This window comes from Eumetopias jubatus, unplaced genomic scaffold (assembly GCF_037043125.1).
Source record: "Eumetopias jubatus isolate StellerSeaLion01/CBP00866 unplaced genomic scaffold, mEumJub1_p1.0 scaffold_54, whole genome shotgun sequence".
Taxonomy (NCBI): domain Eukaryota; kingdom Metazoa; phylum Chordata; class Mammalia; order Carnivora; family Otariidae; genus Eumetopias; species Eumetopias jubatus.
The window spans coordinates 845,935-917,812 of NW_028274860.1; the positions used below are offsets into that span (position 1 = coordinate 845,935).

General features: G+C 46.5%; 3 non-coding genes across 3 annotated transcripts; 2 read left to right on the forward strand and 1 right to left on the reverse strand.

Annotated features, from left to right (window-relative positions):
• The first annotated feature begins 25,931 nt into the window (after positions 1–25,931).
• On the forward strand, positions 25,932–26,144 carry LOC148161827 (small nucleolar RNA U3). Its single transcript, XR_015767340.1, has one exon. It is a non-coding gene; the product is annotated as a small nucleolar RNA U3 (small nucleolar RNA).
• Positions 26,145–38,377: 12,233 nt separating this feature from the next.
• Positions 38,378–38,546, reverse strand: LOC148161828 (U1 spliceosomal RNA). Its single transcript, XR_015767333.1, has one exon. It is a non-coding gene; the product is annotated as a U1 spliceosomal RNA (small nuclear RNA).
• Positions 38,547–63,895: 25,349 nt separating this feature from the next.
• On the forward strand, positions 63,896–64,058 carry LOC148161829 (U1 spliceosomal RNA). Its single transcript, XR_015767330.1, has one exon. It is a non-coding gene; the product is annotated as a U1 spliceosomal RNA (small nuclear RNA).
• The last annotated feature ends 7,820 nt before the right edge of the window (positions 64,059–71,878 follow it).

Below are 71,878 nucleotides of genomic sequence, written 5' to 3' on the forward strand. Positions count from 1 at the left end.
AATAATTCAGCATCTGACGTGTTTTGCTTGCCTAATAAATCAGGCATCACTAGCTTATGTATATAATCATCAGAGCTCATTTTTATTAAACCAATAATGTTAAGTCAGGAATTTTTTTTTTTAAGATTTTAAGTTAAACAGACGGTAAAAGACTCTTCCTTGTGCTGATTCATCTAATAAGAAACTCAGGGTAAATTCATCTAATTTCATAAGATCAAGGCAAATAGAATAACTGCTCTGTGTATGTACACGTCTAAGCCTGTTTATTATATACATATATGCAGAGTGTATCACATTAGGTGCATTCAGAACAGTGTGCAGCCGTCACCACCTCCATCTCCAGAATTTTTCATCATCCCAAACAGAAGTTGTGTCTCATTAAACAGCAACTCCCTTTCCCTCCCTCGCCCAGCCCTGGAAACCCTCCTGCTCCTTTCTGTGTGGAGCTGACTGCTGCCTACACCTCCTGTAAGAGGGACCATGCATACAGTGTCTTTCTGTGTCTCACCTACTCCACTTAGCTTGTCCTCAAGGGCCATCCCTGTTGTAGCATGTTCTCAATTTCATTCCTTTAGAGGGCTAAGTGATAGTCCAGTGTATGCATAGCCCTTATTTTGCTTATCCCTTCATCTGTGGATGGACATTGCGTTGTTTCTACTGTCAGGCCATCGTCACTCAAGCAGCCATGCACCGTGGTGTGCAGGTGTCTGCCTGAGCCCCTGCTTTTCCCTCTTTGGACTACACACCTAGGAGTCGACTTCCTGGATCATATGGTAATGCTGTGTTTAACTGTTTAAGGAATGCTTTTGCCATATTTTCGTGCCAAATGAATTACCTGGGAATTGAATCTGCCTATCTGTTGTGAGAGTGTCCCTTACTTATTTCATTAAATAGCAGTGTTCTTTCCTCCTTCACTTACTCATTTTCATGGAGTGCCTCCTGATCGTCATCAGGCTTCTAGACAGGGCCCATAGCAGAGAGCAAGATGCAGCCCTTGTTCTCCTGGAACATGCATTCTAATGTGCAAACACGAAGCAGGCAAAGAAGAAGTAGATGATATCAGAGAGTGAGAAGGCCCTGGGAGGAAAAGCAGACCAGGAAGGGGGCTGGAGAGTGCACAGAGTTCCTGTGACCGCTGTGGGGTTTTGGGGAGGGCCCCTGTGGGGATGACATTTGAGCAGAAACCAGCAGTCATGCTGGGTGAAGCTGCAGGAAAAGGTGACGGAGCAGTGAGTGTGGATGCTTGGAAGTGATCCTGGGAGGGTGTCCAAGAAGCATTAGGAAGGCCGGTGTGGTGGCAGCCACGTGGGGACAAGATGGGCTGGGGCACAGAGGGCCTTGTCAACCACGTTGAGAACTTTGGGTATCATCTTAAGAATGATGGGAAGCTCTCAACAGGTTTTGCGTTGGGAATGACAAGATCTGGCTCATGTTTTGAGAGGGTCTTTCTGCTTGTGGAGGGGGTTGGGGGATGGCCACAAGAGTGACCAAGAGTGGAAAGAAGGAGACTGACTTACTATGTGTGCTGAGTACCAGTGACAGGGCGTTTCTTCCAGGCTTCTAGCGAATTCCTGAAGCGCATGTTGGAAATGGGACTTTGATTTGACATTGAGGTTGCTTTCAAAGAAATTACACTCTTTCCATGTCTGTGTCAGAAGGGTTGTTTGGACTGTTCACCTTGCATTTTCAATTGCTTGTCAGGATCATTGCCCAGTGTATTCTCGAGATTATGCACAAATGACCAGATAAAGAGCAAATGGCATCAATGGCTTCTTTATCATCTCAACAGCTGATGTCTGCTTCTTGCCCAAAGACACCGAAGACAGAAGGCTAGGTCGGGATGCTCCTTCCTAAGCTATGACCCAGGAAAAACAGCCTGTGAAATGAATGCTTGCCTTTTTTTTTTTTTTTAATAATGCTTTTCTTCTGTGAGCTTCTCTTGTGCTGTCTGGAGAACACTGAATGTGAACAAGGAATTCAATAAGAAATCTGAAAGTCTCACCATGCAGAACTCTATGGCACGGCAACCAAACCCAACTTTTGGGTTTAACATGAAGATTACCTTGGGTTGTAATACAAAAGAAAAAACTTAGGCTTTGAAATACTTTGTTTATTTAGCAAGGTTTTATAAACTTAGGCTTCAGATGTTCTTTACTACAATTTATTGCTGAAGGAGGGGGAGGAAATAAAGGAGGAAAAAGATTAATTGGTTCATTTTGAGTATATGTTTCTTTTGACAAGTGAAGAGTTATTGCCAAATTTGATATAAAATAAGTTGTTATGACCTGCCATTTATCATTTGGATTTATTTGAGTAACTTACTTCTCCAAATTCAATAATGCTAGGAAGCAGAATTAAGCTAGGTGACTCCATGAAGTGCCCTTTAACCCCATTGGGGGATGTCGACGAGAGACTCCACACTTGGAGGTCAGTGATGATGATCTTGTGCATTTTCTTGCCTTCTTCACATTGAGGAAGCTATATAACCACGGGGATATTATTTTTTTTTACATATTAAATCCCATTCTGTATCATATGGAAAACCCAAAAAGATATTTTAAAAACCCAAACAAGATAAAGAGACAGCAAAGGGCCAGAAAGTATTGAAAGATAGAAAGCAAATAGAATCAGACATTCAGAGAAATAAGACTAGAGCCGGCACAGAGGGAGGCAGCTGAGAAGGTAAGAAATGAGCTGAAGGTCCTGGAGATGCAGGGGGGGGTGGTTCCTGGGATTGACTGAGGGTCTTAATTAGTTAATAAATTAGGTGGGGTGACCCTTCCCCTTCTCCGTGTGTTAGGTGGGAGTGGGCATTCCCTGAGGCCAGGGCAGTTGGTGAGGGCTCAAGGTCAGGGAGCTCCAGGCCTGGGGAGGGCCAGGGAGCCCCACACCCTGGCAGTAAGATCTTCAGCCTGCCACGCATCAATGAATGGGATAGACAACAATCCAGGGATTGACAGAAAGATAAGCAGATAATTCACACATTAGCACACACTCAGGGGAATGAACTCTAGGCACGTGTGGCTCCAAGGCACCAGGTAGAAAAGCTAAAACTAACAAAACAGGGGTCACACGGCAGAGGAGAACCCAGAATGAACCTGACTAGACTCACGGAGGGGTTCCCAGAGATGCAGCGTCTCTGATGTGAACGCCAACCAGAGCTGCACAAGTTACCAGTGAAGCTCTGAAATTGGAAGCTCCGTTGTGGGCAGCAGAGCCTGGGGGGATTCCAGCACGCAGCAGAGGTGTGGGACCAGGAGAGGAGGGGCCGGGGGTCCGCAAGTGTGGCCTCCAGCCAGAGAATTCTGGCAGCCCAGACCGGGGCCCAAGTCGAGGACAAGATGGAAATAGACGAATCCGTGGAAATCCCCGAGGTGAGAGCCCTGCCTGGACGACGCACCGCCCCCCTCCCCACCCCAGGATGTGCGCTGGACCTTTAGAAAACCAAGGAGGCGCAGAATGCCTGAAAGCCTGGACACAAAAATGATGTTTCCTGCTAAGGAGCAAAAATCAGACTGGCCTTCATCCTCTCACTTCCAGAGTGCTGTGCGGAGAGACCTGAGTAGCAGCCTCCCGGCTCCCAGCAAAGCAGACCACATGTGGAATCTTCAGCACGGGGGCAGTAGCATGGGGTGCGGGTGGAACGAAGGCATTTCAGATACGCAAGGATGAAGGTTTGCCTTCCAGAGATACTCAGAGGATCGCCTGGGTATGTCCTCGAGCAACACATAGAATAAATCCAAAATGAGCCTATGTTTGCAACACAGTCAGATAATGATAGAAACATGTCAAGTGGGAAAGTGAAATGTCTTCATTGTCCCCTTCTTCTAGGACACAGTCACTAGAAAGGGTATATTCTTCCACATACTTCCTGTGTATGCGCCAACAGTTCACTCATAGGTGTTATGTTCATGAACATGTAGCTTTACAAAAAGGCTGCGTTCCACATAATATTGGCAAAATTGTTTCCGTAACTTGACATTTTGCTGTGGAAATCTGTCCTGCTTTACCTGCGAAGTTCCCTTGTTCTTTGTAAAGATTGCTTGGCTTCTGTGCATTGGAGGGCCCTAGTTTATTTGAACAGTCCCCTTAGCAAGTGTTTAGATTGCCTTTACATTTCACTATGAAAGGAGTATTGCCGCGGATATCCCTTGGACTTTGAGTCCAAGTCAGAGTATTTGCTGGACCACAGGGAGTGGGCAGCTAACTCTGCTGGACCTTGGTGCCCTCCGCCCAGCACCCTCCTCACCATTTGTCCTGTAGGTGAGGGAGCCCTGCATTTGCCCTTGGGGCAGGGAGGTGGGAGGGGAGGGGTGCTGCTACTGAAGCTGACCAGGGCTGTGATGTTTGTCCTGCAGGTGGGGCTGCCTTCTGGTGCTCTTGCCACTCGTGCCCACAGGGAAGCATCCTAATTATAGAACAAAAAGAAATTAAACTGCTCGCAGAAGCGGACTGCGGCGTTTTTAATGTTTATGACGAGACAGCCCAGATCTACGTTGCCTTACCTTCCAGACTGTAAAACTCAGATAACTTTGTGATCCACTATTCTTCAGAAGAAAAAAGCAAAGATTCTATTTGACCATCTTTTTTGAAATCTTTAGAATTTCATCCTTTGAAAATAAGTCTTTGAGAATTTCCAACAATGTGCATCCAGTCAGTGTATTTCAGGAGAGAAGAAATAATTTAGGTTTCAACTTTTAGTTTTGTTTTTCCATCTCTTCCTTCAAAAAAAAAGGGGGAAAAAAGGGGGGGGATCGCTCTTGATCCAAAGAGAACAAATGGAGAACTGTATGATGATTTTGCAGAATTAATGAGCATTTCAGATGGCATTGGCCCCTATGGTCCTGTGCACACTGGTGCTTAATCTCCAGGGCTAAAGCCCAGTGATGATGGGAGTGAGGGGTATTCAGTCTGTTGGGCAAGGGAGGGAGGGTCACTCCTGGGCTTTTGGCTGTGTCTCCTCCAGTGTGCGGGGTGACAGATCCCGGTTGGTAGTGAATCAGAGTGCCTCTCTCCCCAGGCAGAAACTGGGGTGGCGTTGGGGAGTAAAGTGGGTAGGTTTGCACAGTCAGGCTCCTGAGCTGGGGACGGCTCCAACATGCTTGGTGGGAGTGGCCAACCCAGAGCAAAGGCGATCAGCACAAGGCACAGACAAGGCACAGCAGACCCGCTATGGCCCAGATTGCCCTCCCTTTCAGCTCAAAGCAAAGCACTAGGCCCTGTAGCAGGTTCCGTCTTCAGAGCACTGGTAAGCTGGGACTTGCTCTGGAAGGGGAGCGAACACCGGCAGGGAGGGATCAGCAGATGACGCTCTGCCTTCAGAGATTTTTATTTCATGCATCCTTTTAGAGGTGAAGTGCACTCACACGTTCCTCTCAGCACAGAGGGTTCGGGGATGCAGCAACCTTAATGGTCACACAGGGGTAATGAAACCCAGACGGAGAGCAAGCCCCTGTCTGGTTGCCATCCTTTGGGGATCTCTAAGTGGGCTGTCTCAACTTCTTCCTACGGAGGCTCCCCTGGTCTACAAGTACAGATGTGCGGTTGATTGGTGGTCCAGTGTACATCAGCCAGAGCTTTGCTTTGTCGGCATTATTAAAAGTTAATTTGTTTCTTTGTGTAAATGCTTATTCTACTGGAAGGGAGCTTCTTGGTTGTTACTATAGTCTTACATAAGCAGAGGAAGCACTCTCAATACCTTCAAAACGTGATGCTTGATACTTCTGCTTGATACTAAACCTGTCAGAAAATCAGAGGGATTTTAAAGGGTGGGTGTTCCCAGAACTGACAGTGGCTGCAAGGTGCTGAGCAGGCCCTGTGTGTGTGTGTCCAGGGTGGTACTGTGTCTCATTTCAGACCCCCTTTCAGCCCAAGGTCATAGATGGCAAAGGTGGACTGATCTCAGAGTATCACCTAGAATGTGAGGTGCAGGAGGCAGGGTTGGCCCCATCTGAGGACCCTGGGCTGGTGTCCGGGAGTGGACAGCTTGAGGTCATGTCTGAGTTTGGCCAGAGGTCAGGAGTAAAGAAGTGTTTTAGGAGCCTAGATTTCAAGACCAAGGACAGCAAACTCCAGGTCTGGGAGGCAGGAGGTCAGCAAAGCAGGAAGGAAGGGGGTGTAGCCAGGTGATCCTGGCCAAGATCCTGGAGGCAGCCTGGTGACAAGGCCGGAGGAATGAAAGGGTAGGGTGATGCCACACCAGCCCTCACTGCTCCTGGGCCATGTGGCATGGGGCATCCCTCCCAGCTTCCCACGGTTTCCTTATTTACTGCTCCAGCATTGGCTGGAGTCCGAGCTCAGTGCTGAGGAGTCAGGCAGCCTTGACAAGGGTTCACAGCCAGGCCCGAGTTGGAACCCAGGTGCCCCGACTCCGGACAGGACTCCCATCCCAGCCGCCAGACCCCGAGGTGCCCAGGCTCCCAGCCTTGGCCGTGCTGCTCTGCCCTTAAGCCTGGCACCCAGGCAGGTTCTCGTGTTCTCCTGCTCCAAGTTCCCAGTCCCAGGTAAGGCCTTTCCCGACTTCTGAATCTCCACCTTCAGTCACACCAGATCCTTCCCTTTCTGCCTCCAAAGTGTTCCCCGGCCTCAGCCTCCATCCCTGCAGTGTCTGGCGGCTCCTGGGGCGATCTCGCTCATAGGAGCTGCTCTCTGTCTGCCTTCCCTGTCCTTCCTCTGCCCTACTTTCCCCTCTGCTGCTTGCTCTAACCCAGTCTCTCCATTGGCCAGATTTTCCAAAGCACTGACAAGCTAAATGCTCCTCTAAGAAGCAGCAGTGATGTCCCCTTTGCCCCAACTCTCCAATGTAGCCTTCCTGTCCTTGTTCCGGCTCTTGTTGGGTAGGCTGCTGGAGCCCCCAGAGGAGGAATCCCAAGCTGGGTCAGAGCTCCCTGGAGCCAGGCCATGGTTGACTGGTAATGCCTGCCAGGGACACAGACATGGCGAGTGGGGGTGGGCCAGTCTATCCTTGTCTCTCTCGGACTACTTGTGGTCACTTGAATGTCCTGTGTGCTGTTGTGTGAGTTTTGCAAATGTTCCTTTCATTTCGTGGGCTGCTCTTCCCTTATTGGATCGCCTTGCAAACTCTTACTTGCCCTTCAAGACTCTGTTCTGCAAAGTCACTCCTTTGAGACTTCAACTGACCCCACTAAATGTTTTATCCCGGTTGCTGCCATAAGCCTTTGTATATCTATCTCTTGGCCCTCCCTTCCTGTCTTATAACTGTCCCCCACCCCTCCCTGTAGTTTCTGTGAGTCTCAGAGAGCAGAGGAGGTTTTAGAAATTGCATATCCCCAGTACCTGGCACATAATCAATTTTCAAAATGAGTGTTGAATTTTAGAAATCTATGTCATTTATATCTCCTTTAAAATCAGCACAGGTTGGCACAGTTACACAGAGTTCATACCTCATTGTATAATTGCATCTTTTACCCGGCTCAACTCTTAGGAAAGACTAAGGGGAAAGAAATTAAAATAAAAGGAGAGCAGGAATTTGACTAAGGAGAAGTGAACTTCCAGGTAGGTTCTGCCCTTCCCTTGGCTTCAGCTCATCTGCGATAAGCAAGCACCTGCTGTGTGCCCACCCTGTGATGGTGGCTTCTGTTCTTCTGTGACACAGTGTCTTGGGCGACGAGCACTGATGCCTTGTCCTGGTCTCAGGGTTCCGGGGGTGTGGTGCTGTGGGAACAGGAGTGGGCTGGACCCCAGGTGACATGGGCATGAGCACCAGGCACCCCTAAACAGGTGGAGCTTGCTCATGCACAGAGTGAAGGAGGCGATGCAGGCACAGCTAATCCAGACTGGGCACTCACTGTTTTCACCCCTTTTGTCGCACACTTTCTATGGATTAGCCCATTTAATCCTCAGGACGGCTCCACCAGGGAGGCCTATTACTCTCCCCATTTTATGGATGCAGACTGAGGCTCAGGTTGATGGAACTGCTCTGTCTTCTTTCTGAAATGCAGCATGTAGAATGGTTTTGGCAACCACGTGGAGGTCACTGTCATTCATTCATTCGGCAAGTCGTTACCAGTCAGCTTTCTTTGGTTGGGGGTCAGGTGCACAGGTCTCAGAGTCCAAGGGGGACAGGCGCTCAGGAAGTGGCCTCAGCCCTGGGCAGTTACTCCTATCTGTGCTCTCACACCTCCTCACAACCCCTCTAAGTGTTTGCTCCAGGATTTTCCCCATTCTGCCTTAACACACACTTAATGCTGTGCACATCTGTCCTCATCATAGGGGAGAAAGTTTTTTGAAAACAAGGACTATATGCTTTTCATCTGTGTCTGGCATGATGCAGAATAGACCACATGTAGTTTCAGAATCAGATGACAAATTTAACTCTATCACTGCAGGTGTGATTTTGAGGGCATTTGGGGGAATACTGTCTTCTCCAGGAAGTAAATCAGTATCACATACATTTATTGAGCACCGGCCGTGGGCCGGACCCTGGGGTATACAAGGAGGTGAATACCACATCATCCCCACCCCTCAGAAGGTCACAGCTAGAAAGGAAAACAAGTGGTTCTTTCTAGTCTGTGTTGAAGGATCTCTGTTTCTGAGGTGTTGGATGAATATGCATACCAGGCATCCAGGCAAAAGCTTCTACCGATTTTTCACGTAGCAAAGACCAAGTACCAATAGCTGGATCCTGGTCAGTAGATTTTGTAGCTGCTAAGGGGAGACTGTCTGGGGGAAGTTGCCGTGGGTGGGTAGGTGATGTGGGAGAGAAGGAAAGAGCTCGGATTATGATGGGTGGGGAGGATCCTGGGTGACCAGACCCTGATCTTGCTTCAAGTGCTCAGGAGAATTTGCCATGCTGCGGGGCTGCTGGGTGGGGCTGCATACCATGCTGACCAAAGTGAAGTGTGATTTTGAGTCCAGACCACAGGTGAAGCCTGTCTGTGCGACATTGGGTACGTGACTTAATCTCTCTGTGCCACAACATCCTCATCTGTAAAATGGGATTGGATCACGCTCCTACCTTCGGGGCTTAAGGAGATGGTCATGTGCGTGAATCCGTGGCTGGTGCTGGCTCAGTGGCTGACCCGTATCCAGACAGCTGTCCTTACTGATAGGCTACGGTGTCACTAGTGCCTGGCAGCCCATCATTCCCACAGCCGGCTGATCCTCAGTTACCTGGGGAACTGGGACAAGGTACTGATCGTCCACTCTGCAGCCGTGGTGGAAGTAGATCTCTGTATGCTAACATGGCGCGATTTCTGGAATGTGTAACTGGATGAGGAAGCAAAGTGCCGTTGAGTGTGTAGGGGTTTCTACTTGTGCAGAATAGTGGCCAGATACAGGTACATGCTTGTTCATACATGTTCACACTGTTTCCGGAAGGATCCACATGGAACTGTCACAAAGGAGCCCACAGGAATAGGGGACTGGGATTGGGTTGGAGGGGCGGCTTTAACGACTTTACATTATAACTGAAGAGCTCATCTAAATACAGTTTCCTGGATCCTGTTTCCAGAATTCTGACCCTATCGTTTTCAAGTGGAATCTGGGAATGTGTTTTTTTACAAAGTTCCTTCCCTAAGTGGAGTGTATGACCCACTGGCCTCTGGAGCCCCTGCTTTAGGGGTAAGGGTTGCCGGATAGTGGTTTGGAATCAGCAGCTGCTCTTGCAGGTAGCAGTTTGCATTCTTGTGTTTGTAGAAAGGAAACTGAGGCTGCTGCTTTAACAAACCTGACATCATTCCCAAGCCCCTTCTCCCTTCTCTGTCTGCCTCAGAGGCTGAAAAGTGAATGTCCACTTTCTCAGAATCCTAAGCATTTAGAAGTGGCCATATATAAGAAACACAAGTGTTTTGGGCAATTGCTGCAAAACTTTGGCTTTTGGGAGAGAAAGGACTTATTTAGATACTTCCCTTTCCTTTTCTTTCTGGCCTTGACCATCTACATGATGGCTGGAGTTGTGGCAGCCATTTTGTACTCATGAAGGAAGGCAAAGGAAATTGCAGAGACCCCAGCCCTGATATCCTTAGACCTGTGGAATGATGTCAGCAGTCACTTTTGTAGACTTCTTGTCGCGCAGGTAAAATTAGCCTTTACTGAAGTTGAGTAGGTTTTCTGCTATTTCTAGCAGATAGGGGCCTAAGATGTGGGCACTGAATTAGGGAAGCAGTAGATTTGGGTCCTCGCCCTGGTTATTTTGGATTTGCTGAGTGGCCTCAGGCAGGTGTTTTCCTCTCAACCTCTAAAGTGTGGCGGTGGGGACTTGAAGACACCACCCATCCTTCATGACTTAGGCTGTTTGTAAAATAACTCAGGGGTGATGCTGCCCTTCTTCATCTGAGAAGCACCTTCTAGATCCATTAGGTTCACTTGGTGGCAAACAAGAGAAAGCTGCTTTGCCAGGTTAGGCAGGAAGATAGTTTATTTGAAGAATAGCAGGGACTACACTGAATTAATCGAGCCACCGTTGGAGGACTGACCTGGGGAAGGACAGACTCAGCACAGATGCGACGGTCCAGGGCAGGGGTTCCGGACCGACGGCCAGCTGTCTGTGTTGTAAATACACTGGAAGAGAGCCGCCCCCATTTGTCCATGTGTGGCCAGTAGCTGCCTTCACGAGGGCAGAGTTCTGACAGGGGCACACCCTGCGAAGCTGGAAACAGCTAATCATCTGACCCTTTACTGACAAAGGTTTGCTACCCCTGACCTAGGGGGTTGAACCCACCCCTGAGTCTCAACAGGAAATGCAAAGGAGGAAGGAAGATCAGGCCCCACTCCAGTGCCCCCTGTGCATGCGGGGCCTGGGGGGGGTCCACCCTGGGGCTCCCGCATGGCGCCCCCTCAGTCCCTGCCCCTTCTTACATCTGCTGCTGCTTTGTTGTCATAAGCCGACTGCTACCTGAGGAGACATGGTGTGTCCTTCTGTTTGTTCCCTGCCGCCCACTTGGAAGTGGCAAGGGCACCCGCCTGGCCCCTTCCCCCCTGTGCACCCTCAGCCCCTGGAATGGGTCTGGCATGGAGCAGGTGTCAGTGAGTACAGTGAATATTTGTTGAACAAATAACTAAGTTCTAGCTGTTCTTTAGCTACACTGCCCCATTTCCCACGACCAGGAGAGAGTCTGTCTGGTCTCATTCGGATCATGTTTGGTTTGCAAACCATCACTTTGGTTTACAAAGATGAGCACATCAGGAGAGAGACAAGTCCCCCGAGGAAGCTAAGTTGCTGTTATAAAGGAGGGAGCAGTAGGTGATGGATGCGGAGAGTCTGTAAAACGACAAAGATCGACGATAGAGGAACTTGGTCTTTGGGAATTGCTTGCACATGGCTGCCCTGTGACAATTTCTTATTGTGTTCTTAGGTAACCGGCCGTGAGGTGGTGTCTTCCTTCCTTCTAAGGGCAGGGAGGCTGGGTACCTACCTAACACTTCTTGGTCTCCCATGGTGGGGAGAACCCTCCGTGCCTAGCACACTGCCTAGCAGAGATGAGGGACTAAGCCAATAGTTTGGGCAGAGATGAGGGGCTCAGCCAATAGTTTGGGCTTGGTGCATTTTAATAGTGACAGGATTGTGCATGCATTTATGTGTCAGCCTTTTGAGCTGAGAAGGCAGAGTTCTGGGGAAAACAACAGGTTGGAACCTCATTATAATCCAAGACATGTCTAGCTGGTGTATGACTCCATCTGCAATGACTGTTTGGATAAAAGTATTCCATACTGGAGGCTCCATTCTTTTTGAATGTACAGATTAATCAATACCATGATTATTTCCAGAAAGCTCCTTGCTGAAGTTTTGTAATGGTGTGTGTAGGCTTTACAGCTACAAAACGTGATCTTCTCGGTGAAAGAAGATGAATAGCTTCAGAGAGAAAGGTATTTCTCCATTCCTGCCCCTGGAAAACATGACCAGATGATGAAGGAAAATGACTCGTGACCTGTCTCTACCTCCTGCGAAATAGTCCACTTCTTGAGCATTTTATTCAGCCAGAGTCAACCTGGCACAGTGCATTAACACCACAAGCTTCTTGTGATGTTTTGTGGCTGATCATACTTTCCTCCTAAGTTCTCTGTAGAACTAAAGCAGTAACAAGGAAAACAGGGCATTTCTTTGCTCCTAAAAATGCTCTCACTGTCTGATTTCTTGAACTGGGCAGAATCTTCTTAGTTTACATGATGATCTCCAGGGAAGGGTGGGATGGGGCATCTTAAAGCTCATGATTTAGACAGCCGGACTCGGAAAATTGGGTCGAGACTACGGGCCCAGCAATAGGCCAGAAGTCAGGAAACCTGGCTGCTCATCAGCCACAGGGCCTTGGGCACCAGCGTCCTGTCAGTTTTCTGTCAGCGGAGCAGGGGTAGCATGGTTCCTTGTGTGTTGGGGAGCCGCGTCCCTGGCCTCTACCCACTGGCCAGTAGCAACCCCCGGTTGTGACTCCAGGCATCTGCCGATGTCCCTGGAGCCAGAGGGCAGTGTTGGCCCTGCCGCTGACCTTGCAGTCGAGATGGCGTGGTGATAGGTGTAGAGGAGGGAGTTCAGGGTCTGTCATGCCCTCCATGTCCTGCAGCTCCTACTTATTTCCAGGGCCCCTTCGTCTCCACCTGAGAAGCCATCCTGTGTTCCTTCTGAAAGAGGCCACAGACGGAACATGTCCTTACCCAGCTTTGTGATGTCTACGTTTTCACTGAGGAGTGACACACAGACAGAAGTGCACACATTGGAGGTTCACAGCGTGGTGAATTTTCACGGGGCAAACAACCCCTGTGAATGTAACTAGCACCCCAATCAAGCAGCAGGTTTGGAACAGGAGCAGCACCCCTCCACACCCCAAATTCACCACTGTCCTGACTTCAAACATCACAGATTGGTTTTGCCTGCTTTGTTGATCTTCATAACACGGGCTCATAAAGAAGAATATGTTGTTTTTCCACCTGGCTCCTTTCCCTCTACGGTACTTGTGTCAAGTTCACTTGTGTTATCGTGTGTACGTCTAGCTTGTTTGTTTTCATCAGCTAGCATTCCGTCACCTGAAAACACAGCAACTTATTGATTGATTCCATTGGCCGGGGGCTTTTGGGCAGCCTCCAGCTTGGGGATCATAAGTTGCGCTGTGAACATTTTATCCGTGTCTTTTGGCGAATGTGTGTAATTATTTCTGTTGGGTATGTACCCAAGACTGGAGTTAATGGCAGTATAAAGCACATGACTAAACAAACAATCGTCTTACTGTTTAGTGTGGTGAGTGAGGGTGTCTGAGGCAGGATGCTTCACCGGTGGTGGTTATGGAGAATGTTGTCTTTGAGAAAGCCAAAAGGGCGAGCAGGAGACAACCATTCGTACACAGGAGCAATGCCAAGCAGAGGAGACAACCTGTGCAAAGGCCCTGAGGCAGGGCTGAGCCCACTGTTTTCCAGGAAGTGAAGGAAATTGACTGAACGTGTCTGGGAGAAGTATGTATGAGGACCAGGTCATGCGGGGCTGTGAAGTGGGCAGGAGGGGCTTGGGAAGGGCAGTGGGGGATCATTGCAGGGTTTGAAACAAGGGAGGGAGCATAATGTGGCAAGTGTTTTAGGTTTGTTCCTCTTTCTGCAATGTCAAGACTATACTGGAGGGACTGGCGTGGAGGTAAAGGGACCATTTGGAGAATGTCTGAGAGGCTGGCAGTGATGGCAGCCCAGATGAGGGTGATGGAAAGGAAGTGTATGCATTAGAAGTACAAATACAGCAGTCATAAGAAAGCACTGTTATTACTATAGCAACTAGTACTTGTTGGTTCCCCACTGTGTGCGAGGCAATGTGCTAGCTGTCTCATCTGTGCTTAATACCTGATACAACCCCATGAGGTAGGTACCCGCTATCATCCACATCTTATGGCTCAGAAGACAGAGGCTTATAGAAATTACTGCTGCATCTGTCATTGATACAAGTGTTACTGAATCTGAGAGAGTCGGCCTTGCCAGCCTGTATCACTGACACGGTGGGATCTGGACTCATGGGGTCATGAGAGGCCCCATCCTGTCGCTTACCAGCGTCACGGTGCACGCGCCCATGGTCTCCCAGCTGCTTTTCCCCAGTGGGGCTGGGATTGGAGGTGAATTTGTTCTCAGGTCATATACAGTTTTTGTAAATGCAGAAGCAGTGCTCAAATTTGCATCATTACTAGAGAAGATAAACCACCAGTCCCAACAGACTCAGTGCAGTTTTCTTCTGGAAAAACAGGCTCCAGAACAGGAACAGGTGTTTCATCCAGAGACTCTTGTACCCGGAGAATCCCAGAGGGAGCACAACCAGGAGTTCCTTTTTCCTGAAACTAGATGGAACATCGCAGCTTGGGTTTGAGGTCTGCTCTGCCCCCCCAACCCCCGTCCATTATAGCCTCCGGTATATTCTGAGGCTTCATTAGTCATGGGGTACTGGCGGTGCCCAGATGCACTGTGCCCTTCCCACCTTCCTAGGGCGTTTGGGAAGTGAAGTGGCCACTCCTCACTCCTGCCTTCTCTGCAGACCTTGCCTTGACCAAAGCCACCCCTGATGTCTCCCCCACCCCGTCTCCTCCCTGCTTCTCCTCGTCTCCCTTTGTGCTCTGCCTGTGGGTAATCGCCAGCATTTAGGAAGTGCTTACTCTGTGAAAACACTGTTTTAAGAGCACTGAAAGCGCTGCTTCGTTGGGCCCTCCCTCACAAGACAAGTTGTCATCACGCTCCATTGCCAGACGAGGAGACTGAGGTCCAGAGAGCTTTCAGAAATTGGCCGAGGCCGTCACGCTGGCGAGAGGTGCCCTGGGACTGAGCCCACATCTGTCCACCCTGCTGCTGCCTGCCTGTGAGTTCATCTGCCTTCTCAGTGAGGTTGGGCCCCTTCATTCCTGACCCTCGTTAGTGTGGTGCTGGGCATGTCGTGGGCCCCCGGTATACACTTGCTGACTTAAGCTGAGAGCTGGAGAATGTTTGGTTGCCATGGGATGTTTGAGCTCTACTGGAAATGACCCCATGGAATCGCATGACCATGACCTGATGTGGTGGCTGCACACAGAGCTTAGAAAATTCTGCTTCTGACAATGACAGCAGTACGTCATGGCTGAGCGTTTGTTTTGTGCCAAACACTGCAGAGCGCTTTAGGGTCGTGTCCCCAACTCCTCATCCCAGTCCTCTGTGCAGCCGTCCCGCTCACCACAGCTCAGAAAGCTACAGTGAAGGGCATCGCCGGGTGGCGGAGGCTGTACCCCCCTGGCCTGTCAGCATTGCCATCGCGGTCTGCACCATCGAATGCCTGGGGAAAGGTCGCCCCCCGGGGCAGCGGCTGAGGATGGACCACAGACGATCCAGTCGTATGTGATCACTACCTTTCACTTCCCTTGTTCCATCATCAAAAAGACAAGTGGCACTCTGGCCATTTGGTGTCACAAGTTCTGTTATCTTTCATTATTCTGTGTTTGAGTCCCAAATAAGAAGGAGGAAAGGAGCTGGAGGAAGCAGGGAAATGTGCTCAGTGGTCTCAGATCTCCAGATGTCCTCCCGGTTAGGGGGCTCACCAGGCTGGCTAGGGAGGAGGCAGGTGCGGTGGTTTGGGGAGGTGAGGTCTACCGGCCAGGATCTGCGGGCATGTCCTTGCATTAGAGTGGGGACGTTTCTAGGTCAGATCCCACGTGTATCCAAGGACTGGGGGTTTGTAGAGGTGGCATTGTCTGGGTCTGTGTGTGGGAGACACCTGTGTGGTCGTGAGTGTGACTGGAAGTACTCACTCCGTGGGCCTGGAACATTGGTCTGGACCCAGCTGAGGGTCAAGGGAGTGGCCCCAAAACTCCACTTCCTCGCTGTCACAGGGGACTGGGAGCTGGAAGCACATGGACCACCAAGAGGTCCCATGTAGGGACGGATTGTGAGAGCTCGCTCCATGCCCCTCCGCAAGCTAGCCACTTTGTAATGAGGAGCAGTACCCGGATGAAGCAGCTGGGAAAGGGCAGTGGCCTCTGAGCCCGGCCTTGGAGCCAGGCTTGTGTGGCCTCTGTCTGTTGCCTGTGTCTGTTCTCCGGAGCATCCTGGGTGTGCCGTCACCTGCTGTTCTGGGCTGATGTGAATCTCCAAAGCACTGCTGTATCACCCCTGACTGGAAGGAGCCCCAGACCTGAGGCCAGCCAGGCCCTGGGCTGCACGTGGAGATTTACCCGTTCAATGCTGGCATGGCCTTCTTTGTCCATTGGCCACTCCCCCGCCCCCCCCGCCCCCCTGCACCTGCTTTGCTGCCTCACCACTGTGAACTAGAGGCAGTTTGGTCCTGGAATGGACCTTTGACAGCTGTGGACTGCAAGAGGTTGGTGTCAGACTCCACATTGTTCAGTAGGAACCTTGGGTGAATTACTCATCCTCTTTGAGCTCCAAGGCTTGTCTCTGCTGATTCGGGAGGAAGCTAGCATTGCTGAACTGGGGATGAAGAACATGATCATGATGGTGACTCTAGTAAGTGACATTTAGTTTAGACTGACTATGTGCTAGGCACTCTGTTAAGCACCTTTTATATATTTGTGTATATATACATACACGTAACCTGAACAGACTTTCAGAATCACCCAGGAATTAATATCCTAATTTTCTAGATAAAGAATCAGTGCTAAGAGGGGTTCAATACCTTGCTTCTGTCACTAAATACTAGAAAGAAGCTATAATGAGTTAAGTGGTGATCCTCCGGAAGGTATGGCCACCAGGAACCTGGGAATGTGACCTTAGGTGGGTTTTTGCAGATGTCATTGAGTTAAGGGTCTTGAGATGAGATCATCCTGAACTATCCAGGTGGGCCCTGAATCCAGTGACCCCTGTCGTAATGACAGAAGAGAAGGCAGAGAGACACACAGAGATGAGGGCCACATGCAGGTGGAGACAGGATGGGAGTGATGCAGCCACCAGCCCGGGGGCCTGGAGCCACCAGAAGCTGGGGGAGAGCAAGAAGACATTCTCCCTTGGAGTCTGCATCCCTGTTGACATCTTGATTTCAGACTTCCAGCCTCCAGAACTGGGAGAGAATACAATTCTATTGTTTCATACCACCCTGTCTATGGTCCTTTGTTGCAACAGCCTCAGGAGACTAAGACAGAGGCGCAGCCAGGACTGAATCTCAGACCATCTTCTTTTGGGAGGTGATGTACATCTGTCAGACATGTAGCTCATGCTCAGTTATGTCTCAGTCTCTGTGAGAGTGTGTGAGTCTTGCTAGTTGTCTAGGGAGACTTCTCCCCTTGATGTGCTCTCTGATGCTCTGGAAGACTGGGAACTCTTCCACAATGAGATGAATCCTATTCGTTGTCCATTGCACACCTGAGGTCACAGCTGTCGGCACACGAGGAGACCCTGTGTGCAGAAGTGGGACATGGCAGCGTTGCCGCCAGGAGACCTGTTTCTGTCTCCACCTTGACCAACCCAGAGACTTAGGTTTGGAGGTTTCATCTGGGTTTTTGGTCAAGCATGGCCGAGAAAAGTGTTGGAGTCAGCCAGACCTGGCTGCTGCTTCTGGCAAGTTCTGAGATGCTCCTTGGTGTTAGGGAGTGGGCCTTGAGGTTGTGCAGGTAAAGCACTGAGCACAGAGCCCAGAATAGGAGAAACAAAAGTATTTAATAATATAGTATATATTCACATATTTGTGTGCATATAAAAATATATGGGTATTCATAACATATAAATAAATATGTAGAGCAGAAGAGTATTGGAAACATTGATTTTAAAACTTTTTAAAATTTTTTATTGTTATGTTAATCACCATACATTACATCATTAGCTTTTGATGTAGTGTTCCATGATTCACTGTTTTACAAACTGTTTTTAATCACAAAAGTTACACTGTTAATAATGAAGATTTAAATTTTTGAAATAAGATATACAACTAGGAGAAGGGTACATATAAAACTAGTTAGAAATAAACACAGTGAATATTTAGTGTATAGTTTTTGCATATTTTCTCTTTCCTGTATTTTTCCTTAAAATGTGGATCTTATTGAACATAATGTTTTGAACCCTTCTTAAACAATGTACTGTGAATGTTTTCCCCCGTGGTTAAACATTTGTCTTCAAAGTCGTGTTTAATGGCTCATTATGTTCTGTGTGGGAGTTTCTGTGGGGCTCCGATGGACTGACTGATGCCTACCGATGTGGGGAGAGAGAGAAGGCTTTTTGATGGCAGACTGTGCAGAAACTGTCTAGCGGAGATGGTGAGAGGCGGGGTGGGCGAGCTCCCAGCGGCTCCCCCAGGATGCACAGCTGCTGGGGCCTCTCTGTCCTGCCAAAGCGTTGCTCCTGTTCACATCCCCATATTCCCCTGGCATGGTGTCAGACTGCCCTCGGCTCACGACTTTTCCGGCAAGGTACTGTCGAAGTACACATTTTGCTGACCTGACTGTGGGGAAGTTATATCTTATTACTTCATTTGCATTTTCCATGTTGCTCAGAAATGTGAGCATAGTTCTCCCGCTTCCCCTCTGTCACCTGCTGGTGTTCCTATTGGCCTGGGTGCATTTTTCTCATTAATTTTTAGTTCTAATGTTTTTTAGATTTTATTTATTTGAGAGAGAGAGAGACAGAGATACTGAGAGAGAGCAAAAGTGGGGAGGAGAGGGAGAAGCAGGCTCCCCGCAGAGCAGGGAGCCCAACATGGGACTCGATCCCAGGACCCCAGGATCATGACCCAAGCTGAAGGCAGATGCCCAATCGACTGAGCCACCCAGGTGCCCAAGTTTTAGTTCTTTTTGTAGTCTAGATGCTATTTTTTGTTCACTGTGTTGCATTCCAAAGACTTTTTTTTTTAGACTACAGCTTGTCTTTCATGTGGCTTATGGTGTCTTATGTCAAAGATTTTGAAGTTAACCTAGTCCCACTTTCCCATCTTTTCTCTTATGGCTTGTGCTTTGGGTGTCTTGTTTATGAAGTGCATACCTGCTCCCGCTCTGTAGAGTCCCCTGTATTATATAGAGCACTGTGCTGGTAGGCCACAGTACCTAGCGACTCTGTGACTTGGGTGAGACCTCTCTCTGGACCCCACTTTCTCCTTTATAAAATGGGGATAATAGTGTTGGCTTCATTGTTTTTCAGATTTAGTGTAATCTCCTTGAAAGAGTGCCCAGTGCCTGAAAATCACCCAGGAAACATGAGGTGATCATTGTTGTCCCAGAAATTTTGCTTTTCCTTTTAACATTCACGTGTTAACTCCATGTGGAATTTAGTTCTGGTGCAGGATGGACATCCGTATGGCTGGCTTGCTGTCCCTGCACCAGTAATTGACCAATCCATCTTTTCACCCTGAGATAGTAACACTACTTCTGTCCCATAGCAGCTTCCCAGATGGTCGTCTCTGTGCTCTCCTGTTCCAAGGTCTACTTTTCTATCCTTAGGACAATAATGTGTCTTAAGTTAGTGTGGTCTTAACTGATGAGGACAGAGTTCAGTACCTCCTTTACATTCTTCTCCAAAATTGTCAGGGCCAGTTTTCTCATTTATTTATCCATGTGGATTTCAGGAACAGCTTATTAAGCTTCACGAGGACCCTAAGACTAACATGCGACCACAGGACCTTTTCTCCCAGACACACCACACGGCTCCCATGAGAACATTTCCTGGGCATTTCTGTTTGCGTAATAAGTTCTTGATTTTGAAGATGTTCAGTTTAGTAAACCTTCCTGTGTATCTACCCCAGCAGCTGCGTGTTTCTGGTGTAGACACTGAGGCTGTGCTCTGAGGCCAGCGTGGTTGACCCTTTCAGACCGTTCCTGAAGTTCACCTTCGCCAAGGAATTTTAAAGCTTTGGCTTCTCAGAGGTGATCTCCAGTTTTGGAGCATGTTGGGGACTTCCTTCCAGGCCAGGCCAAATGTGGCTTTGCCAACAATACCTGGTTATCAGCGGGGTTCTTTTTCGGCCTAGTCTCAGGTTGACCACTGGGCCTTTGTCTTGCTCAGCCACGTTTCTGACATTTTTCTTCTTCCCATCTTTTCACATCCATCTTTTCTGATGTTATTTCAGCTCCTTTAAGCAGCATATGGGTGGATGAATCCTATCTCAAAATCTGTCTTTTAACTGTAGTATTTTATCCGTTTACATTTACTGTGATGACTGATGAATTCAGACCTAGTTCCAACAACAGTATTTTGTACTCTCTATTTATTGCAGTTTTCTTTGACATTTTTTTCCCTTCTTTTCAGTCTCCTAGCACAGACTGAGTAACTGATCAAAGTTCCTTTATTCCCTTTACTTTTGCTGCTGGTATGGAAGTCCCCCATTCAAGTGCAGTTCTTTTCATGGCCGACCGTAAGCTTTGACGTGCACACTTGCTTTAGTGAACTCTGGACCTCAGGACTGTGCCTGCTACCCCCCCCCCGCCCCCAACAGCGTGAAGACATTGAAACCTTGCAGTTTGACCACTTACTCTATTTTCTAACATGCTGTTTTCAGTATTTTACTTTGGCCTTATCTTTAAACCTCCCTAAATTAGTAATCCTGGTTATTTTTATTACAAGAACTAGTTCTCCATATGTTTACTGGTATTTTGATCCCTGCCTCTTGATTCTCTGCCTTTGCTACTCATTTCTTATTGGTCAACAGCTTCTTTCCAAAAGTCTTTAATGCTGTGAGTGGTAACATTTCTTTCAATCTTTATTTGTCTGAGAATGTTTTAATTTTGTCTTTACTTTTGAACAATAGTTTATTGTAATGTAGAATTTTAGATTTTCTTTCCTCATAAGTCCGTAAAGATATCGTTCCATTCCCGTGGGCTTTTATTATGGCTGAGGAGAAGTTGCTCTCTGCTCTGATTATTGTTTCTTTGTAGAGAATCACTTGCTCCTCGGCTGCTATTACACTTTTCTCTTTTTCTTGGGCAATATTCATTTTACTATGTTGCATCTGGTAATGGGTACATTTCACCTGTTTTCTGTGTTGAGTTTGTGTACATCCCGGTGGGTGTAGACTTGGGTTAGAATTTCTAGCAAGGCTTGCTTTCTTCATTCACAGCCAAGCTACACTAAGCTCTCTTGCTGTTTCCCTGGCCTAGCAGAAGTGAAATTGCTGGAGCAAGGTGTCTGAGGAAGTTCAAGACACATTGTCACATTGCCCTCCAATTAAAATACTACTCTCACCACGAGTTCATAAACACAATTTCCCAGTTTTCTTGTTAACCTGGACAAGTGGTTTTCAACTGGGGGCAATTTTGCTGCCCAGGAGACATTTTGCAATGTCTGGAGACATTTTTGGTTATCTCAACTGGGGATGGGGTACTACTGGAATCTAGTATGAAGAGGCTGGGATGCTGCTGAGCATCCTTCAAGCACAGGAACCTCTCCCGCAAACAAAGGGTAGCCCAACTCTAACGTCAGTTGTGCAGAGGTCGAGAAGCTCTGCTCTAGATCAAAGCCTCTTGAGGGCAAGGACTCAGATGGACTAATCCAGGTCTGTATGTCCTTTCTGTCTCTCCTACTGCCTGGTACTTAATAGTGACTCAGTGAGCTTTACAAAATGCCAAACAAACATTAACTTTTGAAATAATTCTTGTCAATATGACAGATGAAAAATAGTATCTTGTTTTAGTTTGAATCTGTTAGTTACCTGTATTTCTTCTTTTGCAAAGCAACCATTCATTTTGTTTGCTTAGGTGAACATACTAATACCTGTCTATCTACAATTGGGACCATGAAGATTAATTGGATCAATTGAGCATAGTACTTGCAGATACACTCTGAATAGTACAGAATGTCAGACAAATAAAGACTTTATTATCACTGCATACTGTCCAAGCAGCCCCCATCCTTAGGAAGGGGCCTGAGACTCTGTGGCTGGGTGCTCGCTGCACATGGAGAAGTGGAGCACTGGAGTCCAGCCAGCACTCTCCTTCAGACAGAGTCACCGCATGTATGTACCTTGGGGGAGGCCCCCACCTCTGTTCACATTGACTGCTTGATATTTTCCCAGATGCTTTCACCTTTCTACTGGTCCTGACAGTACCCTGTGACAGGTGCCGAGAGGGCTGTTGTCGGCAGGTGAGGATCTGAGGCCAAGAGCACCAACACCGGCAATTTCAGAGGGTGATGAGTTCTCACACATGGATGCAGCTTCTATACTCCTGCCCCTGGCTTTTCCCTAGGGTCCAGCATTAGAGGAGGTATGGATAGGGCCTCATCTTGGTGAGCTTCCTTTTAGGGCCCAGAACTGAGAGCTGATGTGGAACACTGGAAAGGCATCCGTGAAAGGACATAACTGATTGCCTCCCACAAAGGTACCAACTCCACCAGAGCATAGGCTGACCTTGGGGAAACATTGTGGCTCTCTCTCCATCCTGTGTTTCCATGAAGCACAACCCAGAAAAGCAAGAGTTAGATTTGTCACCTAAGGCAAAGGAGACAAAAGCAAAAATAAACTGTCGGGACCCATCAAAATAAAATCTTCTAAACAGCAAAGGAATACATCAACAAAACAAAAAGACAATCTACTGAATTGGAGGAGATATTTGTAAATGACATATCTGATAAGGGGTTAGTATCCAAAATAAATAAAGAACATATAGAACTCGGGGCGCCTGGGTGGCTCAGTTGTTAAGCGTCTGCCTTCGGTTCGGGTCATGATCTCAAGGTCCTGGGATTGAGCCCCGCATTGGGCTCCCTGCTCAGCGGGAAGCCTGCTTCTCCCTCTCCCACTCCCCCTGCTTGTGTTCCCCCTCTCGCTGTGTCTCTCTGTCAAATAAATAAATAAATCTTAAAAAAAAACACATACAACTCAACACCCAAAAACCCAAATAATCCAATTAAAAATAGAAGACATGGATAGACATTTCTCCAGAAAAGACATATAGATGGCCAACAGACAGGTGAAGAGATGCTCAACATCATTCATCATTGAGGAAATGCAAATCAAAACCACTATGAGGTTATCACCTCACACCTGTCAGAATGGCTAAAATCAAAAACACAAGAAACAAGTGTTGGTGTGGATGTGGAGAAAAAGGAACCCTCATGCACTGTTGGTGGGAATGCAAACTGGTGCAGCCACTGTGGAAGACAGTATGGATGGTCCTCAGAAAATTAAAAATAGAATTATCATGTGACCCAGTAATTCTACTACTGGGGATTTACCCAAAGAAAATGAAATTAGTGAAAACACTAATTTGGAAAGATATATGCCCCGTATCTTGTTTATTACAGCATTATTTCCAATAGCCAAGATATGGAAGCAACCCAAGTGTCCATCGAAAGATGAATGGATAAAGAAGATATATATATATATATGTGTGTACACACACACACACACACACACACACACACACACACACACATATCTATATCTATCTATCTATCTGTCTATCTATCTATTTATACCATGGAATATTATTCAGCCAAAAAAAAGAATGAAATCTTGCCATTTGCAAGGACACAGATGGAGCCAGAGTGTATTCTGCTAAGTGAAATAAGTCAGTGAGAGAAAGATAAATACCCCATGATCTCACTCCTATGTGGAATTTAAGAAACAAAACATGTAAGCAAAGGAAATAGAAAAGGGAGAGAGACAAACCAGGAAAGAGACCCTTAACTATAGAGAACTAACTGATGGTTGCCGAGGGTAGGGGGGCTTGGGGGATGGGTGAGGTGATGGGGATTAAGAAGTGTACTTGTGGTAATGAGCACTGGGCAATGTATGGAAATGTTCAATCACCATGTTATATACTGGAAACTCATGGAACTGTATGTTAACTATACTGGAAAAATATTTTTTAAAAATTTGGAACAATTTTAAAAAGGTGGACCATGGCTTGCTAGATTTCTTTGAGTTGACCTCATGCCATTGACCTGTGGTTGTATTCCTGGAAGCAAACATGGGCAGTTCGAGGTCATGGGTCAATGATGGATGATGTCCACAGTAGATGTGTGCAGTGGTGTTCAGTGGCATAGAAGCTGAGGTTGAGGAGAGAGAAACAGGCAGGCAGGGGAAGTGGTGCCCTGAAGCACCTCTTCACTTCTTCAGCACAGGTTCCCCCCTAGATCTTAGGAGCCAGAGACTTAGGAGGTCGCTGTAGCACTGATAAAGGCAATTGTCCACCTTTAATGTTTGTGGGTCCTGCCCCTGGGCTCCCAAGGAAGCGATGCTTTCACATTTACCAAGGTCAAAATGAATCCACAAAACCTCAATGCATGGGCTCTATTTCACCCCAAGCACACATTGGACATCTGCTTTATGAAAGAAAAGAACCCAAAAGGAGCATTCTGGAAAAGATAAGAAAAAGGAAGACACTTCCCTGGTTCCCATAACATTAAAGCCATACAGCCCTACATGTACTAGAAATTTAAGACCGGGAAATGCAGTGACTTTCTACAATGTCTTTTGTATAAAAATTTGTCACTTTTTATGTAAAAAATATATTTTGGTATATAACCCTTTATCAAAATTTCCTTTGTCATGACACTCTCTCCTGGTAAAGATTCCCTGTCCCATGCAGCTGTACTAATCAGTGCTCAGGTAAAACTCACAACCTTTTATTTTTTTTTTTTTTGAGTTTGAGCGCCATGTGGGATGCAGAGATTACTTAAAAAGAAAATAATTGAAAAGAAGTAAAATTAAAAGAAAAATTTTAAAAATGTATATGCGTATCAGGAAATTTTATTACTCTCTACTCTCTCACATTGATATATTTACATTGTGTTACTTACACCATTAAGAGCACCTTAATTACTGTAGCTTTACGGTGAGGTTTAAAATTTAGTAAATTTCTCCAATTTAATTCTTCAAGGTTGTCTTGGCTATTTAGGTATGTTGATTTCCAAATACATTTGAGAATTAGCTTGTAAATTTGCCCCCAAATTGCCTTCTCCAGTATGAATCAGAATAATGCTGATTTGATGTTCCAACAAATTTGAGTGGTCTAGTCCATGAATGTGATATATTTTTTCCTAATTATTTAGTATCCTTTAATTTATTTCAGCAAGAGTTTTCAGGCATCTTTGTTACATGTGTTCTCATACATTTAATGAAGGTGGACATGAATCTCCACTCTGTTTATTGAATTTCATTTCCTTTTTTTAAAAATTTCATTTTCTAAATGCTCACTGCTAGTATAGAGAAATATAGTAGATTATTACATGAATGTTGCTGAGGTATAATTTAGGTACAGTAGACGGCATCCCTTTAAAGTGTACAATTAAGGCTGTACTTTCAGAGATCATTTCTTTCTTTCTTTCTTTTAATTTTATTTTATTATGTTATGTTAATCACCATACATTACATCAATAGTTTTTGATGTAGTGTTCCATGATTCATTGTTTGCCTATAACAGCCAGTGCTCCCTTCAATGCTGCCCTCTTTAATACCCACCACCAGGCTAACCCATCCCCCCACCCCCTCCCCTCTAGAACCCTCTGTTTGTTTCTCAGAGTCCATCGTCTCTCATGGTTCGTCTCCCCCTCTGATTTCCTCCCCTTCATTTTTCCCTTCCTACTAGCTTCTCTCTCTCTTTTTTATTATTTTTTAAAATTTTTTATTGTTATGTTAATCAACATACATTACATCATTAGTTTTTCATGTAGAGTTCCATGATTCATTGTTTGTGCATAACACCCAGTGCTCCATGCAGAATGTGCCCTCTTTAATACCCATCACCAGGTAACCCATCCCCCCACCCCTCCCCTCTAGAACCCTCAGTTTGTTTCTCAGAGTCCATCTTCTCTCATGGCTTATCTCCCCCTCCGATTTCCTCCCCTTCATTTTTCCCTTCCTACTAGCTTCTCTCTCTCTCTTTTTTTAAACATATATTATTTGTTTCAGAGGTACAGGTCTGTGATTCATCAGTCTTACACAATTCACAGTGCTCACCATAGCACATACCCTCCCCAATGCCCATCACCCAGGCACCCCATCCCTCCCACCCCCACCACTCCAGCAACCCTCAATTTGTTTCCTAAGATTAAGAATCCCTCCTATCAGTGAGGTCATAGGATACATGTCTTTCTCTGATTGACTTAATTTCACTTAGCATAATACCCTCCAGTTCATTTCTACAGTTTGTTACTAGAGAATTTTCTCTGAACGTGTAGAGGACCTGAAACCTCAAGGAGGAGGCACATTGTTCTCTCCTGAGCATGAACGTGATTTTAGGTGTTGTTTCCACAGCTGCCCATTGCCACTGATGATCGTTCTTCTCCTCCTTTGGAGGGTAAGAGAGAGAGGATGCAGTGTGAGTGCTTTCTCAACAAATAAAAATTAAAAAAGATAAACTGTACAACTAAATGCATTTTCACAGATGTACATACAATTGAAACTACTGCTCCATTCAGGACACAGGGCATTTCTTCTACCTCACAGCTTCCCTTGGGTGGATCCATTGAAGTCTCTCACTGCCTTCACCCTCAGCCCCAGGCAACCACTGGCATCAAAGACGGCTTGATTTTTAACCACGTTATGGAAATGGAACTCTTTTATGCCTACATTCCTCCGTGCAGCCTAAGGATTCTTATATCTATCCATATTACTAATGGATCACCAGTTCAGAATTTTTCATTGCTAAGGAGTATTCCTCTGTATGGATATATTTGGTCTGTACATTCACCTATTCATGGCCATCTATGCAGTTTCCTGGGTTTGGCCATGGGGAATAAAGCTATGATGAATATTCATGTGCAGTTTGCTGTGTGGCCATATTGTGTAAATCCTTAGGAGAGGAATGGCCGTTCACGTGATTGGTAAATGTTTATCTGTGGTTCAGCTTTTCTCGGTGGTTGGACCATTTTTCATTCCCACAAGTGTATGAAACGTCTAGTTACTTTACATCCTCACCACATATGTTTTCGGTCTTCGTAATTTTAGCCACGGGGATGGTTGTGTAATGGTAACTCACTGTAGTATTAATTTATCTTCCCAGTGGCTGAGTGTACCGTCGAAAACTGACCTCTGTGCTTCAGAGCCAAAATATAAGACGAAGACAGAGTTTGGAATATTGAGGAACAATAGCTTTATTGCTTTTCGGGGCACAGGGGGCTAGAACAGGCCAAGGCCCTCAAAAACTGTAAGTCCCCTCCCCCTGAAGGAAGGGGCGGGGGGGTGTTTTATTTTGACAGAAATTGTGTGCATGCTGCCAGCCTCCTTCATCCTGTCTTTAGGGTGGTACCAGGCTCCTGAAACAAAAGGCTTAGAGGGGAGGAGCAGAGGTTTGCAGAAGAGAAGGAAAAGGTTACTTAGTTTAAGATGGAGCCTTGCAGAGACATTAGTGAATCCCTTTTGATTTATGTTCAACTTCATGCTTTTCAATGGTTTCAAGTGGAGCATCTTTTCAAGTGCTTTTTGGCCATTTGTGTATCTTCTTTTGTGAAGCATTTCTTCTTCAAGTCTTTTGACCAGTTTTCCTATTGCATTGTCTTATCAGACACAATATGTGTCAGAACATTACACTGAAAACTGCAGAGCACTACTTCCAGAAATTAAAGAACTAAATACATGGGGAGATAAAATTTGTGGTGGATTGGAAGACTCATTATGGTTAGAGGACAATTCTTCCCAAATTGATCAAAAGATCTAATACAATGCCAATCAACCTTCTAGCAGACATTTTAGTAAGTATTTCTAAGCTGATCCAAATGTTTATATGGAAATGGAAATGATCTTAAATTATCAAAGCAATGTTAAGAAGAAGGAGAAAGCGACAGACTTACATTGTCTATTCCAGAATTACTGTATAAACCTTTTGTGCAATTTAAAAGTGATTTGTCCGATTATTATTCAGTATAAGAGTTTCTGCACATTCTCACTGCAGCTTGGAAGTTGCTTTACCCCTTTTTCACTGTAGCTACTTGATCTATACTTTAGCCAATAGTTCCAAAGTTTTTAAGTGGAGAGAGAATACTGAAGCTAGAAAGTATTTCACTTAACAGAGAGAAAGACTAATCCCTGATCATTAGGGCAAGGATGACCCTACAAGACTTAATGAACTCGCCTCTATTTTCCAGTTGGCCAAGACAAAGTGGGGAGCTACTGATAGCAGCAGTTTCCTCTGCAGACCTTCATAGTGTTGACTGCTTTGGGTTTACATGGAACCTAGGTGTTGGCTGTGTCCTGAGAGGCTGAAATTGAGTTGAGGCCCAGGGTCCCTGGGTCAGGACAGGTCATCCAGCTGTTGGAAAACACGGAGGGAGACCAGGCCATCCCCAGGCAGCACTGGCCACTTCCTCCAAGGAATCCACCACCACTACACTTTTCATGACTTCTGGTAACTAGACTGAGAGCCCCACGACAATTGGGATAATGTTTTACTCATCTCTGTACTCATGACTCCTAGGACCAAACCAAGCACTGAGGAAGCTCTCGGAGACATTCCTTCATGGATCTGATAAAGGGGGTGGCAAATTTCTAATCTCAACTACATTCCTGTCCCAAATACATGCACGAATGCTCTCTGCTTTCTTCCAGGAGGCAACAAATACCCTTCCTTCCAGAGGAGCCTGCCCTACACTCTCAATGCCCCATGACACTCCCCTGTGGTGAGCTCTGATGAAGAGGGACTGTCCTCTTGGATTCCTCTCAGTGGTTCTCTCAGTAGGAAGAGATGTCTTCGGCCTAGCCCCCTCCCCCCTCCATCCTCTGCACTGCCACCATACCCCAGGTTAGGAGAGCTACAACAGTTTTTAAAATGATTTTATATATTTATTTGAGAGACAGCGTGAGGGAGAAAGCAAGAGTGAGAGAGAGACAGAGAGAAAGAGAACAGCTGGGGAAGGGACAGGGGGAAGCAGACTCCACTGCTGAGCAGGGAGCCACCCCCCTCAATGGGGCTTGATCCCTGGAGCCTGGGATCATGACCTGAGCTGAAGGCAGGCTCTCGATGAACTGAGCCACCCAGGGGCGCTGAGCTACAAGATTTTGTTTGCATTCTTCCTCTCACTGCTTTGACCTCCTCTGTGAAATCTTATTGATGTCAGAATTCCAAGTTCATAACAGAGACTAAGGAAAATGAAACACTCAACACACGGTCAAGACAAAGGTGTGTAAAGTCTTTGACAACCATAAATTCAGAAGAATATAATTGGTATCACTGCCTCAGAGGCAAGGGTCTCCTAACCTGGCCCTTCCTGACCTTAGGGTAGAACTCTTTGTGGTAAGAATGGACAAGTCCAACCTTTATCCAAACATCACTGATCCCTCTAAGCCCACACTTACTTGGAGAACATCGACCGTGAGGGAGCTCCAAGGTCAAAGCTAGGGGTCTGGGGCAGAACCTCATGGTCACATCGTCCACCTCTTTTTTTTTTAAGATTTTCTTTATTTATTTGACAGAGAGAGACATAGCGAGAGAGGGAACACAAGCAGGGGGAGCGGGAGAGGGAGAAGCAGGCTTCCCGCCGAGCAGAGAGCCCCATGCGGGGCTCGATCCCAGGACCCTTAGATTATGACCTGAGCTGAAGGCAGACGCTTAAAGATGTAGCCACCCAGGTGCCCCTCCTCCTCCTCCTCCTCTTGGAACTGGTGCTTCCCTGCAGTACAAACCAACCCCGATCCATTCTGTGGGGCTCCTCGGGAGGTGCACAGGTTCACCGTGGACGAAGTTACTCTCCTCGTTCTCCTTGCTCAGCTCAGGCTGCTCCTTGCAGAGTTGGATGCCGCTGTATGCATTCCTCAGTTTCCCCTGATTTTTCTGGACCCAACTTGTCCTTCTTCTTACCTCCTTTGGGCAACCACCTGCTCCACCATTGCCTTGTCCTTCTTTGCGTTATTCTCATCCTCCAAACCTGCTGATTTTCTGTCTCCCAAATGCTCCCTCTGTTCTCTGTTTTCAGTGTGGGCTCAGCTCAGGCTCCTGCAAGAGACACACAGTGAAGGGACCAAGTCAGGTCTCAGCTGCAGTCCCCAGGGCTGCTTCAAAGGCACCGCAGACCCTTGTGCACTCACAGAAACTGAGCAGGAAGGGACCGTGGAGAATTTGAATAACAACCTTATCTTACACATGAGGAAGCTGAGCGCAGAGAGATGAAGAGATTTTCCCAAACTCCTTCAGCACTTGATGGCAGCACGGCCCCCACACAGGACTTGGCTGCGAGCTTCCCTGTGGAGTCTCCTAACGTACCCTCTGGGAAGGCACATCTGAATTTCAGGGGACACTTAAATTAGAAGTTCAACTTAAAAATAAATACTTTTTAGGAGACTTTGGATCAAATGTAGATATTTCCACTGTTAAAAATACCAGAAATTCCTTCCTGGGGACAAATCTTTTTCCCAGGTATATAATTCTGTTACTTCTTTCCTTTACAAATCATTGGCTAAGATATTAGGATCACAAAAAAGGTATGCAGGGAAGGAGAAGTTCCTCTGTTACCTGTCCTGGTCTCCCAGCTTAAGTAAGAATTAAGTTTCACTGAGACATTGAATACGCATGGAGAACGGATATTGAAATGGAGACCCTTAAAGAAATATAAAGTATTAAGGCAGACAGTTTTTATGCATTTTAGACAAGGAGAAAATACATTTCTCAGGGATTTGGGGAAGTTTTAATTTAGAGAGTGTCTAGACCGAATTTAGAAACCCTGGTGAGAAGGATGTCTTTTTACTTCTTAGTACAGGGGGTGCCTTTTTCATATGGGAGATTGGTTTCCTGCTTTCAGGGAGACAGAGGAGGGTTTGAGTGTCCTGGTACCAGTTTCTTTTTGGGTAGCTTCAATTCAAAATAATATTGTCGACCTCAGAGAGTCGGGGACCTGGGGTGGCGAAGGAACTGAGAAAAAGAGACTACCGCGGCGCCTGGGTGGCTCAGTTGGTTAAGCGGCTGCCTTCCGCTCAGGTCATGATCCTGGATTCCAGGGATCGAGTCCCGCATTGGGCTCCCTGCTCAGCAGGGAGTCTGCTTCTCCCTCTGACCCTCCCCCCCCTCATGCTCACTCTCTCTCTATCTCATTCTCTCTCTCAAATAAATAAATCTTTTAAAAAAAGAAAAAGAGACGACAGTATAGCGAGGCACAGGGGACCCCAAGCAAACAGCCCGAGGTCCTGAGGTTTATTTTCCATAATCTAATATACCTTCTACAGTGATATAGTACTATAATGATTTACAGCAGGGGCTTAGTAAGGCGCATCTTCCACGTACACAGGGTTAGTCAAGTGAAGTAATGGCAGTGGAGAAGGAATAAAGAAATCTGCAACTGGCTGTGATCAATTAATTGTAAACAGCATTGTACTCGGTCTTTAACACAGGATAAGAAAACAAAAAAGGGAATGCACAGTGTGCTGTTTACAGCTGGCTTCCTATCTACAAAACATCTTCTGCTGTGTACTTTAGATCAGAGCACACACATCCCAAGGGCATTTCACTCTGATCCTTTCAGGTTATTTTTAACCCTGCAATCTCGAGTTTTCTCAGAGATCTTGGAGTCTGAATGAACATGCACCAGTGGTCGTTGTGGCATTCTGTTTCCCCCAAATATGCCATTGTGGTACATTTTGGGCAATCTGACCTTGGCGCCTATGGGTACTATGGTTTCTCTCCGCCTTGCTCATTACTCAGTGCCTATTTCAGAGAGAAGGCTAAACATATCATTCTTAGAAATACCAAGGTGGCTCTCTCGGTTCAGCGTCTGACTCTTGATTTCAGCTCAGGTCATGATCTCAGGGTCATGCGATTGAGCCCCAGTTTAGCCTTCATGCTCAGTGCAGTCAGCTTGGGATTCTTTCTTCCTCTCCGTCTGCCCATCACCCCTGCTCTAAATAAATAAATAATATTTAAAAAAGAAATACAAAATAAATCCCATGACCTTATGTGAAACTAATACAATGCCTATGTTAAGTGGACCAGATTAGTTTAAAAATTATTTTAAAGCGCACCTGGGTGGCTCAGTTGTTTAAGTGTCAGTCTTTGGCTCAGGTCAGAATCCCAGGGTCCTGGGATAAGCCCGTATGTCCAGCTCCCTGCTCAGTGGTGAGTCAGCTTCTCTCTGTTCCTCTTCCACTACCCCCACCACCGCTCCTGATATCTCAAGTACTCTCTCTCAAATAAGTAAATTAAAAAATTTTAAAAAGCAATGCAATGGTCCTCTCTGGAATCAACCCACACATAAGCATGCTTTCTTTTTGCTGCACCCCAGTCCCCCTTTCTCTTTATTACCTATCTGACCTACATCCTTCCCCCAGCGATGGAGACAGCTCAGATGCACTGCTTCACCTGGTGGTGGGGCCAAAGAGAAGTGCACACATGGTTAGAATGGGCTGCCTTGAGAGTCAGCCGAAACGTAGCTACAGGCAGTTAGAAACAAGCCTAAAGTACCATTAGGAATAAGCACTACAACATTTAGCGGTACAGATTTTAGGTGTGGTATTGATATCACCTTCCTTGTACAAATGTGTTTAGACTCAAGCATGAGACTATGGGATCAGACAAAATGAAAGAAAACTGTGTCAAGTGTGAAGATACTAAGTTACCAAAGTTATTCTGAGTTGTATAATTAGTTTGTCCCTTAGCCCCTCATTTCCACCTGCAGAACCTAGAAGACGTGCAACAGAGTCTCCACTTGCCATCAAAGTCAATCTGAGGACACAATAATTTAAACTGTTAACCCAAACTTTCCATTTTTTCTTAACCTGTGTTGAATACCAGGCATTTCGATTGCCCATTCCCATTTCCAGGGAGACTGCAGTGAGGACGGAGAATAATGTGGTGCATCCAGGTAATAGTCTGTTTCTTGGTCCGCTTCTGTGCTCAGCATGTCAACTTTTGTCTGCCAGTGGACCTCTAACCACACAGGGGAAACCCAACAAATATTAAAAGTGTAGGTTCTCTAGGTTAATCTACATTTAGGATTCTGTAGTGCTCAGAATGGCTCTTGAACTGCAAGGACCAAGGTAGATGCCCCCTCCTTACCTTAGGGGGAGTAATTCTGATTCCTGAAGCATGCACCTCTTCGTTTTCTATTTATTATTATTTTTTTTAAAATTTCAGCTAGGCTCCATCACCTACGTGGGACTCTAATGCATGACCCTGAGATGAAAGTTGCACGCTCTACTGACCGAGGCAGCATGCGTCCCCCCAGCACCTTTGATGCAGGCAAATACCATGATTTTCATGTTGGAAAAATACTGCAAACTGTGGGACATGCCTTCAATCCGCTCCACTCCTTCTGGGCATGTTTCCTGAGTTCCGACTGTGTGCGAGTCCTCTTTCCCACCCACCCATAGAAGGGCATATACATGGAAAATGTGCCCGTCCATAGAAGACCCTCTAGGATCCCAACCCAGATCCGCTGGGATCCCTGGGGTCTTTTCTGTGTTATGCTCTCCTGCTCTCAGTGTGTTTCTGCCTCTAAAGGCACCTGTGAGCAGGACTGCCCTGGGGCTCCTGGAGCTCCTTTGTACCCAGTCCCAGAGAACGGGGAGTACATGCCGTATATGACCACAGCCCCCATGTATCTCCCCTCCCCAAAGGCACTCAGCCTTTCACTAACAGGTGCAGCAGGGTGAAATCTCCATTCCTGGCCCAGGGGAGACTAACTCTGAAACACAAGTGTCCCCTAGGCTCTCCTAAACCTGTCAGGACAAAGCTCCCCCACAGCTGTTGCTGGAAATCACAACTTACACAGCAATGAACTCAAAATGGTCACAGATCTAAGTATAAGAGCCAAAACTATTGTGCAAGAGGACTACATGGGAGAAAATGGTCAGGAATTCACAGTAAGCAAAGAGTTCTAAGTCACTACGGCAAGAGCACGATACGTAAGAGAAAATTGAAGATGAAGAAGTTTTTTGCATCAAACATTGCCACTGAGAAAAGGAACAGAGAAGCCACTGATTAGGAGAAAATATTTGTGGATTAAATACCCAATGGGGACTCACGTTCACGAGAGACAAGAGGACTTTGAACTCACTCAATGGGCAGAAGCAACACACTCGTTTAAGCCAGTATAAGAGTCGAATACACATGTACCAAAGGAGACACATAAAAAGGTAATCAATGTTATTAGTAATATGTTATTATTTCTCAAAGAAATGCAAGGAAAACCAGGTACCATTTTACACCAACTAGTGTGCTTACGTCCCAAAGACGATACCAAGTGTTGCTAAGGATGAGCAGAAACTGGACCCTCCTATATTGCTGGTCGCAACGTAAAATATAACAGCTCCTGCAGAAGCCACTTTGAGAGTTCTTAAGAGTTCAGCACAAGCTTGCCATAGGACCCAGCCATTCCACAACTAGGAATCTATCTGAGAGAATAAAAACATATGTCCGCTCAAGTCTCAGTCAGAAATGTTCCGGGCAGCGTTATTCACAATGGGCAAAAACTGACAGCAACACAAAGGGCCATCGGCTGGTGAATGGACAAACCAAATGTTTCCTATGTGTACCATGGCATCTATTCCGCAACAAAAGGCACAGAAATCTGATCCAAGCTACAGCATGGAGGAACCTCAAAAGGATGCTAAGTGAAAGAAGCCAGTCACCAAGAACTACAGACTGTCTCATTCGGCTTATGTAAAATGTGCAGAAAGGAGCAATGCACAGAGACAGAAAGCAAATCAGTGCTGCTTGGGGCTGGAGGAGGGAGCGGAGACTGTCTGCAGAGGGGCTGGAGGGAGTGTGGGAAGGTGAAGGAAGCCTCTGAAACAAACTAGGGCACTAGCTGAACAACTCTGTCATTGTTGACAATGGGTGAAATTTATTGTATGTCAATTTCACCTAAAAAAAAAAGAAAGAAGGCGACCCTCGCACATCAGTGGGTCCTGGGGTCCCCAGGCAAACACTGCCTGGTGAGGGGCCACATCCTGGAGTCCCAGCAGGTGGTGGCTCAGAGCCTGGTTTCTGACCTCCCAGCTGGAGTCAGGGGTTCAGTGACTGTGCCTTCAGCCTCAGGCCCTGGCAGTTCCCCTGGAATCCACCAGGCGGCAGACTACTTAAGGGAACAGACCTTCAGGTGGCCCAAGGACACCAGGGGGAAGCAAGCAAAGATAGGGCACCAGCTGGCTGGAGATTCCTAAAGGAAGTGAAGGCTGCAGGACCCATGGAAGCTGCTGGCAAGATCTGGATGGATCTTAAGTAGGTTTGGTCCCCTGGGTGGGCTCTAAGCACTAAGCTTTAGGTTAACATCCAAAGGTTCCCTTTGATGCTCCCTCCTGCAGTGGCACTGAGGCTCCCCCCGTGGAAGCTCAGCATAGGGAAAAGAACCTGTGCTGCTATTCACCTTCTTCTGAGTCGAAATGGAACACTTGGTCTGCGTTTAGGGGAATCTGCCCTTTTCTGGCCCTCTATGTAGGGCCAGCTCCTGGGTGCTGAACCATCCCTGCAGGAGGCTAGAAGAGGCACTCTGGTCCTTCACATTGGAGCTGGGCTTGCAAAGAAGGGTTCCTGCTAATCCATATTTCCCTGGCCCTGGCTGAGCATCCTGGTCCAAGATCAGGGGCTGCAGTGGCCTAAAATAGGGACTTCCTACATGTCACTGCTCCTCTCTGGAAAGTCCAAAGGCGGCCCATGGTAGTGGTGGGGGGAGGGGAGGGCATAGAAACCTATACTCTGTCAAAACATCATCCACAGTGAAGATTTAAAAACAATGTTAGAGGACAGATCTCATATTATGTAGTCGGTGGTGCAGTAACAGCTCTGCGAGGTGAAAGAGGGTAGCTACACTAGTAATCAGCCTAACATAATTTATAGAGTCGTCCAATCCCTGTGTTGCCATGTGAAACTGATCTCACATGGGGAATCAGTTATGACTCAATTGTTTAAAAACCTGAAGGTGAGGGGAAAACATTTGAAAACGAAGCAATAAAACTATAGTTGACTGGGGAACAACATGGCTTTGAATTTTAGTGAACAATGTCGGTCCACTCATGGGTTGATTATTTTTTTTTTTTTTTTACAAATACAGTCTAGTACAAATGTAGAAATACATTTTCTCTTCCTTATGATTTTCTCAATGATATTTTCACTCTAACTCACTGTATCAAAAGAATAAAGTACATAATTCAAGTAACCCACAAAATATGTATTAATCAACCGTTTTTGTTATCTGTAAGACTTCAGTAGGCTATTAGTAGCTATGTTTTCTGGGACTCAAATGTTATACAAAGATTTTCAATTGTGGGACTCTGTACCCCTAACCCCCAGGTTCTTCAAGGGACAATTTGTATCTGGATTTGCAAATGACATACTCCTGTATACAGAAAAATACCAAATACACACACACAGAAACCACGACTATTAGAGTCCATAACCTATTTCAGCAGAGTTGCAGCGTACAAGGCAGACAAATCAGGTGTTTCTATAACCTAGGAATGGACACCGGGAAAGTCAATTAAGAAAACGATTCCATGGACAACAGCACCCACCCGAATGGTATCGAAGAATAATTGAGTCAAGGAGGCACAAAACCTGTACACTGAAAACTACACAATATTGCTGCAAGAGATTAAGGAAGACCTCAACAAGTGGAAAGACATCCTGTGTTCATGGATTGGAATGGTTAAGGTGGTTCAGAAGGCAACAGCAGGATCTGCAGATTCTTTTGGATTCCTATTGAACGTTTTTCTTCTGCCTTCCCTAATCACCATCAGCCCCTTGCAGTACATTTCCTTTCAGACATTGTGGTTTTCATCTCTTCATGTGAGATTGGGTCCTTTTTTTTTTTTTTTTAACATTTTCCATGTATCTGCTGAATGTTTTCACCAATGGGATGCAGTTAGAACAAATGCTTTCTTGTGCTCTGGTGATTCCCATCTTGCTGTCAGCTCTGGGTCATTTTCAGATGAGTGATCCATCTCTTCAGGAGGGCTCATTTCCCCCCTTTGTCTGCATACCTCAAACTGTTGGATGGAACGCCAGACACTGTGAATGTTACCTTGCTGTTTGCTGGATATTTTTGTGTTTTCTATAATATTGAGCTTTGTTCAGGGATGCACTGAAGTTACTTGGAAACATTTCTGCTGTTGCTTCAATGCATAGTTCAGTGGCCCAGAGCAGGGCTCCGTGGAGGACTCACCATGAGTTCCAGGTACTGTAGCAAGCCCTCCCCCTGTCTTCCACCCTATTCCTCACAAATTAAGAGGGTTACTTTTGCTTAGTCTATCTGTTGGACACAGGCACTATTCCCAGCACCGTGTGAGCACCAGGCCCTGTGCAAAGGATTACCCCCTGACTTGCTGTCCATGCCTCCCCAGGGCCCCTCCACAGCTCTGGCTAGGTGACTTCCTGCAGCTCTGTCCTCCCTGAGACTCAGTCCTGGGTTCTCTCAGATCAGTGTCCTCAATTCCAGGAGCTCCATGGGGCTCCTATTCAAGTCCCCCTCCCCCCAGTGCCTTGCTTGGAAACTCTCTAGAGCCAGTACCTCTGAGCAGCTCTAGGGCTCTGCTCACCATTGTGTTGCCATGTGTCCGGGATGGCTGTCCCCTTTGCCTGATGCCCAGGATCTTGGAAATCTCCACTTTGCACATCTTGTGTGACGCTGTTGCTCTTTTGTTTAATTGTATCTGGCAGAAGAGTAACCCATTGCTGAGTCCCAGTTGGTGTGGCTCCCCTAAGTGAAAATCAAAGTTGGAAGACCCTCAGTTGTAGATTCTGAATAGAGGCCTTTAGGGAGTAGAGAAAAAAACACCAGCTCTGGTGAAAGCCTGAAGCCAGAAACCCCTTCAAGCTCAGTTTGACAAAGCAATGCAGGTACATCAGTAGGGACAGTTTTTGCTTGAGCCCAAGAGCTGCAGAAGGCCCACGGCCCTTTGTCCTAGAGCTAACCTGCTGTTTGGGAAAGGTCTGTGGTGCCAAACCCAGCGGGTTCTTTGTGAGTAGACAGAGGTGCCTCTTTAAAGCCTGTCAGGGGGCATCTGGCTGGCTCAGTCAGGAGAGCAGGGGAGTCTCCATCTGGCTTCATGAGCCCTATCCCTACTTTGGGTGTAGGGATTACTTCAACAAATAAACTTACAATAAATAAATAGTACATCAAGCCGGACCCTCTCTAGTCTCGGATGGGTCCTCTGGAGCAAGGCTATACTAGGTAGGCTACCAAGTGGCCTAATCAAGGATATGGAGTCTGGGGATTGGGTGAGGCTTTGCAGGGTGCCTGGGGGGATAGGTGGGGAGGGGAGGGAGGAAGGAGAAGGGATGCAAACCCCTGTTCCCTGGGGAATGAAAAGAAAGCACCTTTGCTGGATCAGGGACTGCAAACCACATACTGAAATATAAGCAGAGAAATTGCTCTGCGAAAAACAGAAAAAACCCCGACAGCCAAGGTGGGATGTATGACCAGTGGACAGAAACTGTCCTGCATGCTTTTGATTGAGAAACAGCCAAACCCAGATTCTCAAGAAAGCAGCCCTTAAAAGCAGAGGTGTTTTCTTCAGGGTCCTGGTGTCCCCTGAGTGAGCTTCCTCTTCAGCCCATGTCATCAGCCAAAGTCATGGAAAAGACAAAACAAACAAACAGAAAAATGAATAAGAAAACAAAGGCTATTCTTAAACAACCAACAACAGGTGAAAGAGCAAAAGCAGCCCCCCACAGCCACTGCCACAAATAATGCAGAGGAGTTGTCCATACTCGGGGAAATCGCGGGGGTCAGCATGTCCCTGGTATGATGGAAGGGCCTCCCCTGGGAAAACCACCTGCTTGATCCCGGAGTCTCCCCTGCCGGGTAAGTGTGACTCCCTCCGCCTCCGCCCCACACCAGTCTCACCCCCCTTCCACCGGACACACAGGCTCACTCGCCTAGGCGCACCCCAACACCCTCGGCACCCACTCCTGTCGCAAGCATCCTCACCCTCCACACGACGCTTCCGAATAGGATGGACGCAACAGCGCTGCTACCTCCTCAGCCCCACGAATTCTAAGTTGCAGAACCCCACCGCCATGTTGCCTGGTTTGCATCAGACAAGCCCCGTCCGTGAAGTCAAGGGCTTCGCCTCAGTCCCCAACCCCACCCCATCTCCCTGCCCCCCCAGCTCCCCTCCCAACTTGGATTTTAGTACTGGTGTTCCTCCTTCTCCTCCTCCAGTCCCCCTTCCCCTTCTCCCTTCCCGTGCCCTGGCTTCCTTCCTCACCTGCCCAGTCTCCTCTGTCTCCTGAATTGGTTACCACTCTTTCCTCTCCCTGCAGCTATGGCCCCCCAAACCCTACACAACCCCCCCCCCACCCAGCCCAGGGAAGGCTGTGCCAGCCAGAGAGAAACATGAGGGAGGACTTTCCAACAGCCCGCGAAGAGCAGATACAACTCTCTCTTGCTCTCTCTAGCTCTCTCTCTCTTTCCCTTCGGACCCTGGTTGGAGGACACCGAGTGCCATGGCTGCACCTGTACAGTTCCAACCAGTCCCCACAGCCTCCCCCAGCCCTGGACACTGCGGGGGGGAGGGGAGGACCAAAAGTCCGCAACCCCTGGGCCCTTGGGCTGACACCAGCCCACAACACTCCACACGCTGAACACATCCCAGGGCCTGCTTCTTCCCCAGGAGGGCTCCTAGGACAGGGACGGCGCGCCCCCTCGTGGCCGCGCGGGGAGACGCCCAAGGATCCCGCTGTTGAGGGCAGGGCCAAAGGGGACCACTGCTTCTGCTCCCTTAAACCAGGCTCAGAGTTCTCAGCAGGGGGTTAGTGGGGTCCCAGGCTCCCCACTCTGCCACCGCCTGCCCTCCCTCCACCGCTGGGCGCTTCCCCCTGGAGGGGATTTCTGCAGTCAGGTCGGCCTTTGGAGGGAAAATAGCCAGGTCTGGAAAACTAAACAGACTATTTTGAAGAGATTTGGGCAATTGTATGGTCATGGATGGAGAGCCCTAGGGTTCTGATTTGCCTTGTCTTGCTTGCACCTTGAGGTAGTGGTTTACTTTTCCCGGAATGTTTAAATTAGAAAAGATTGGAGGGTGGAGAGGGGGCGTCCAATTTTAGTTGTCACCTGAGATCAATAGTGTGCTGCTGGGTAGAATAATGCCCCCTCCCTAGGAGCTGCCCAGGCTAATGCCAGGAACCTGTGCACATGTTCCATCCTGCAGCAAAAGGGTCCCTGCACAGGTGCTTATGTTAAGGACCTTGAGATGGGGAGATGATCCTGGATTATCCAGGCGGCGCCCTGCAATGACAAGGGGGTCTTAAAACACAAAGAGGCAGAGAAGAGGTCAGAAGGAGGCTGTGTGAGGAGGACTCTGCCTGCTGGGGCTGGGGCTGAGCATGGAGGAGGGGCCTCTAGGAGCTGGAACAGGCAAAGAGAAACACTGCCTGCTTAACCTAAAAAATAGAAAGCGCCAGGTATTTTACCAGCCAAATTGGGATTCCTGGGGAATAAAAGGGAAAGGTGATGTGGGACAACCAGCTGGTCTGAGGAAAGTCACCTAACCAGAGCTGTGCAGGGTCCCTGGTGTGGCTTGCAGTGAGGTCCTGCTCAGGGCCTCCATGGGAGGAAAGGCCAGCAAGTCAGGGGGCAATCATTTGAAAGCAGTAGAGGGAACAGGACCTGGAGCTCTCCCAGGCAAAATGGCCCCTAATCAGGAGCCAGATCCGTCATCGGAAAATAATCCAGAGCTGACACATGTGAGAACCGCCAGAGAAGGATATGAAAGCTTTTAGTATAAGTTTTCCATCAGTTGTAAATGTTAAACCGAGAAATAGAAAATATAAACAACACCCTCTCTATCTTTAAGAGATGAAAACTACAACGTCTGAAAGGAAATATACTACAAGGTATTGACAGAATTTAGAAAATGCAGAAGAAAAATTTTTGATAGAATTGTATTGACTCTGTAGATCTATTTGCATAGTATTGCCATATGAATTATATTAAATCTTCCAATGCATGCATACAGTTGTTTTTTTCCCCCCATTTGGTCTTTCATCTCTCGCAGAACCATTGCTTCTTATGCTTTTCAGTGAACAAGTCTTGCTCTCCTTGAATGAATTTACACCTGACACTTTTACTGTGTTGTGTGCCATTGTAAATAGAATTGCTTTCTAAATTTCCTTCTCAGATTGTTCATTGCTAGTGCATAGAAACACAACTGATTTTGTATATATGGTACCCTGCAACTTTACGGAATGAGTCTATGGACTCTGATATTTTTGTGTGTGGATGATTTGAGGTTTTTCTATCTTTAGGAGCATGTCCTCTGTAAATAGAGATACAGGTTGACCCTTGACCAATGCGGAGTAAGGATGGTGACTCTCAAGATCAAAAACCTGTGTATAGAGGCGCCGTGAGGGGCGGTAGCAGCGGCGGTGGTGGTGATAGTGGCGGTAGCTGTGAGGGGATTCCGGGAAGATGGTGCTGATTAAGGAATTCCGTGTGGTTTTGCCATGTTCTGTTCAGGAGCAAAGTTCCTGCATTCGTCAGGATGATTGCTCCGGAGGGCTCCTTGGTGTTTCACGAGGAAGCCTGGAACGCATACCCCTACAGTAGAACAAACCATTATGCCTCAGTTGTAACGAGTGTATATATGAAAGATGATTTCTTCATTAAAATTGAAACATGGCACAAACCAGACTTGGGAACATTAGAAAATGTACACGGTTTAGATCCGAACACATGGAAAACTGTTGAAATTGTCCGCATAGATATTGCAGATCGAAGTCAAGTTGAACCAGCAGACTACAAAGCTGATGAAGACCCAGCATTATTCCAGTCAGTCAAGACCGAGAGAGGGCCTTTGGGACCCAACTGGAAGAAGGAGCTGGCAAACAACTCTGACTGTCCTCAGATATGTGCCTACAAGCTGGTGACCATCAAATTCAAGTGGTGGGGACTGCAAAGCAAAGTAGAAAACTTCATTCAGAAGCAAGAGAAAAGGATATTTACAAACTTCATTGCCAGCTTTTTTGTTGGATTGGCAAGTGGAATGATCTGACAATGGAAGAAATTAGGAGAATGGAGGATGAAACTCAGAAAGAACTAGAAACAATGCGTAAGAAGGGTTCCGTCCGAGGCACGTCGGCTGCTGATGTCTAGATGAGTCCCCTGTAGGGTCAGAGACAATATCAAACTGTTTACGTAATCAAGGTCAAGTGAGGGGAACAAGTGCAGCCAGTGATGAGTGAAGAAGGATCTGACCAGTATCTGGCAGTGCTGACGTTTCCCAGATGTGTGCTTGTGATGACATACTCACAGGTTCCCAACCACCTGTGTGTGTGTGTGTGTGTGTGTGTGTGTGTGTGTGTGTGTGTGTGTGTGTGTGTGTGGCTGCATATAAAACACATGTAGAGCTACAGATCAAGATACACACACTTGTGTATATATGTACATACAAACATACTGAAAGGATTAGTACAATTTCTCCAAAGTACTGTACCTATCTTCAAGAATGCAAAAGAAAATATTTTCAATATATATACCTGGAACAGATTTTAATAATTATCAGAGTAATACCATTGGTGGACAAATTGACTGCAATGTAATACTAGCTGATATGTTTCATAAATGTCAAATTGTGGACCAATATATTTAGCCTTTTATTACTTTTCTGTTCTTTTAAATCTTCCTGTTCTTTTAAATCTTACAAATTTTTATTTTAGTCCCATAAGCAACAGACTCCCACAGAAAAATTTATTCAAAATCTTTTGGTATTCCAGTGAATCTGGAATGTGAACTCTGAATGTATTTATAATGATTTATTTCTGGATGGTTATTATCTTAAATTCAAATTGGACACTGTCTATTAGTAAGGAGTATAGTTACCATCCAATTTTTACCTGTTTGCCCTGAGGGGAAAAAATCCTTTAAAAAAAAATTCTGGTTTTTATTGGATTTTTGTATTTTAAATTTCAATATTTTTCTACATCAAACCTAGCAAAAATGGAGATGATGGTTTGTGATTTATAATAAGCACTATACAATTTTCAGGCTACTCGTAGGCAAACAAAGAAATTGATGAAGAAATGAATAGCATCGTAGGCTGTAGGAAAACTTTCGGAAGTCGAGCACTTCCATGGAGTCTTGTTTCTGAAATGACTGTTTTCTGAAATTAGAGCTTGGAAACTATGCAAATGACCTAGATTCCTCAGAGCTGACAGGCTAGAATACAGATAGTGGTGATGGTTTTGTTTTTGTTTTTGTTTTTGTTTTGCACTTTTCATATTGAAATACACCCCAAGGGGGAGAAGCTGCCTTTGAGATAGTGGAATTTCAGAGGCAGCACAGGCTGATCTCCTTGCCTGGGAGGCCCTGCTGAGAGGCCAGTGCTCCACCGCCCATGGGGAGGACACCATTGGAACCTGTCACGAGTGAGCATCAGGAACGTGCTGTTAGCAGCTGCTGCCACCTTGTCCTCCTCCTCCTCCTTCTTTAAGAAAGGCACCATAGCTAGGTAAGATTTTTATCAGCTCTTTCTGTCCAAATCCAGGTTTTCTCCTGTCAGTCCTGGAAGCTTGACCAGAATGATATTGTTGGAGCCTTCCGGTCACAAACTATCTCCTTTAATCTCGTCCTTCCTGCAACACGCTGGCTCCTGTAGTCCTATCACGTTTGTAATCTGACTTGCTGACAGTCCTGCCCACCCTGCTCCTCGTTTTCCCACATGCCATGTCCCCACTGAGGTGGTGGCAGTGAGTCGGACGAAGGTGTTGAGGATCACTGCCGCACCGCGATGCCCTCTTAGCCTTGGCTCCGAACCCCACGTCGAATATGTCCTCCGTGTACTCAGGATCAAGACTGATGTTTACTCTCTGGGCAGTGTTATAAGACAGGTGTTGTCAAAGCATAATCATTGTCTGCAAAATGTTTGCTGCAAGGAAGATTATTGCTAATTTTGTGAAATAAAGAGTCTCACTCTCTCCTTTTAATGGACTAAACTCTCACTGGCATCTGTAGCTTCGTTGGGAGCTTGGGCGCACATGGAAATCCATGCCCAGCGCATGGATTCTAATGTTTTCCTAACAACTGTGGAGATTTGAGGGAATGCGTGGTGAATGTAAAATACCTAGTTTACTTGGCAGTCTCTTGTGTAAATTACAGTAAAACAAAGTAAATGAAATTGAAACAAAAAATAAATTTGATCACAAAATGCCAAAAAAAAAAAAAACCTGTGTATAACTTTTGACTCCCCGAAAACTTAACTACTAATAGCCACTTGTTGACTGGAAGCCTGACTGATAAGATAAAGATGACTAACCCATATTTTGCAAGTTACATGTATTCTACACTGTATACTTCTAATAAAGTAAGCTAGATAAATGAAAATGTTATTAAGAAAATCATTCGGAAGAGAACATATATTTAGAGTAGTATACTGTGTTTATAGAAAAATGCACGTAGAAGTGTACATGTGCTGTTCCAACCTGTGTTGTACAAGGTCAACCCTAGTTTTATTTCTTCCTTCCCCCACTCTTTTTTCTCACTTTCAGTTTTGAATAGTATTTTGGCCGAGGATCGAATTCCATGCCTAGAGAGGGATTCTTGAGTCTCCTCTTGATTAGAACGAACTTTTCAAGTTCATCCCTGACATTAAATCTAAATTAGACCTGCTTTGGGGCTTGGAAATGGAGGGAAAAATCACCCTCCTTTCTTCTCACTGCATTTTAGACTTCCTCCTCAAAATGAATGTCAGGGGGCACCTGGGTGTCTCAGTCGTTAAGCTTCTGCTTTCCGCTCAGGTCGTGATACTGGGGTCCTGGGATGGAGCCCCGCGTCAGCAGAAAGCCTGCTACTCCCTCTCCCACACCCACTGCTTGTGTTCCCTCTCATCGTGTCTCTCTCTGTCAAATAAAAAAATAAAATCTTAAAAAATAAAGAAAAGTTCTTGCAAATAGTGCTGAGGACTCAGACTGGCCATTGCTTTGCTCGTGCCTCCCAATATTACACTCAAAAATATGAGCAAGACTTCATACTAGGTAAGACTTAGGACCTTGGTGGGCTAAATATTCAGCAGGCTTTATACCAAACATGGTCCTACCCTATCTTTGATAACATGTGGAGAGGACTGAACAAGAAAATATGAAGTGCAACAGAGTCATCTTACCTTGAAAAAACATGGCCATTTTGAATACTCAAGGTAGCATATGCAGAAATCTAGCCTGGGCTGCCCTGGAGCCTTGTAAGCTTTACACTGCACATTCAGTGTTTCTAGAACGCGCACGTGCACGCGCACACACAGACGCACACACACACACTCACACACACACTCCTCCAGTCCATCTCCGTAGGACTTGTGATCAAATCAGGAGCCAGTCCTCGAGTAGTAGGGCCCAGAGCCCGTGAGCAACAGATGCCTAAACAGGAGCCACTGTCCCTGCTTTTTCTACAGAAGACACGCCTGTTGCGCGGCTCCCTTCCTTGTCACGTGCCCTCTGATCCACGCCCCGCCATGTCTTTCCCCACCCACCCTACCCTCCTGGCCAATGGCCAGCCTGTGACCGGACAGGAAGTGACGTCCACGCCCCCTGGGTTTAGGCCTCCTGTGGGTTCTCAGGCCTGGTTGGGAGAGCAGTGCAGCAAAATAGCTCTTGAAAATGAAAACTATCATCGTAGGACTAAGAACAACAATAAATAGATTCGCAGAATCATGCGAAGGATCTGTACTGGAAATCAGAGCCAAAACTGTAAGAGAACGGGCGCCTGGGTGGCTCAGTCGGTTAAGCGACTGCCTTCGGCTCAGGTCATGATCCTGGAGTCCCGGGATCAAGTCCCGCATCGGGCTCCCTGCTCGGCGGGGAGTCTGCTTCTCCCTCTGACCCTCTTCCCTCTTGTGCTCTCTATCTCTCATTCTCTCTCTCTAATAAATAAATAAAATCTTTAAAAAAAAAAACTGTAAGAGAACAAAAGGAGAAGCTAGACCCAAAAGGTGTGTCTGGTAAGGCCAGATGTGCGGAACAGGATTTCGAGCGGAGCAAGAGATGTTAGGCGAGTGTCCCGCTCAGCAGCGGGAAGGCGTGGGGATCAACGCCCCACAGGGTCGTGGGAAGAGCGAGGGAGGGCAGGGCCAGGCACCGCTGTGAAAGGAGACCCGACAGAGCCGGCCAAGTCCTGGATGCATTTGGCGGAGACCGCCGGGCACCAAAACTGGGAGCTCGGCCTTTGCCACAGATTCCAAAGAAATACATTCCCAACAGCTAACATTTAAGTGTGTGTGTGTTTGGGGGGGGGGGTGATGACATGTTCCATGACAAGAAATGTAGCATTTCCTTCTGAATGTGGCATGCGAGAGTCCTGTCATTTTGTCGGCAACACAAGATTTCAATTCTATGACACCACATCGTTGTGGATACCGTGACATGATTTTCAGGCTCAATGTGTTCCGAGCCGATGCAGTTAGACAAGGCCGAAGAATCCAGAGTGGCAGCTTGGGGCTAGAGAGCCCCCAGAGAGGACCCGCGCTTGCCTCTGGCTGGGTAATCAGAGAGCTTGCTCCCCTGTGAACTGAAGGTTGGAGCTTCCAGCCCAGCTGGGAATACTGGGTTATAACTGATCCGAGGCCTTACTAAGCTATACTGTGCGAAACATTCTTTCTTACCTAGCTTCTTCCCTGACTTATCCTCAGTATCTATTTTATTTTTGTTTTTTAAGCTTTAAAAGTTTTATGTATGTATGTATGTATGTATGTATGTATGTATGTATTTATTTATTTATTTATTTATTTATTTATTTATTTATTTAGGAGAGAGAGAGCACGCCCCTGCAAGCCTATAAACGGTGTGGAGGGGCAGAGGGAGAGGCAAAGGGAGAGAATCTGAAGAGGTCTCTGCACTGAGCCTGGGGTTCAATTTCAGGACCCTGAGATCATGACCTGAGCCAAAACCAAGAGTTGAAGGCTTCACCAACTGAGCCACCCAGGTGCCCCATATGTTTTAAATGTTTCAGGGATTTTATTTTTAAGGAATCTCTACATGCTTTGTGAGGCTCGATCTCACAATACCGAGATCAGGAGCAATATCTAGTTTATTTTTGTTTATTTTTTTAAAATATTTTATTTAATTATTTGAGAGAGAGTGAGAGAGCGAGCAGGAGAGCATGGTGGGAGACACAGGGAGAAGGAGACTCCTCGCTGAGCAGGGAGCCCGATGTGGGGCTCGATTCCCGGACCTTGGAATCATGACCTGAGCCAAAGCAGACGCTCAACCGGCTGAGCCTCCCAGGTGCCCCAGCAATCCCTAGTTTAAATCAGAGGTGGGAAGATCCTGCCTGAACACCTAAAGTTCATGTTAATTACTAAGGGGGTTGGTAGAAAGAGTCTTTTCTTTTTCTTTCTTTTTTTAGGATAAAAACAAGTTCTGGAGTTCCAGAGCCTAGGTATCTCATAGACAATATGACCTTTCTTCCTGAGAATGGGTTTTTACACCTGTTTGTTCCTGGAAAGTTGGTGTCAATTCCTCTAAGCCAGTTGAAAGGAATTGGCTTTTTTATTCCTCACAGCCAAAAAGAACACACGCCAAGGTCTCAGTGAGAGGATCGCTTATAGGATACGGGCTTTAGTTGTGAGATGTGGGAAAGGATGGGAAGAGGCAGGGTTTGTTCTATATTGAACACTGGCAGCACTGACAATTCTGTGATTGTGGTAAAGAAGTCATAGGCGTTTCCTTAGGGAGGGAGGTCGATGTTTGGATGTCGGTCTGAACAGTATTGTGAGTAGCCTTGTTTTGTCTCATTTCATCAAGGTCTCAAAGCAATCTTGTCTGAGGTTGATATTCTACATGTAAGATTATTTATTTCAATCATGGAAACAAAACAGTCAGGCTGGGAGTGCCAGAGCAGTTCAGGGCATCGGAGGCTGGGATTGTTCTTTGTCCCTGGAAATCCCTAAAACAGAGAACAAAGAAAGAGAGCCCTCTGGTCTCCCAAGCTGTAGCTGCAAACCTGAGTGGGAAACTGAGACTTGGACTAAGTATCTTGAATTTCCTGTGGCTCCATTTCCCATTTCAAAATGGGTCAAAAGGAATTGTTCCTGCATGGGTTGTCCCAGGTGTTAAATTGGTAGAGTAGGCAGCTAGATCTGAGCTGGAGGCAAGGAGGGTGGTACACAGTGCTTTCGTGGTTTCCCACCTGCTGGACTGTCAGATCCAGACCAGCAGGGGCAGAGCATGTGCTCTCCTTTCCAGCGTGTGTCCTACAATAACGTATGGCTTCCTTATAATATATTTACATTGCGGTTTCCATCCCCCAGTAGGGGAAGATGGCCTTGACAGTTCCAGGAAGACCTTTGTTAGGGCCCAAATCTCCCCCTATCAACCAGTAGGCTGAGTCCCTTAGATGATTGGAAACATCTTCAGTTGGAGACCACCCTGGCTGTGACCCATAATCTATGAGACATAAAAAGAAAAGACACCCCTAACCCCGGTGCAGCTCCACCCCGGGGCCTGTCTGCTCTCCCATCTTGAGAGTGGACTGAAGTTCAACCAGGAGTGTAAACCAACTGAGTATACAAGTGGGACTGTACAATTGTGAACAAGAGTATTCCCAGGAAAAGTCCTTCTGGACATTGTTGTTTGAACAGTGGGAATACGGATTGACCACTGTCCCCTGACATTCAGAAGTGGGTTCCCGGAGGATATGTTAGGATCCTCGACAGGGAAGCTCGCAGCCAAGGCCTGTGTGGCGGCCGTACTGCCATCAACTGTTGAAGGAGTTTGGGAAAATCTCTTCTTCTCTCTGGGCCTCACTTTCCTCATGTGTAAGATAAGGTTGTTATTCAAATCCTCCACGGTCCCTTCCTGCTCAGTTTCTGTGAGTGCATGTGGGTCTGCGGTGCCTTTTAAGCAGCCCTAGGGACTGCAGCTGAGACCTGACTTGGTCCCTTCACTGTGTGTCCTTTTCAGGAGCCTGATCTGAGCCCACACTGGAAACAGAGAACAGAGGGAGCATTTGGGAGACAGAAAATCAGCAGATTTGGAGGATGAGCATAACCCGAGGAAGGACAAGGCAATGGTGGAGCAGGTGATTGCCAAAGGAGGTGAGAATAAGGACAAGTTGAGTCCAGAAAACTCAGGGGAACCTGAGGAATGCATACAGCAGCATCCAACTCTGCAAGGAGCAGCCTGAGCTGAGCAAGGAGAACTAGGAGAGTAAGTTTTCCCCTCAACTTCAGGTCTTTTAAAAATTGATTCATAACAGATTCCCGTGTGGCATCAGTTTCACGTGGCAACACAGGGATTGGACGACTCTATAAATTATGTTAGGCTGACTACTAGTGTAGCTACCCTCTGTTACCACGCAGAGCTGTTACTGCACCACCGACTACATAATATGAGATCTGTCCTCTAACATTTTTTTTAAAATCTTCACTGTGGACGATGTTTTGTCAGAGTGTAGGTTTCTATGCCCTCCCCTTCCCCCACCACTACCATGGGCCTTCTTTGGACTTTCCCAGAGAGGAGCAGTGACATATAGGAGGTTCCCTATTTTAGGTCACTGCAGCCCCTGATCTTGGACCAGGATGCTCAGCCAGGGCCAGGGAAATATGGATTAGCAGGAACCCTTCTTTGCAAGCCCAGCTCCAATGTGAAGGACCACAGTGCCTCTTCTAGGCCCCCGCAGGAATGGTTCAGCACCCAGGAGCTGGCCCTACATAGAGGGCCAGAAAAGGGCAGATTCCCCTAAACCCAGCCCAAAGTGTTCCATTTAGACTCAGAAGAAGGTGAATAGCAGCACAGGCTCTTTTCCCTATGCTGAGTGGGGGGACTGGGGGGAGCCTCAGTGCCAGTGCAGGAGGGAGCATCAAAGGGAACCTTTGGATGTTAACCTAAAGGTTCGTGGCTACAGCCCACCCAGGGGACCAAACCTACTTAAGATCCATCCAGATCTTGCCAGCGGCTTCCGTGGGTCCTGCAGCCCTGACTTCCTCTAGGTATCTCCAGCCAGCTACTGCCCCTGTCTTTGCCTGCTTCCCCCTGGTGTCCTTGGGCAACCTGAAGGTCTGTTCCCTTAAGTAGTCTGCCGCCTGGTGGATTCCAGGGGAACTGCCGGGGCCTGAGGCTGAAGGCACAGGCACTGAATCCCTGACTCCAGCTGAGAGGTCAGAAACCAGGCTCTGAGCCACCACCTGCTGAGACTCCAGGATGTGGCCCCTCACCAGGCAGTGTTTACCTGGGGGTCCCAGGACCCACTGATGTGCGAAGGTCACCTTCTTTCTTTTTTTTAGGTGAAAATGACATACAATAAATTTCACCCATTGTCAACAATGACAGAGTTGTTCAGCTAGTGCCCTAGTGTGTTTCAGAGGCTTCCTTCACCTTCCCACACTCCCTCCAGCCCCTCTGCAGACAGTCTCCGCTCCCTCCTCCAGCCCCAAGCAGCACTGATCTGCTTTCTGTCTCTGTGCATTGCTCCTTTCTGCTCATTTTACATAAGCACAATGAGAAGGTTTGTAGTTCTTGGTGACTGGCTTCTTTCACTTAGCATCCTTTTGAGGTTCCTCCATGCTGTAGCTTGGATCAGATTTCTGTGCCTTTTGTTGCCCAATAGATGCCAGGGTACAGATAGGCCTCATTGGGTTTGTCCATTCACCAGCCGATGGCCCTTTGTGTTGCTGTCAGGTTTTCCCTATTGTGAATAACGCTGCCCGGAACATTTCTGACCAAGACTTGAGCAGACATATGCTTTTACTTCTCTCAGATAGATTCCTAGTTGTGGAATGGTTGGGTCCTATGGCAAGCTTGTGCTGAACTCTTAAGAACTCTCAAAGTGGCTTCCGCAGTGGCTCTTATATTTTACGTTGCCACCGGCAATATAAGAGGGTCCAGTTTCTCCACATCCTCAGCAACACTTGGTATCGTCTTTGGAACATAAGCACACTAGTTGATGTAAAATGGTACGTGGTTGTCCTTGCATTTCCTTGAGCACTAATAACATATTACTAATAACCTTGATTACCTTTTTATGTGTCTCCTTTGGTACATGTGTATTCAACTCTTATACTGGCTTAAAGGAGTGTGTTGCTTCGGCCCATTGAGTGAGTTCACAGTCCTCTTGTCTCTCGTGAATGTGAGTCCTCACTGGGTATTTAATCCACAAATATTTCCTCCTAATCAGTGGCTTCTCTGTTCCTTTTCTCAGTGGCAAAGTTTGATGCAAAAAACTTCTTCATCTTCAATTTTCTCTTACGTATCGTGCTCTTGCCGCAGTGACTTAGAACTCTTTGCTTACTGTGAATTCCTGACCATTTTCTCCCATGTAGTCCTCTTGCACAATAGTTTTGGCTCTTATACTTAGATCTGTGACCATTTTGAGTTCATTGCTGTGTAAGGTGTGATTTCCTGCAACAGCAGTGGGGGAGCTTTGTCCTGACAGGTACAGGAGAGCCTGGGGGACAACTTTGTTTCAGAGTTAGTCTCCCCTGGGCCAGGAATGGAGATTTGACCCTGCTGCACCTGTTAGTGAAAGGCTGAGTGCCTTTGGGGAGGGGAGATACATGGGGCTGGGGTCATATACGGCATGTACTCCCCGTTCTCTGGGACTGGGTAAAAAGTAGCTCCTGGAGGCCCAGGGCAGTCCTGCTCACAGGTGTCTTTAGAAGCACAAACACACTGAGAGCAGGAGAGGCTAACACAGAAAGGACCCCAGGGATCCCAGGGGATCTGGGTTGGGATCCGAGAGGGTCTTCTGTGGGTGGGTGGGAAAGAGGACTCCCACACAGTTGGAACTCAGGAAACATACCCAGAAGGAGTGGAGCAGATTGAAGACATTTCCCAGAGTTTGCACTATTTTTCCAACATGAAAATCATGGTGTGTGCCTGCATCAAAGGTGCTCGGGGGACCCATGCTTCCTCAGTTGGTAGAGCGTGCAACTCTTTATCTCAAGGTCCTGCGTTAGAGCTCCACGTTGGTCATGGAGCCTAGCTGAAATTAAAAAAATAATAATAATAAATAAAAAATACACAGGTGCATGCGTCAGGAATCTGGAATTACTCCCCCTAAGGAAAGGATGGGGCAGCTCCCTTAGTCCTTGCAGGTCAAGAGCCATTCTGCGCCTTAGAGAATCCTAAAAGTTGCTTGATATTTCCTCAGATCAACCCAGAGATTCTACACTTTTAGTATTTGTTGGGTTTCCCGTGTATGGTCAGAGGTCCACTGGCAGACAAAAGTTGACACACGGAGTACAGAGTAGACCAAAACACAGAATAGTACCTGGATGCACCACATTAGTCTCTGTCCTCACTGCGGTCTCACTGAAAATGAGAATGGGCAATCGAAATACCTGGTATTCAACACACATTAGGAAAAAATGGAAAGTTTGGGTTAACAGTTTAAATTATTGTGTCCCCAGATTGAATCTGATGGCAAGTGGAGACTCTGTTGAACGTCTTCTAGGTTCTGCAGGTGGAAATGAGGGGCTGAGGGACAAAGCAATTTACAACTGAGAGTAACTTTGGTAACTTAGTACCTTCACACTTGACACAGTTTTCTTTCATTTTGTCTGATGCCCTGCTGTCATGTTTGATTCTAACCATATTTGTACAAGGAAGTTGATATCAATAGCAAACCTAAAATCCATACCACTAAATATCACAGTGCTTATTCCTAATGGTACTTTAGGCTCGTTTCTAACTGCCTGTAGTTTCGTTATGACTGACTCTGAAGGCAGCCCATTCTAGCCATGTGTGCACTTCTCTTTGGCCCCACCTCCAGGTTAAGCAGTGCACCTGAGAGGGCTCTATCACTGGGGGAAGGACGTAGGTCAGACAGGTAATAAAGAGAAATGGGGGGACTGGGAGTCAGCAAAAAGAAAGCATAATTATCAGTGCATTGATTCCAGAGAGGACCATTATATTGCTTTTTAAAAACTATTTTCTTTACTTCTTTGAGAGAGAGCGATTGGGAGAGCAGAGTGGTGGAGGGAGGGGGAGAGTGAGAGAGAAGCAGACTCAACCCTGAGCAGGGAGCTGGACATGGGGCTTATCCCAGGACCCTGGGATCCTGACCTGAGCCAAAGACTGACACTTAACCAATTGAGCCACCCAGGTGACCCTTAAAATAATTTTAAAAAATTTCTGGAATACTTAACATACAGCGTTACATTAGTTTCAGGTAAGATCATGGTATTTATTTTTTATTTTTTTTCTTTAAAGATTTTATTTATTTATTTATTTATTTATTTATTTATTTATTTATTTATTTATTTATTTAGAGCAGGGATTACGGGCAGAGGGAGAGGGAGAAAGAATCCCAAGGAGATTCTGCATTGAGCATAGAGCCCAAACGTGGGGTTCCCACGACCCTGAGATCATGACCTGAGCCAAAATCAAGAGTCAGATGCTTATCCGACATAGCCACCTGGATGCCCCTTGGTATTTCTAAGAATAATATGTTTAGCTTTCTCTCTGAAAGAGGTACTGAGTAATGAGCAAGCCTAAGAGAAACCATGGTACCCATAGGGGCCAAGGTCAGATTGCCCAATATGTACCACAATGGCATATTGATTATTTTGAATTGTAGCTATTTGAATAGCAACTGCTGCAAGGACACTCAAACCCTCCTCTGTCTCCCTGAAAGCAGGAAACCCATCTCCCCTATGAAAAAGGCATCCCCTGTACTAAGAAGTAAAAAGACATCCTTCTCACCAAGGCCTTTAAAGCAGAGGGACTGAATTCTGCATAGAACTCACTCCAAATTAGAGCTCCCAAACGTCCCTTGGAAATGTATTGTCTCCTTGTCTAAAATGTATAAGAAATGTCTGCCTTAATAGTTTCTATTCTTTAAAGGTCTGAATTTCAATATCAGTTCTTCATGCATATTCAATATCTCAGGTAAACTTAATTCTTAGTTAAGCTGGAAGACCTTGAAGGGTAATGGAGGAACTTGTCCTTCCCTGCATATATTTTCCTAGGGAAATTATTGGATTCTTGCTGATTTACAAGCTCCACTTAAACAATGTGTGGAAAAGAAGGGAAACTGTGTTCTTTCATTTGGTCATTTCCCTTCAGTGGATCTGGCCTGGAAATAAGAAAGAAAGAAAGAATAAAGGAAGGAAAAAAAAGGAAAGAAGGGAAAGAACGGAAGGAAGAAAGAAAGAAAAAGAAAGAAAGAAGGAAGGAAGGAAGGAAGGAAGGACGGAAGGAAGGAAGGAAGGAAGGAAAAAGGAAGGAAGGAAGGAAGGAAGAAAGGACGGAAAGAAAGAAAGAAGAAAGAAAGAAAGAAAAGAAAGAAAGAAAGAAAGAAAGAAAGAAAGAAAGAAAGAAAGAAAGAAAGAAAGAAAGAAAGAAAGAAAGAAAGAAAGAAAGAAAGAAAGAAAGAAAGAAAAAAAAAGAAAGAAAGAAAGAAAGAGAAAGAAAGAGAAAGAAAGAAAGAAAGAAAGAAAGAGAGAGAAAGAAAGAAAGAAAAAGAGACAAAGAAAGACAGACAAAAAAGAAAGGGGGAAGGAGGGAGGGAAGAAAGTGTCCTGGTCAATTTTCCTTGTAAACATCTCGTGACGAATCTGTTGGTGAACACCCAAATGGTGGTGAATGTTGGGAAGGCCCGTCCCTGGCATGCTTTCAGGAGGGTGATTTGGTGTGTATAGAACTATTTAGGGAAACAAACTAAGAATCTGTGGATTAATATGGCCTTATTCGCTAGAAAAAGTCACCTCAGCTATGTAAGCATAGCCATGGGAAATCAACCCAAAGAGTTCCACTTTGTGTGGTAACCTCACACAACATTTAGAGACCATGTATGTTTTGCCTGGGTCAGAGCGTGTCCTCATGTGGGAAATCGGTTCTTGCAGTTAGTGTTAGTGGTCTCAGTTGCTTTGCAGGTACCTCACAATTTCCCTTTGAAAATGTGAGTAAAACTTGATCCTGGGTAAGACTTATGATTAGTGGCGCCTGATTTGGCAATGCAACCTTTTACATCATCCCCATATTTGTTGGATGTGCTCTTATGCAATTATCTGGTCTTTCTTGAAATAGTTGCCATTCGCCAAAATTAAACCTGGATAACCTGTGTACAGAGTGACTGGTGGATGATGGATTTTGTGGCCATTATGGCCAAAATTGTTGCTAAGGTATCTCCCAAAACCATGTATTGTTCTTTGGCACATGCCCATTTGCAACTCCAAAAGCCCAAAGCCATTGTTCCCTGCTACCCTGGGGTCCTTGTCATCAATTCCCCAGAAGTTCAGGATTATAACAGCTCTCATTATCTTTTTTAAGATTTTACTTACTTATTTGACAGAGACACAGAGAGAGAACACAAGCAGGGGGAGCAGCAGAGGGTGCAGAAGAAGCAGGCTTCCTACCGAGCAGGGAACCCAATGTGGGGCTGGATTCCAGGACTCTGGGATCATGACCTGAGCTGAAGGAAGATGCTTAACCTACTGAGGCACCCAGGTGCCCCAACAGCTCTTATTAAATCCCAAACCCTGTCTATCTTGTTTTTGTTTTATACACTATTGTTTTGTGTATATTGTGTATATTGTTTTATATCACTATTTTGTTTTATACAATTTCCCATAGTTAGGAAGACAGCAGGGATAAGAAAAGATGAAGTACAGGGGGCAATCTTACCTTGAAAAAGTACGTCATTTTTGGGAAATCCGCCACCACACATGAGTGAAAAATTGATCCCTGAGACCTATCATAACCTTAGCTGACGGTAATTCCCTTAAGCTAAATCAATAGGAACGTACCTCCCATGAAGCAAGTTGGGGTTTTTATTCCTTGCGGCCAGAAAGAACACACCTCATGGTCTCAGGAAGAGGGTGTTAGAAAGAACCTCTTGTAGATAGGAAATGCCCTTCACGGTGTCCTTCATGTGACAAGGGCTAACGAACATTACGTGAAGGTGAGGAACAGATGTTTACTGTGGTTATTGGGTTTTTGTGTTTTTTTTTTTCTACATCCAACATCACCAAATAATTTATTTGGAATCAGAATTCAAAAGAACATTTGACAGTTGAGAACTGTTTATTCTGATCCAGTTGTACAACTAATCTAGGTGAAATTTCCAAATAAATTTTACATGGGTTTTCCAGGACTGTGGCTTCTCGATGACTTCAAATTTAGGATTTTCAAATGTGAATTCCGGGAACGTATTCATGTCTGATTTACCATATGTGTATTTAAGCTTCAGAAGCTCCCTCCCTAGGTCTTGCTGGTGCTCTGGGCCAGTATCAATGGGTCCTCCAGATGCCCGTAGCTTAGTTCTGTATTCTCTAATCTTGTCCACGATGAGTTTCTGTACAGGACCAAGTTCTTTATTAAATGCCCCCGCGGTAACACCAGTGTTGCTCCTCAAATGAACTGAGACTGCAGACCGAATGAGAGGAGAAACTGAAGAGAATCTGAAGCATCAGGGTAATTCTGACTTGCTCTCAGTCCTGAGCTGCCAGAGCTTCCACTGCCTCCACTATTCTACTTCTGGCCGTGGCTCCGCCCCCACCCGCCTACCCGCCCTCCCAGTGCATTCTCAAATTTTTTTCCTTGGTAGAGATTAGCATACATGTTTCTAAACATTAAAAACCCGGGGAAGTAGAGATAAGCATCTGAACTAGTTCTCTATTGATGCATATTAACAATTAGAAAAGCAGTGGTTTAAAGCAACCAACATGTGTTATCTTGCAGTCCTTTGGCTCAGGAGTTTGGAATGACGAGGGTGGGTTCTCTGCTCACGGAATTGGTCAGTAAGTCGTCCCCCACCTGAACAGGTCTGATAGTGACCTTGTAGTGGTTCTCTCTCCGAAGAGGGCCTGCCCTCAGCATCTCACTCCTCTGGGATCCTCTTCTCTGACCTCATTTCGATCTGTCATGATGCTTTCAGCTTAGCCAGGTAGCTTAGGAGGAATGCTAGAACTGTGGAACCCCAGACCTGATCTCCGCTGTCCCTTCTCCAGGAGGAGAATAAATGACAGAGGTCTTCATAAAGAAATGACCCCCATGAGGGCTGACATTCCCCAGCAATTAGAGCAGAGGAGGAAACCTACAGGCAAACGGAGGGCCTAAAAACCCAAATCATGGAAGCAGGACACAGATCAAGTAGGAGCCCTTCCCAGAAATGTCCCCATTCTCCATTGAAAGCCACTTTGGATGAAGGGTGTGAGCACTGGGTCTTTCAGAGTCTCCATCCTCGGCTCTTTGTTTAAAACAGGCTTTATCCATACGTGAGAATCTCCTTGGAGCTTTTGTCAGAAATGCAGATTTGTGGGCCTTATCCCCAGGGCATTCTAAGAGGCACACAGTGACTCTGATGGAGGTGTTCTTTAGCTCTGCAGCTGGTGCCCAGGGATGGGACCCCTGTCTGCTGCATGATACCCCATTTCCCGTCTAACATTCCAGTGGTCCATGCTGCCTTCTCGAAGTTATATTCTACATTCTCTATCATACACGAGATAAATATGCTCAAAGAGATAATTAAGTGATCCACAAAAGCATATGGGACATGTGGTGAAGCTGCTATTGGCATCTTGGACTGCTTTTCTGAAGGCTGTGCTTCTATTGCTTCGGCCCAGAACCGGGATTGGGTTTGAATGGAAAGATGGTTGGGACTGGAGATCAGTAAAAGCTCGTTATTGCTGGTAAATTTTATCTATCTGCTTCACAAGTATTTACTGAATGTTTCACCTGGCAGTCTCTCGGACGCACGGGGGACATGGGGTGAGCAGGCAGACCCAGTGCCAGCTCTCAGGAAAGAGAACTTTAGCACAGGAGTCAGATATTTTATAGATAATCATTGAAGTGCCTTTTATTTGTGACTATGGTAAGTATTATTTAATACTTTTGTGTTCTGTGATCCTAATCCCTGAGCCAGTGATGGAAAAGCTAATATAAGTAACAGAATTATATAATTGGGAGAAAAGATTGGTCCCCAGAAAGGCCTTTTTTTTAAGATTTTATTTATTTATTTGACCAAGAGAGACACAGCGAGAGAGAAAACACAAGCAGGGGGAGTGGGAGAGGGAGAAGCAGGCTTCCCGCCAAGCAGGAGCCCGATCCAGGACTCGATCCCAGGACCCTGCGGATCCTGACCTGAACCAAAGGCAGAGGCTTTATGACTGAGTCACCCAGGCACCCCAGAATGGCCTTGTTTTTAACAGTGGAAATACCAACATTTGATCCAACGTCTCCTGAAAATGAATTTTTTATTTTTAAGCTGAACTTTTAATTTTAGTGTTCCCTGAATTTCAAATGTGGGGTTCTCGAGGGTGTGTTCCGGAGCCTCCACAGGGAAGCTTGCAGCCAAGGCCTGTGTGGGGGCACCGTTGCCACTAGGTGTTGAAGGTGTTTGGGAAAATCTCTTCACGTCTCTGGGCCTCAGCTTCCTCTCCTGTATGGTGAGGTTGTTATTCAAATTCTCCAAAGTGCCTTCCTGCTCAGTTTCTGTGAGTGTAGGAGGGTCTGAGGTGCCTGTTAAGCAGCCCTGGGGACTACAGCTGAAACCTGACTTGGTCCCTTCCCTGTGTGTCTCCTGCGGGAGCCTGAGCTGAGCCCACACTGAAAACAGAGAACGGAGGGAGCAGATGGAAGATAGAAAATCAGCAGGTTTGGAGGATGAGAATAACCCTAGGAAGGACAAGACAATGGTGGAGCAGGTGGTTGCCAAAGGAGGTAAAAATAAGGACAAGTTGATTTCAGAAAAATCCAGGGAAACTGAGGAATGTATACAGCAGCATCCAACTCTGCAAGGAGCAGCCTGAGCTAGGCAAAGAGGTTGGAAGAGTAACTTCGTCCATGGTGAAACTGTGCACCTGCCGAGGAGCCCCAGAGGATGGATTGTGGTGGTTTATGCTGCTGGGAAGCACCGGTTCCAAGAGGAGGAGGATGTTACCATGAGGCTCTGCCCCAGACACCTAGCTCCGACTTGGAGCTACCCACACTGTAGGTGTCCTCCAAGAAAGTGTGTACTGAGAGGGATCAGTGATGTTTGGATAAGGGTTGGAGTTGTCCATTCTTACTGCAGATAGTTGTGCCCTAAGGTCAGGAAGGGCCAGGGTAGGGGACCCTTGCATCTGAAGCCACATGATTTTAATAATAATCTTAATAATGCTGCCTGGGTGGGCCTTGAATAAAAAGAGTAACGATCTACTCAGAAAGTGAAGTTTTAGGGAATATAATACATGAGTGGGGTCAAGTGTAGTGTAGTGGGAGGAAAGTTACTGCATTTAATAGCACCTAATGACTTCTGGGGAGACAAACTTGACCCTAATCATGGCTCTAGATGCCAAATAATGAAGCAAACCACTTACTTCCATTGGTAACAGAAACGGGAGACCCTTAATGCCCATAACAAGCTGGAAAGTTGCTCTGCCTGTTGGGTCATGCAAGAAAACTGATCACTTGAAATGTGGTTCAAGAAGGGGCTGGGTTGAGTTTGTGACAGTATGCCCTAGGTCTTGGAGAAAAAGGTTTGGGGCTTTGGAAGTTGCCGGTGAGCTGGCTCATAGTAACTTTACACAATCTTGGGAAAACATGTCTAGCAAAATTTTGGATTCATTGGACACTAAATATTTAGTCCATGATCTGCAATCATTCTTCACAGATTACCCTCTATTTGCTTGAGCGAAAAATGACTTTTCTATTCTTAGAAACACCAAGGGTGCGTGAGTGGCTCGGGCACTTAAGGGTCTGACTCTTGGTTTTAGCTCGGGTCATGATGTCGTGGTAGTGGGGTCAAGACCCATATTCGGCTCCATGCTCAGCACAGGGTCTACTTAGTTTCTTTCTACCTTTCCCTCCTCTCTGTTCTCCCAGCTCACACTTACTATCTCCAAAATAAATAAAATCTTTCAAAAGGAATGATGCCCCCCCAAATGCAGATTTAAACACCTCCTATGATGACTTTGATGAATAACAAGGTAAAGTAGCCTTTTTTTTTTTTTTAAACAGAGAGCAGAATTGTAATTCAGGATGTCAGTGGAAGAGGCAAGTAACCTCCCATCATCTCAACATCTGAAAGTAAACAGGTAAAAGAAGGAATGTATAGAATTATATGTCATGTACACAATGACTGGTTCATTATAAACAAATTGGAATAAATCTATGTGTATATTGACTCGTGGGTCCTGTCAAAAAGGCAGAGCATTGGGAAAAACAAAAACAACAAACCGTCCTGAAAGTCATTTGGGTAATTGGACTTTAAAAAACTATGAGACAAACATTTATCAAACACATTTCAAGCTGTTTGTGAGCCACATTTTTGCCCTTCAAGAGTGAACTTTAGGAGAGACACCTAATACTGAGTGGATGCTTTGGTTTCTTTGAGACATGTCACCTGAGCTACTGGGAATGTGACCTTGTGAGTCACACAGCTGCGCGAGCTTTACCTGACAGGATGTTAAGTTCAGTGCCTAAAGAGTTAACATAAATATGCTACACACACCAATCTTTACTTTAACCAAAGATCATTTACTCTCTGTTGGGGGTATGAAGCTGACACAAAGGACTACAGATTCTGTTGCAGAATCAGGACCCGAGGCTTACAGACTGATGGGAGTGGACACCTACTTCCGATTTGGAGTCGGAGCCATTGTCTCCTAAGGCAACTGAGTCAGACAACCAAACATTCTTGAAGATAGGTACAGTACTTTGGAGAAATTGTACTAATCCTTTCAGTATGTTTGTATGTACATATATACACAAGTGTGTGTATCTTGATCTGTAGCTCTACATGTGTTTTATATGCAGCCACAGACACACACACACACACACACACACACACACACACACAGGTGGTTGGGAACCTGTGAGTATGTCATCACAAGCACACATCTGGGAAACGTCAGCACTGCCAGATACTGGTCAGATCCTTCTTCACTCATCACTGGCTGCACTTGTTCCCCTCACTTGACCTTGATTACGTAAACAGTTTCATATTGTCTCTGACCCTACAGGGGACTCATCTAGACATCAGCAGCCAACGTGCCTCGGACAGAACCCTTCTTACGCATTGTTTCTAGTTCTTTCTGAGTTTCATCCTCCATTCTCCTAATGTCTTCCATTGTCAGATCATTCCACTTGTCAATCCAACAAAAAAGCTGGCGATGAAGTTTGTAAATATCCTTTTCTCTTGCTTCTGAATGAAGTTTTCTACTTTGCTTTGCAGTCCCCACCACTTGAATTTGATGGTCACCAGCTTGTAGGCACACATCTGAGGACAGTCAGAGTTGTTTGCCAGCTCCTTCTTCCAGTTGGGTCCCAAAGGCCCTCTCTTGGTCTTGACTGACTGGAATAATGCTGGGTCTTCATCAGCTTTGTAGTCTGCTGGTTCAACTTGACTTCGATCTGCAATATCTATGCGGACAATTTCAACAGTTTTCCATGCGTTCGGATCTAAACCGTGTACATTTTCTAATGTTCCCAAGTCTGGTTTGTGCCATGTTTCAATTTTAATGAAGAAATCATCTTTCATATATACACTCGTTACAACTGAGGCATAATGGTTTGTTCTACAGTAGGGGTATGCGTTCCAGGCTTCCTCGTGAAACACCAAGGAGCCCTCCGGAGCAATCATCCTGACGAATGCAGGAACTTTGCTCCTGAACAGAACATGGCAAAACCACACGGAATTCCTTAATCAGCACCATCTTCCCGGAATCCCCTCACAGCTACCGCCACTATCACCACCACCGCCGCTGCTACCGCCCCTCACGGCGCCTCTATACACAGGTTTTTGATCTTGAGAGTCACCATCCTTACTCCGCATTGGTCAAGGGTCAACCTGTATCTCTATTTACAGAGGACATGCTCCTAAAGATAGAAAAACCTCAAATCATCCACACACAAAAATATTAGAGTCCATAGACTCATTCCGTAAAGTTGCAGGGTACCATATATACAAAATCAGTTGTGTTTCTATGCACTAGCAATGAGCAATCTGAGAAGGAAATTTAGAAAGCAATTCTATTTACAATGGCACACAACACAGTAAAAGTGTCAGGTGTAAATTCATTCAAGGAGAGCAAGACTTGTTCACTGAAAAGCATAAGAAGCAATGGTTCTGCGAGAGATGAAAGACCAAATGGGGGGAAAAAAACAACTGTATGCATGCATTGGAAGATTTAATATCATTCATATGGCAATACTATGCAAATAGATCTACAGAGTCAATACAATTCTATCAAAAATTTTTCTTCTGCATTTTCTAAATTCTGTCAATACCTTGTAGTATATTTCCTTTCAGACGTTGTAGTTTTCATCTCTTAAAGATAGAGAGGGTGTTGTTTATATTTTCTATTTCTCGGTTTAACATTTACAACTGATGGAAAACTTATACTAAAAGCTTTCATATCCTTCTCTGGCGGTTCTCACATGTGTCAGCTCTGGATTATTTTCCGATGACGGATCTGGCTCCTGATTAGGGGCCATTTTGCCTGGGAGAGCTCCAGGTCCTGTTCCCTCTACTGCTTTCAAATGATTGCCCCCTGACTTGCTGGCCTTTCCTCCCATGGAGGCCCTGAGCAGGACCTCACTGCAAGCCACACCAGGGACCCTGCACAGCTCTGGTTAGGTGACTTTCCTCAGACCAGCTGGTTGTCCCACATCACCTTTCCCTTTTATTCCCCAGGAATCCCAATTTGGCTGGTAAAATACCTGGCGCTATTTTTTAGGTTAAGCAGGCAGTGTGTCTCTTTGCCTGTTCCAGCTCCTAGAGGCCCCTCCTCCATGCTCAGCCCCAGCCCCAGCCCCAGCAGGCAGAGTCCTCCTCACACAGCCTCCTTCTGACCTCTTCTCTGCCTCTTTGTGTTTTAAGACCCCCTTGTCATTGCAGGGCGCCGCCTGGATAATCCAGGATCATCTCCCCATCTCAAGGTCCTTAACATAAGCACCTGTGCAGGGTCCCTTTTGCTGCAGGATGGAACATGTGCACAGGTTCCTGGCATTAGCCTGAACAGCTCCTAGGGAGGGGGCATTATTCTACCCAGCAGCACACTATTGATCTCAGGTGACAACTAAAGTTGGACGCCCCCTCTCCACCCTCCAATCTTTTCTAATTTAAACATTCCGGGAAAAGTAAACCACTACCTCAAGGCGCAAGCAAGACAAGGCAAATCAGAACCCTAGGGCGCTCCATCCATGACCATACAATTGCCCAAATCTCTTCAAAGTAGTCTGTTTAGTTTTCCAGACCTGGCTATTTTCCCTCCAAAGGCCGACCTGACTGCAGAAATCCCCTCCAGGGGGAAGCGCCCAGCGGTGGAGGGAGGGCAGGCGGTGGCAGAGTGGGGAGCCTGGGACCCCACTAACCCCCTGCTGAGAACGCTGAGCCTGGTTTAAGGGAGCAGAAGCAGTGGTCCCCTTTGGCCCTGCCCTCAACAGCGGGATCCTTGGGCGTCTCCCCGCGAAGCCACGAGGGGGCGCGCCGTCCCTGTCCTAGGAGCCCTCCTGGGGAAGAAGCAGGCCCTGGGATGTGTTCAGCGTGTGGAGTGTTGTGGGCTGGTGTCAGCCCGAGGGCCCAGGGGTTGCGGACTTTTGGTCCTCCCCTCCCCCCCGCAGTGTCCAGGCCTGGGGGAGGCTGTGGGGACTGGTTTGAACTGTACAGGTGCAGCCATGGCACTCGGTGTCCTCCAACCAGGGCCCAAAGGGAAAGAGAGAGAGAGCTAGAGAGAGCAAGAGAGAGTTGTATCTGCTCTTCGCGGGCTGTTGGAAAGTCCTCCCTCATGTTTCTCTCTGGCTGGTACAGCCTCCCCTGGGCTGGGTGGGGGGGGTTGTGTAGGGTTTGGGGGGCCATAGCTGCAGGGAGAGGAAAGAGTGGTAACCAATTCAGGAGACAGAGGAGACTGGGCAGGTGAGGAAGGAAGCCAGGGCACGGGAAGGGAGAAGGGGAAGGGGGACTGGAGGAGGAGAAGGAGGAACACCAGTACTGAAATCCAAGTTGGGAGGGGAGCTGGGGGGCAGGGAGATGGGGTGGGGTTGGGGACTGAGGCGAAGCCCTTGACTTCACGGACGGGGCTTGTCTGATGCAAACCAGGCAACATGGCGGTGGGGTTCTGCAACTTAGAATTCGTGGGGCTGAGGAGGTAGCAGCGCTGTTGCGTCCATCCTATTCGGAAGCGTCGTGTGGAGGGTGAGGATGCTTGCGACAGGAGTGGGTGCCGAGGGTGTTGGGGTGCGCCTAGGCGAGTGAGCCTGTGTGTCCGGTGGAAGGGGGGTGAGACTGGTGTGGGGCGGAGGCGGAGGGAGTCACACTTACCCGGCAGGGGAGACTCCGGGATCAAGCAGGTGGTTTTCCCAGGGGAGGCCCTTCCATCATACCAGGGACATGCTGACCCCCGCGATTTCCCCGAGTATGGACAACTCCTCTGCATTATTTGTGGCAGTGGCAGTGGGGGGCTGCTTTTGCTCTTTCACCTGTTGTTGGTTGTTTAAGAATAGCCTTTGTTTTCTTATTCATTTTTCTGTTTGTTTGTTTTGTCTTTTCCATGACTTTGGCTGATGACATGGGCTGAAGAGGAAGCTCACTCAGGGGACAACAGGACCCTGAAGAAAACACCTCTGCTTTTAAGGGCTGCTTTCTTGAGAATCTGGGTTTGGCTGTTTCTCAATCAAAAGCATGCAGGACAGTTTCTGTCCACTGGTCATACATCCCACCTTGGCTGTCGGGGTTTTTTCTGTTTTTCGCAGAGCAATTTCTCTGCTTATATTTCAGTATGTGGTTTGCAGTCCCTGATCCAGCAAAGGTGCTTTCTTTTCATTCCCCAGGGAACAGGGGTTTGCATCCCTTCTCCTTCCTCCCTCCCCTCCCCACCTATCCCCCCAGGCACCCTGCAAAGCCTCACCCAATCCCCAGACTCCGTATCCTTGATTAGGCCACTTGGTAGCCTACCTAGTATAGCCTTGCTCCAGAGGACCCTTCCGAGACTAGAGAGGGTCCGGCTTGATGTACTGTTTATTTATTGTAAGTTTATTTGTTGAAGTAATCCCTACACCCAAAGTAGGGATAGGGCTCATGAAGCCAGATGGAGACTCCCCTGCTCTCCTGACTGAGCCAGCCAGATGCCCCCGACAGGCTTTTAAAGAGGCACCTCTGTCTACTCACAAAGAACCCGCTGGGTTTGGCACCACAGACCTTTCCCAAACAGCAGGTTAGCTCTAGGACAAAGGGCCGTGGGCCTTCTGCAGCTCTTGGGCTCAAGCCAAAACTGTCCCTACTGATGTACCTGCATTGCTTTGTCAAACTGAGCTTGAAGGGGTTTCTGGCTTCAGGCTTTCACCAGAGCTGGTGTTTTTTTTCTCTACTCCCTAAAGGCCTCTATTCAGAATCTACAACTGAGGGTCTTCCAACTTTGATTTTCACTTAGGGGAGCCACACCAACTGGGACTCAGCAACGGGTTACTCTTCTGCCAGAAACAATTAAACAAAAGAGCAACAGCGTCACACAAGATGCGCGAAGTGGAGATTTCCAAGATCCTGGGCATCAGGCAAAGGGGACAGCCATCCCGGACACATGGCAACACAATGGTGAGCAGAGCCCTAGAGCTGCTCAGAGGTACTGGCTCTAGAGAGTTTCCAAGCAAGGCACTGGGGGGAGGGGAACTTGAATAGGAGCCCCATGGAGCTCCTGGAATTGAGGACACTGATCTGAGAGAACCCAGGACTGAGTCTCAGGGAGGACAGAGCTGCAGGAAGTCACCTAGCCAGAGCTGTGGAGGGGCCCTGGGGAGGCATGGACAGCAAGTCAGGGGGTAATCCTTTCCACAGGGCCTGGTGCTCACACGGTGCTGGGAATAGTGCCTGTGTCCAACAGATAGACTAAGCAAAAGTAACCCTCTTAATTTGTGAGGAATAGGGTGGAAGACAGGGGGAGGGCTTGCTACAGTACCTGGAACTCATGGTGAGTCCTCCACGGAGCCCTGCTCTGGGCCACTGAACTATGCATTGAAGCAACAGCAGAAATGTTTCCAAGTAACTTCAGTGCATCCCTGAACAAAGCTCAATATTATAGAAAACACAAAAATATCCAGCAAACAGCAAGGTAACATTCACAGTGTCTGGCGTTCCATCCAACAGTTTGAGGTATGCAGACAAAGGGGGGAAATGAGCCCTCCTGAAGAGATGGATCACTCATCTGAAAATGACCCAGAGCTGACAGCAAGATGGGAATCACCAGAGCACAAGAAAGCATTTGTTCTAACTGCATCCCATTGGTGAAAACATTCAGCAGATACATGGAAAATGTTAAAAAAAAAAAAAAAAAGGACCCAATCTCACATGAAGAGATGAAAACCACAATGTCTGAAAGGAAATGTACTGCAAGGGGCTGATGGTGATTAGGGAAGGCAGAAGAAAAACGTTCAATAGGAATCCAAAAGAATCTGCAGATCCTGCTGTTGCCTTCTGAACCACCTTAACCATTCCAATCCATGAACACAGGATGTCTTTCCACTTGTTGAGGTCTTCCTTAATCTCTTGCAGCAATATTGTGTAGTTTTCAGTGTACAGGTTTTGTGCCTCCTTGACTCAATTATTCTTCGATACCATTTGGGTGGGTGCTGTTGTCCATGGAATCTTTTTCTTAATTGACTTTCCCGGTGTCCATTCCTAGGTTATAGAAACACCTGATTTGTCTGCCTTGTACGCTGCAACTCTGCTGAAATAGGTTATGGACTCTAATAGTCGTGGTTTCTGTGTGTGTGTATTTGGTATTTTTCTGTATACAGGAGTATGTCATTTGCAAATCCAGATACAAATTGTCCCTTGAAGAACCTGGGGGTTAGGGGTACAGAGTCCCACAATTGAAAATCTTTGTATAACATTTGAGTCCCAGAAAACATAGCTACTAATAACCTACTGAAGTCTTACAGATAACAAAAACGGTTGATTAATACATATTTTGTGGGTTACTTGAATTATGTACTTTATTCTTTTGATACAGTGAGTTAGAGTGAAAATATCATTGAGAAAATCATAAGGAAGAGAAAATGTATTTCTACATTTGTACTAGACTGTATTTGTAAAAAAAAAAAAAAAATAATCAACCCATGAGTGGACCGACATTGTTCACTAAAATTCAAAGCCATGTTGTTCCCCAGTAAACTATAGTTTTATTGCTTCGTTTTCAAATGTTTTCCCCTCACCTTCAGGTTTTTAAACAATTGAGTCATAACTGATTCCCCATGTGAGATCAGTTTCACATGGCAACACAGGGATTGGACGACTCTATAAATTATGTTAGGCTGATTACTAGTGTAGCTACCCTCTTTCACCTCGCAGAGCTGTTACTGCACCACCGACTACATAATATGAGATCTGTCCTCTAACATTGTTTTTAAATCTTCACTGTGGATGATGTTTTGACAGAGTATAGGTTTCTATGCCCTCCCCTCCCCCCACCACTACCATGGGCCGCCTTTGGACTTTCCAGAGAGGAGCAGTGACATGTAGGAAGTCCCTATTTTAGGCCACTGCAGCCCCTGATCTTGGACCAGGATGCTCAGCCAGGGCCAGGGAAATATGGATTAGCAGGAACCCTTCTTTGCAAGCCCAGCTCCAATGTGAAGGACCAGAGTGCCTCTTCTAGCCTCCTGCAGGGATGGTTCAGCACCCAGGAGCTGGCCCTACATAGAGGGCCAGAAAAGGGCAGATTCCCCTAAACGCAGCCCAAGTGTTCCATTTCGACTCAGAAGAAGGTGAATAGCAGCACAGGTTCTTTTCCCTATGCTGAGCTTCCACGGGGGGAGCCTCAGTGCCACTGCAGGAGGGAGCATCAAAGGGAACCTTTGGATGTTAACCTAAAGCTTAGTGCTTAGAGCCCACCCAGGGGACCAAACCTACTTAAGATCCATCCAGATCTTGCCAGCAGCTTCCTTGGGTCCTGCAGCCTTCACTTCCTCTAGGAATCTCCAGCCAGCTGGTGCCCTATCTTTGCTTGCTTCCCCCTGGTGTCCTTGGGCCACCTGAAGGTCTGTTCCCTTAAGTAGTCTGCCGCCTGGTGGATTCCAGGGGAACTGCCAGGGCCTGAGGCTGAAGGCACAGTCACTGAACCCCTGACTCCAGCTGGGAGGTCAGAAACCAGGCTCTGAGCCACCACCTGCTGGGACTCCAGGATGTGGCCCCTCACCAGGCAGTGTTTGCCTGGGGACCCCAGGACCCACTGATGTGCGAGGGTCGCCTTCTTTCTTTTTTTTTTAAGTGAAATTGACATACAATAAATTTCACCCATTGTCAACAATGACAGAGTTGTTCAGCTAGTGCCCTAGTGTGTTTCAGAGGCTTCCTTCACCTTCCCACACTCCCTCCAGCCCCTCTGCAGACAGTCTCCGCTCCCTCCTCCAGCCCCAAGCAGCACTGATTTGCTTTCTGTCTCTGTGCATTGCTCCTTTCTGCACATTTTACATAAGCCGAATGAGACAGTCTGTAGTTCTTGGTGACTGGCTTCTTTCACTTAGCATCCTTTTGAGGTTCCTCCATGCTGTAGCTTGGATCAGATTTCTGTGCCTTTTGTTGCGGAATAGATGCCATGGTACACATAGGAAACATTTGGTTTGTCCATTCACCAGCCGATGGCCCTTTGTGTTGCTGTCAGTTTTTGCCCATTGTGAATAACGCTGCCCGGAACATTTCTGACGAGACTTGAGCGGACATATGTTTTTATTCTCTCAGATAGATTCCTAGTTGTGGAATGGCTGGGTCCTATGGCAAGCTTGTGCTGAACTCTTAAGAACTCTCAAAGTGGCTTCTGCAGGAGCTGTTATATTTTACGTTGCGACCAGCAATATAGGAGGGTCCAGTTTCTGCTCATCCTCAGCAACACTTGGTATCGTCTTTGGGACGTAAGCACACTAGTTGGTGTAAAATGGTACCTGGTTTTCCTTGCATTTCTTTGAGAAATAATAACATATTACTAATAACATTGATTACCTTTTTATGTGTCTCCTTTGGTACATGTGTATTCGACTCTTATACTGGCTTAAACGAGTGTGTTGCTTCTGCCCATTGAGTGAGTTCAAAGTCCTCTTGTCTCTCGTGAACGTGAGTCCCCATTGGGTATTTAATCCACAAATATTTTCTCCTAATCAGTGGCTTCTCTGTTCCTTTTCTCAGTGGCAATGTTTGATGCAAAAACTTCTTCTTCTTCAATTTTCTCTTACGTATCGTGCTCTTGCCGTAGTGACTTAGAACTCTTTGCTTACTGTGAATTCCTGACCATTTTCTCCCATGTAGTCCTCTTGCACAATAGTTTTGGCTCTTATACTTAGATCTGTGACCATTTTGAGTTCATTGCTGTGTAAGTTGTGATTTCCAGCAACAGCTGTGGGGGAGCTTTGTCCTGACAGGTTTAGGAGAGCCTAGGGGACACTTGTGTTTCAGAGTTAGTCTCCCCTGGGCCAGGAATGGAGATTTCACCCTGCTGCACCTGTTAGTGAAAGGCTGAGTGCCTTTGGGGAGGGGAGATACATGGGGGCTGTGGTCATATACGGCATGTACTCCCCGTTCTCTGGGACTGGGTACAAAGGAGCTCCAGGAGCCCCAGGGCAGTCCTGCTCACAGGTGCCTTTAGAGGCAGAAACACACTGAGAGCAGGAGAGCATAACACAGAAAAGACCCCAGGGATCCCAGCGGATCTGGGTTGGGATCCTAGAGGGTCTTCTATGGATGGGCACATTTTCCATGTATATGCCCTTCTATGGGTGGGTGGGAAAGAGGACTCGCACACAGTCGGAACTCAGGAAACATGCCCAGAAGGAGTGGAGCGGATTGAAGGCATGTCCCACAGTTTGCAGTACTTTTCCAATATGAAAATCATGGTATTTGCCTGCATCAAAGGTCCTGGGGGGGACGCATGCTGCCTCGGTCAGTAGAGCTTGCAACTTTCATCTCAGGGTCATGCATTAGAGTCCCACGTAGGTGATGGAGCCTAGCTGAAATTTAAAAAAAATAATAATAAATAGAAAACGAAGAGGTGCATGCTTCAGGAATCAGAATTACTCCCCCTAAGGTAAGGAGGGGGCATTTACCTTGGTCCTTGCAGTTCAAGAGCCATTCTGAGCACTACAGAATCCTAAATGTAGATTAACCTAGAGAACCTACACTTTTAATATTTGTTGGGTTTCCCCTGTGTGGTTAGAGGTCCACTGGCAGACAAAAGTTGACATGCTGAGCACAGAAGCGGACCAAGAAACAGACTGTTACCTGGATGCACCACATTATTCTCCGTCCTCACTGCAGTCTCCCTGGAAATGGGAATGGGCAATCGAAATGCCTGGTATTCAACACAGGTTAAGAAAAAATGGAAAGTTTGGGTTAACAGTTTAAATTATTGTGTCCTCAGATTGACTTTGATGGCAAGTGGAGACTCTGTTGCACGTCTTCTAGGTTCTGCAGGTGGAAATGAGGGGCTAAGGGACAAACTAATTATACAACTCAGAATAACTTTGGTAACTTAGTATCTTCACACTTGACACAGTTTTCTTTCATTTTGTCTGATCCCATAGTCTCATGCTTGAGTCTAAACACATTTGTACAAGGAAGGTGATATCAATACCACACCTAAAATCTGTACCGCTAAATGTTGTAGTGCTTATTCCTAATGGTACTTTAGGCTTGTTTCTAACTGCCTGTAGCTACGTTTCGGCTGACTCTCAAGGCAGCCCATTCTAACCATGTGTGCACTTCTCTTTGGCCCCACCACCAGGTGAAGCAGTGCATCTGAGCTGTCTCCATCGCTGGGGGAAGGATGTAGGTCAGATAGGTAATAAAGAGAAAGGGGGACTGGGGTGCAGCAAAACGAAAGCATGCTTATGTGTGGGTTGATTCCAGAGAGGACCATTGCATTGCTTTTTAAAATTTTTTAATTTACTTATTTGAGAGAGAGTACTTGAGATATCAGGAGCGGTGGTGGGGGTAGTGGAAGAGGAACAGAGAGAAGCTGACTCACCACTGAGCAGGGAGCTGGACATACGGGCTTATCCCAGGACCCTGGGATTCTGACCTGAGCCAAAGACTGACACTTAAACAACTGAGCCACCCAGGTGCGCTTTAAAATAATTTTTAAACTAATCTGGTCCACTTAACATAGGCATTGTATTAGTTTCACATAAGGTCATGGGATTTATTTTGTATTTCTTTTTTAAATATTATTTATTTATTTAGAGCAGGGGTGATGGGCAGACGGAGAGGAAGAAAGAATCCCAAGCTGACTGCACTGAGCATGAAGGCTAAACTGGGGCTCAATCGCATGACCCTGAGATCATGACCTGAGCTGAAATCAAGAGTCAGACGCTGAACCGAGAGAGCCACCTTGGTATTTCTAAGAATGATATGTTTAGCCTTCTCTCTGAAATAGGCACTGAGTAATGAGCAAGGCGGAGAGAAACCATAGTACCCATAGGCGCCAAGGTCAGATTGACCAAAATGTACCACAATGGCATATTTGGGGGAAACAGAATGCCACAACGACCACTGGTGCATGTTCATTCAGACTCCAAGATCTCTGAGAAAACTCGAGATTGCAGGGTTAAAAATAACCTGAAAGGATCAGAGTGAAATGCCCTTGGGATGTGTGTGGTCTGATCTAAAGTACACAGCAGAAGATGTTTTGTAGATAGGAAGCCAGCTGTAACAGCACACTGTGCATTCCCTTTTTTGTTTTCTTATCCTGTGTTAAAGACCGAGTACAATGCTGTTTACAATTAATTGATCACAGCCAGTTGCAGATTTCTTTATTCCTTCTCCACTGCCATTGCTTCACTTGACTAACCCTGTGTACGTGGAAGATGCGCCTTACTAAGCCCCTGCTGTAAATCATTATAGTACTATATCACTGTAGAAGGTATATTAGATTATGGAAAATAAACCTCAGGACCTCGGGCTGTTTGCTTGGGGTCCCCTGTGCCTCGCTATACTGTCGTCTCTTTTTCTTTTTTTAAAAGATTTTATTTATTTATTTGAGAGAGAGAATGAGATAGAGAGAGAGTGAGCATGAGGGGGGGAGGGTCAGAGGGAGAAGCAGACTCCCTGCTGAGCAGGGAGCCCAATGCGGGACTCGATCCCTGGAATCCAGGATCATGACCTGAGCGGAAGGCAGCCGCTTAACCAACTGAGCCACCCAGGCGCCGCGGTAGTCTCTTTTTCTCAGTTCCTTCGCCACCCCAGGTCCCCGACTCTCTGAGGTCGACAATATTGATTATTTTGAATTGAAGCTACCCAAAAAGAAACTGGTACCAGG